This window comes from Schistocerca americana, chromosome 4 (assembly GCF_021461395.2).
Source record: "Schistocerca americana isolate TAMUIC-IGC-003095 chromosome 4, iqSchAmer2.1, whole genome shotgun sequence".
Lineage (NCBI taxonomy): Eukaryota > Metazoa > Arthropoda > Insecta > Orthoptera > Acrididae > Schistocerca > Schistocerca americana.
Window position 1 is genome coordinate 45650674 of NC_060122.1, and position 72089 is coordinate 45722762.

Consider the following 72089-nt stretch of genomic DNA (forward strand, 5'->3'; position numbering starts at 1 on the left):
GCCTACATTTCCCCAAAGATGTCCTCGATGTGCTGGACAAAGAACATGGGCTTGGAGGTGGCGAACGTCCGCCCATCGGTCCGAGAACAGACCGAAAAGCGAGGGAAGTACTTCGCCCCAAGCCGGCGGGCCTGTCCTTCCTCCCAAGGAGTGGCCAAGGGGGAAAGGGCAGGAGAACCAGAACCAGAGACAGTACCCTTCTTTTTAAAAGACTCGGCCGCAGAGCGACCTGATACATGTTGACGTTTCATCTGCGAAACGTCCGCCCCGATACCACCCACTCCGACCACGGGCTCTCCCCATGGGCGCCACCCAGCCTCAGCAAGGGCCACCTGGCAGGATGACCGTTGCTGGGAGTCCTGATGCCCCAAGGAGACGGGCATCTACTCCTTGGCCAACGTGGGCAGCTCAGGTATCGGCAGTACGATCCCTGTGTAGTCAGGGGGGCTACAACCTAGAGGGTACATGACGACCCCACCACAACGGGCTGGCTACTGTGCTGGATTTCGGGTGCCATGGAAAGTCCATCATGATCGTAGGTGCAGATGGGGACGCACTAGGGGCGTAACTTGTGCAACCCATCAGGCGTTTAGGCCCAATTTGTTGAATAGTGGGTGTGGATACAACGCTGTTACAATGCCGAGTGCCAAGGTCTTAGTGCACGGAGGACCAGTGATACACCACATAAGGCGTCCTTCCCCAAAAGGCTCGTACTTCGGTAGGATTTTGAAAAATGGAGGTCAAACCCCAAGGAGGACCATCACAAGGAAGGCCGAAACGGTTGAAACTCCTTTTAGTCACCTCTTACGACAGGCAGGAATACCTCAGGCCTATTCTTTCTCCAGACCCGCAGGGAGGGGGGGATAGATACCGCCTTGGCTGTCTTGTTTGCTCTCGATAAATTCAAATTTTGGCTCGAGCACAGGGAGGCTAAATTGGAAACCGACAAACAGGCACTGGACTGAGCCTTTGCGTGCCGCAGGAAAATGGGCAGGATAAGCAGGTTGGCTGTTCGCATATCCACGTTCCGGGTTAAAGTCATCAACAGAGGCACGGACAAATCAGTAGGCCAATGCGCTTAATCGCTCTTTTGATGAGGGAGATTGCAGGCAGGCAGACTATCCAACAAGTCATCAGCCGCCAAATCCTGTGTTGCGACTGAGGTACCTCAGCTCTTGACTGAGCTCTGGCTCGAGCAGGATCGAGATCACCATTTTGGCCCAATTAGGAAGTGATTGTTAGCTGTCTAACAGATTCCCAGTTATATCCTATGAAAGGGTATACTGCGTAATAAAGTCAGTAGGCCTGCTGAGCCTAAAATTTGTTTACCCATTGAACTCATTCCCATCGTCTTCCAACATTTTCAGAATTCCTTGGTAGGTTGGCACTCGGCATGTTCTCGAATTTTAGTCAAGGATTTTTACATCTCACCTGTTCAACATTGTACAAGGATGTTCGCCGTTTGGTTAATGTGTGTGGGCTTTGCAAGGTGGTTAACGACGCTCTTATTTGTGTAAGGGACTGCTGGAATCTTAAATTATCTATTAATTACGAGGGTACTCTTGCGCATACTAAGGCTGGGAACCATTGTGTTGTAGTTGCTGGCGATGTTTTCTCTCATTTTGTTGGGTAGATTCCTAGCACCAGAGTGACTGCCTGGCTTACTAAACGCCATTTATCTGTTATATTTTCTTCGTTTGGACCCCATATGGCCCTTGAGAATGATAATGCTTCAGCACTCCTTTCTAGGGATCTTAAACGTTTCTGTTTTAATAACGCCATCCAGCATATTATTACTACCCCGAATTATCCTCAGCCTTCATTTTCTCATCATGTCAGTAGTAACTTAGTAAATGACAAGAGCGACCTCTGTGCCCAACCTAAAACGAAATGGGCTAAATCCTCACAGTGAGTTAATTTTGCCTTTAACTCAGCCCATCATGGGGCCTCTAACGCAGTGCCAGCGGAATTGATGTTTGCTTACCCTTTTGATTCGCCGCTTGCAGAACTATGGAAAATATGTGATCTCCTGAGCATGCCACTCCCGTCATCAAACAGAATTGGCGTCAGGCCAGAAATAACATCACGTTATCTCTCAACGTCAGGAGGAATGATGCAATCACGGTAGGCTACCCTTCTGAGGTTCGGTAGGGCATAACGTTTTTGTCTGCAACTTGAATGTAGGTGGCGGTCAGCTCCAAAATGTGTTGGGCCTTGTTCAGTCGTTAGCTTTCTTAGTCTTGTCAACCTCCTTGTGTGTGATCTCGCCGCTAGGAAAACCTTTAAGGTCCATGTAAACCAAGTTCGACAGGCCAGCTAGTTCTTTATCCCCGTATTTCCACTCAGTGGAAGAGGAGAGTTGGTGCCCTCTGCGGTCCTTCGGTTTGAGTGGGGGAGGTTGAGCTGTGAGAGCGTTATGCTGTCTTTGGATCCTCCGACTGACTGACGCCCCCGTAGGATACGTGATTGCAGCCGCCGCATGGGTCCCACCTGTTCCAGCGAGAAACCGTGCCAATCTGTGCGGCAAAGTTGTTGTAGGTACAAGGCGGCAGCACGTATAGACTGAGGGGCCGGTCTGCTGACACGGTGGCCACTGCGCCCTCTTTGCGCACTCGCAGCCGTTTGCACAATAGCGTCCATTGTGTCTGATTTCTGGGTTTTGGAGGGAGAGCGCACCAAAATTTGCTTCCTGTCCTGTTCTCGCCGTGTGCAATTTGGGTGTTAGCTGCAGGTATAGTGCTTTCAATAATGGCATGTGACGTATTAAAGAAGTTACGATGCGTTTTGTGCTTATTCTCTCTGTGAACCTTGCCTGTGGAATTTGAAAGCCGATGTTTTTATTTGCAGTTATTGTAACTTATCTATTTGAAGCATCGAGTTTAACTTGCTGATATTTTTCAGTGATTTCTATTTATGTGTGTATAAGAGCTTGTGTGGGCAGCTGGTCTGTTCGAATCTCTTAGTTAGTCTCGGGTTACACGAATGTTTACTTGTTTTGCCTTTGAACTGTTCCGCTCCGATTCTGACGTTGGTACTTAAAGCTAAGGAACAATAAATGGAAACACCAGTGCACATTAACCCTTAACTGGTCCGGTGAAAAAAAATTGCATTAGAAGTCTAGTGGGGTCTGAGAAACCCTAATGATTTGCAATTATTTGTGAACTTATTTTCATTTACGTGTCAAGTAAGATAATATTATTAAATGTGAATGTGTAATACATGAACTATGCGTATATACATAAATTGTGTGTGATTACCCAATTAAATTGTGCATGTAAAATAAGCCATGCTATTTTGCTGGTCAAGGGTATCCGCCCCACCCTTGTAGTTGATTATCATTTCAGGTTTTCCAGAGTCTGTTATCTTCTGGTCGTGATGCATGCTGGACAATAAAATAACTGCTTTGTTCTTCCTCGGAACATGTGAACAAAGCGTGAGGTCTGCAGTATGTCCAAAGAGAGTAGATCCAATTTGTCTAGGCCGGTTAGTTTTGAATTCTTGTGGAATTTCACGTTTGTTGGCTGTCACTGTTGCCAGGATGGTGAGCTTCTGTGTTTACAATTTCTCAGCAAGTTCAATGGAGGTGAACCAATTGTCAACAGTCACATTAAGATTTGTTCCTTTGATGGGTTCACTTATTCGCAGCACTGTTTGCGTTGGCAGACATATTTATGCGAACTTCACTTTCTGACCTGTCCGCAGCTCGTGGTCGTGCGGTAGCGTTCTCGCTTCCCGCGCCCGGGTACCCGGGTTCGATTCCCGGCGGGGTCAGGGATCTTCTCTGCCTCGTGATGACTGGGTGTTGTGTCATGTCCTTAGGTTAGTTAGAACTACTTAGCATCTATGGTCATCAGTCCCCTAGAACTTTGGGTCAAATGGTTCAAATGGCTCTGAGCACTATGGGACTTAAACCTCTTTCTGACCCAATATAAATGAAAGCATTATTGATATAGAAGTCCCTGGAATCTGCAAGGCATAGAACTTTCATTTCGCATTTATTAGGTTTTTCAGGCATGTGCATTTTAAAAGGGCATCGTCCCTGAAATGTTACCAGCATTTCGTAAACAGTAACAAAGATTCCAACAACAAAATACTAAATACAATTATGGATGAATGCATCCCAAATTTCGCAAATAGGAGCAAGTTTATCTGTTTCCCTTCGCTCTGCTCGTGTCTGGGCACAGTCAAACCGCAAGGCTGCAAGAATGAGCAAGAATGAGCAAGAATCTCTTGACACTCATAGTGGCCCGGAAGATCTCTCTATCTGTACCATCTGAAGCAAAAACGCTAGAAACATCTTCCTTTCCTGATTTCAATACACCTGACAAGTATAACAGTCCTAAAACTGCTTTGATTTCTATCGTAGAGAATACCAAAACCGTCAGCGACGTCTGTTGCCTAGATATAGAGGTACACGTAGAAAAAAAAGAAGTCCTGGGGTCCGTCAGACCCCACTAGACCAGTTAAGGGTTAAGTAATCTTTATCTGTAGTAAGTTTTGAGCAGTGTTGGATTAAACATCAGAACGTCGAAACATCAAAAGCTAGATTTCAGGTGGGTTTCAATCTTATGGGTCAGCAACGTCAATCTTATGTATAACTGTTAAGCCTGAAGTCCGCGCGAGGCTTTTACCTGTTATTCTGCAGTATCAAAGTAGCATTCGTTGTCTGTTGGTAAATCTCCTACTATTTATAACAATTGTCTTATCCTTTTATATTAGCGGTTTTAGTACTGCAGTTAAAATTTCTCCATGTAATTAAAAGATTTAAGCCTTAAGTTAATAGTTAAGCAATTGCTTAGCAAACGTTACGTTACTTCGGACTTTAAAGTCAAGACCCCGGCAACAAGGTCTTCATGTCTTTTGTGTCTTAATGTGTATGGTGTATGTAGACAGCCTCGGCTTCTGTAATTCACGCGGCGCTTGCCTGCGTGCACGTACCCGTGTACTTGGGCCTGCGCTTGTACCCGGACGGCATCTCCGGTGACCGTTAGCTCTCACTGAAGTTTCGTTCCCAGCTGCTGATGCTAAACAAGTTAAGCTTTCCGGATATCCTGCCAGGTGGGAGATTTTACGTTTACCATACTTCAGTTTTCAACGTTTAAATTCTATCTGTAACTAACTGCTCTCGATCGTCAGCTTGGCGTAACTTGGTTGCATACTTCTTTAAACTCATTGGAAGATAACCAAAACATAAGGTTGTAAATTTTCTCTCTGCCTCGGAGGATTGATTCTTGTTCTTGGATGTTGTATAACTTAAATAAGACCCACACAGGTGTAACAGACGAATTAAGCAAAGGTTCGTAATTTAAGGGCCTTGTTGTCTACTGAGTTCTAAGTGCGGCCCCTGCAGGCGTAAGCGTGGCTTCGGCCTACTTATTGTGATAAACTGTAATCATTTCAATTATTATTGTTTCTTTTTTTTAACTTACTTGTGTAAGTGAAGGCTGTTGTTTAACTGAAATTTCTCTTGTCTTACGGATTGCTTACGTAGGAGAAAACTTGCTGTTCATTATTATGTATCACGTGCAATAGAAGATCGTGGTTTTAATTATTACTCTCACTGTTGGCATATTCTGAGATAAATTTGTTATTTCTTAAAGAAAAATGATGTGCTCAGCCTGGGTTCGCCGTTCCAAGTCTCCTATCCTTCGTCCATCCTATGTTTGGACATTTCATTACTCTTCAGGAAAAGCTGGTGAGTAATTGTCCATCGTTGTCCTGAGTGCTCATATTTTGGGTGAAATATTTGTGTGTGTTTGTGCTTTGGTATAGTTTTATTGTGCCTCCTGAAATGTAACTGAGGAAAATTTTGTCTTATTCGTGATCTGAAAATACAGTCAAAAATTTGGCCTCGCCGTAGTGAAGCGGTACTGATAGGAGCTTTGGAACTCTTATGGTTTGTGATGTGCTTAAGATCTGGGTGTGATTACGTTTTTGTGAAGATTTTCGGACACAGTAAGTTGTTTTATTACGTATGATTGTGATTTATGTTACCGGAAAGACAGAAGGATGTCAGTTATTGCACAATGTACACAACATCATTTACATTCAATTTCATTCAGAATTTGTGAGAAGAGTTTATTTTACTTTCTGAAGAGTGTGCTGGAGTTTGTTTCTGCGCTGAGTAAACAGATTAGAACGTTTCCGCTGCCTGCGACGACGTCACACATTCATCTTCACTGCTATTTATTAACATTCAGGCACTTCTCCTTGAGTTTCATTTGTCTTCCGGAGATAATCAAGAGGACAGCAGAAAAGGCAGATGAACATTGAGAAAGTTGGACGAATATTTAGAAAAGGCAGAGGACGGCTACGGTAAGATTCAAGAATACAGACGATAGTTTCGAAACGACAGACGAGGGTGTCACCGAACAAGACGAGAAAGAAACTAAAAAGTCGGAAGAGATAACGAAATTCATCATTGAAGATCAAATCAATAATTGCGAAAAGTAAGGTGCGACAGCAGAAGCAGTGAGAGAAATAGTTGTTGGATTAGAGCTGCTAGAAGTTTGACCTGTTTTAGTTAAAGACCAGGAAGCTGTTCTTGGGGAAAGTGAACAGTCCAGATTAGTCAAGGCTAACGCTCGGTAACTGGAATTACCGTAAAAGAGACCAGATGAAAGAACAGTAAGCTAATGTTAATAAAAGAGCAGAGAGTGAAGTAGAAGATAAGGCCACAGCTGCTCAAGAAGTCGCAATCCAGATTAAAGAGCATACTGAAATGCACAATGCTACATATGATAAAGATGAGGTGGTTTCTGTTCCTGGTGAGCCTAAGGTGCGGGTTAACCAGACGACAGAGGATACAGTTAACGAAGCAAATTACGGACCATATTTAACTGTAGGATGTTACTGACGATCTAGAGAAGACTGTACGTGCAGAAACAGACAGGTTAGCGAGTAATTAGAAGATGTAGGTCCCTTTGTGTTAATTAATAACGTATCAGAAGTAGGACAGCAATGCCAGTTCTAGCACATATAACACTCTCATCACATGTGGTGACGTGTTACACACCTGGCGTCAGTCAGTCACCTACCTGCCCTCCTTGGATCCCCCACTCCCTCTCCCACAGGAAACCACCGGGAATTGACCGAGGTCCCACAGGGGTATCACTCAGGCAATTGTGCTACTTATATTCTAGGATCAAGCTCCTTCTCCTGATCCCCTCCGTCGTCATCCCCCTCACCCCAAACCCCCTCCTGGACCGATGGGGATCATGCAGCTCTCTGTTACCCCTCCTTCTCCGCCTCCCCAGTCGTCTTTTATAACTGGAACACTTGGGGGAGGGGGTGTCAGTCTGGAGCTGGGCAGCATAGGGAGATAATGTGTATTTCTTAATACAAATATTATGCAACACCAGCAGACACCACTCATTTTGACATATTTTTCCGTATTCTCCTGAACTGTACACATATTTCACACACTTTTCCTCCAGTTATAAAAATGGGACTCTGAAGCATAGGGAGAGGTGGTAGGCTGTTTGACATGTGACATAATTTGTTATAAACAGAGTTTAATATTACGTGGCACCAGCGAAGACCACACCCAGGCTGAAACGTAGGCACTCATCCGTCACACATTTTACGTATTTTTACCGGATTTTTCACAATTTTACGTATTTCGTACAATTATGCAGCACTGTTCCCGACATCGCGTCGACGTCATGATCCTCGCATGCCATTACAATGCAATATGTGGCGGAATTAGATTTCACTGATACTGGAACACACCTCCCAACGCCATCTTTCGTAACTGGGCACCTAAATGGGCACAACAGGCATACACAGTCTGTTTGTTAATAACAAATTACGTCACATGAGGACTATTTGTTGATAAATTAATATTTCGAGGGACCAGCAGAAGCCACTACCGATTTTTAACCAAAGATGATGTGTAAGAAATACCACACTACGTTGCTATATTGCGTAACGTTATAATAAAATTCTGATCCCTCCAGCCGAAGACACTGTATTCGTAGCACAGCGCTACAAAAATACTTCTCTAGAGAGTCGTTCAGCATTCGCAACAACCGCATCGTAAATCATGTGGCCTGCAGGGTAGACCGCCCGCCTCAGACTCCGACGTAGGCGTGCGTGGGCGGGAACGCCGATGCTCGCGGACGCAGTGTCCAGGAGTGGTCGATGAAGCTTTGGTCTGGTGACCGACACTGCTGTTGTATCAGTTCGGAACGAGGGATCTCCCACCCGTGCTAATAACGGCCATCGGATCCTCAGAAGTAGGTGTAAATATCACAGCTTGGTGCAAATATCCAGCGAATACAGGGAGGTGGGTAAGCTGGTACGGAACGGAACTTTTCGTACGATTGTGGCCACCAGATCGCGAACGGGAGTGATCCACATTGCGGCAGATCATCTCCCAAATAGTGGCCGGCCGCTGTGGCCGAGCGGTTCTAGGTGCTTCAGTGGGGAAGCACGCGGCTGCTACGGTAGCAGGTTCGAATCCTGCCTCGGGCATGGATGTGTGTGCTGTCCTTAGGTTCACGTATTTTAAGTCTAGTCGACTGATCATCTCAGATGTTAAGTCCCATAGTGCTTAGTGCCATTTCAACCCATTAGTGGCAAAGATATTTGTCCAGTGTATGTGTAATCACCTCCAGTATGGTAGCTGGCACAAACGATGCTCAGTCGTTCAGCGGAGGTCATGGCGCTACAGAAGACCCTATCGCAACTCGCGGACGTCTTTGCAGAGAAACGTTGCTGACAGTGTGAGCGCTAAGCAGTCCCCTCCCCGCCATTCAGTCCTTTCTCTCTCTGGACATCCAAGGCAACTGTACTAACTCGCAGACACCTATATGCTCAGCAGGCGAAATCCGCGAACGGCTTTGCTAACAATTTAAGGGCAAAGCGCATCTCTAATCACCACACTTTCTTTCATCAGCAGGACTGGTGCAACAGACATGCCCCCCATCAGACGTGAACCATACCGGGTAAGTCGGGAAAAAGTTACCGACCAAACATAATCGTAAGACTAGATCTGCCAGGTGTAACTGTCGCAGTATTATAGTGCGGCATCACTGTAACTCTCGCAAATGGACGCGGAAGCAGTCAGGAGTATGTGCGACGCCGCCACATGGAAACGAGTCTGAGATGTGCTCAGTGTGAAGCGACCCACTTCGTTTAACAATGAACATCTAATTTTAGGATAAAAACTGTTTTTAATAATCCGCAATTTTTCCGTACCTTGCAATGTGAAAGCTATTAGTGACAGGAAAATGGATAGGACTATTTAGTGGGAAATTGTCCCGATGTAAAATTAAACTGCATTCACATTTTTCCTTGATGTTGCGGTGTCTGTGTTATTCGAGAAAAACGTAACAAAGTGACGTTCAACAGCCCGGCCCACCCCCACGCTCAAACCCCACCTGTCACTGCTTTCGGCGTGTTGTTCGTGACACACCCTGCTGCCAATACAGCAAATTTCGCGACTACAAGAATTTTGCCTGATCGACCTTACTCGGTCTTCCTCGACTGGGCTGTACCGTATATCGGTGTCACCTAGCTGCTCAAATCCCGGCTGGCAGAAAGCACTGTTTAAACTTGTAAATAAGTTATATACAACTGCAACCAGTCACTTTTTTTTAATAATAATGCCTTACTATATGAATCGGTTTTCGAACCTTTTCAGGTTCATCTTCAGATGGTTTCGGGAGGATCCGGGAAGTTACATCATTACTGGATGTAGCATAATGCTGGGTGCTGGTTCTATGGCAGAAATGACCCACTCCCTCCCTCTCCTTACATCATAAACACACTGGTGTCAATGTAATGTACTACCACAGAATATGACCTGTACCACATCTATAAATGTTAAAGCCCTCCATTGCTAACATAAATCAGTACTTTATACATATTGATTCTAGCTGGAACAAACAGAAGCTACCCTTACCAATATCCCACATCACTAATATTACAATAAGAATAAGTCAAGAGTTAAACAATTTTTGTTCACGATTTTTTAAATATTAAATGTACAGCCATACAAACAGCTTTAATCGATTACAATCACTATAACTCTTATACATATACCTTTAGCTAAAATAAACAGTATCTGCTCTTGATAATACCCCAGATCATGTTAAAGTAACAACAGAAATAAGCCAAAAGTTCATCTGAAGATTTGTTATTAATTTAAATATACAGGCCCTAGTCATACAGACAGCTGCACCTTACTGCAGATACAGACTTATTGTATTATTGAGTCCTTGGGATTCATGTTAATGCCAAACATGATAACTGCAAGTAGAAAGAAGATATCAAATCACCTGAAATTTGTTCTTGTAGCAATTTATTTATTTATTTATTTAATTTATTTATTTAATCTTGTGCTCTCATGTTATCGCCATTCTGATTAAAATACTTGCCCTTATATCGACTTTAAGAAATGTAAAGGACAACAGATTACATCTCTGTACAAAGTAGGCCTATGCCATATCTCTCTGTCAAGATCTTTGTTATAAGCAACAGTTGTAAAGCGCATGCTGGATGCTGGAAAAGTGTCACACGAACTATATTAATTTACACTTCGATAGTGAAAGTGTTCTGGACATCAAAATTGAGGTAGACAGATTGACACTAACCGAAAAAGCCGCCTATACTGTGGCAGTAAATGAAAACTATAAATTTACATCCATATCTACAGATAAGCTAGTCATGGCGATACATTAAAGTGTGACCCATCTTCATGCCATAGAACCAGCACCCAGCATTATGCTACTACCAGTAATGATGTAACTTCCCGGATCCTCCCGAAACCATCTAAGATGAACCTGAAAAGGTTCGAAAACCGGTTCATGTAATAAAGCATTATTATTATTAAAAAAAAGTGACTTGTTGCAGTTGTGTGTAACTTATTTACATTCAATATGCTGTCACGGTTCTAAAATATCCGTAATGGATAAGCATAAACTGTTTAAACTCTCGCGGATGTTTTAGTCATCTACAAATCTGGTATTCGTATTCTAAACGAAAGTATTCGTTGTAATTGCGAAAGAATATAGCAGGCTTCAGTTTCACAAAGCGCCGACGTCCACACAGATAATGCGATCCCATTAACAGGAATTTGGTGTACTTTTAATTGTAAGTAAACATGTGGAACGTAACTTACACTTCAGCTAGAATGATTTGCACTTTTTCTCTTGCGCGCCACGGGCTCCCCTCCTGTGCCGACCTCCGCCCCCAGAGCTGCTGCTGCTGCTGCTGCTGCTGCCACCGCCCCCCAGTGGCCTCCAGACTCTCCCTCTGCCTCTGCCTCTGTGCGCGGCTTTCAGCCTCTGCACCACTCGAGTCTCTCCTCGCTGTCTTACCCCTTCCCCGCCGTCCGGTCCCTACTCCTTGTCAGCATGTTCCACATGTTCCTCTCCACGAGAATTCTGAGGAGAACCTCGTCAGTCCTTATTTTATCACCTCCATCTAATTTTCAACATTTATGTGCACCAGCACATCAAAACTGCTTCGATTCTCCCTGTTCCGGTTTTCCCAGAGTCTGCGGTTAACTTCTCAAAAAATTCCCCTGCAAATTAAGCACAACATTGTAGAGGACGTATGAATGAAAGCCAGCGTTTGCTACTACCAGTCTTCTTTCGGCCAGGAATGGCACCTTTGCCACGAACGGCAGTAGGTTCAACGGCGTGCTAGTTTCTGCCGATTAAACATACTGGCCCCAGGACGAGGGCGTGGTGAAAAGTAATGCCTCCACATTTTTTGTGCGAAAACTGTTCAAGCTACTTAAATAAAACAAATTTTATTAACATTCTACATATTTGTTCTTCACGTCTACGTATTTGTTTCTCAACATGGTCATCCTGGCGACGCACATACTTCTCCCGACGTGGACCAATTTGTTGATACGGTTACTGTACAGTGGTTGACTTTGATAGTGGTGAAGCAGTACAGGCAGACTTGAGGTTGTCAACAAAGTCAAGTTCGCGAAGGTGTTCTCCAAGTTCTGGAAACATACAAAATCGTATGCGGCCAAGACGGGACTATATGGAGGATGGTCGATGACTGTGAGCACTAGACACCGCGCTGTTGCAGATGCAGCAGTGCTTGTGCGTCGTCTGGCATTGTCATGGTGAAGAAGGGGATTTATCACCGAGTGCAACGTTACTCAGATGAACGTAACTAAAAACTGATGCAGTTGTCGAATGGATGGCCGATAGCCTATGTTAGGTTGTGGGTATGAGAGAGCAGAGTAATGGACGTATTATGATTACTAGTATTTATTCGCCTATCAAATGTCAGGCAATCCACAATTAATGCAAATGAGCCTTTAAATACTTTTAATTAAATGTTTATTATGAGGCCCTGTGGCAACGCAAATCTGATAAATCTTACATGAGAGTCGGGAGGGGAGAAGAGGGAGGGGAAATTGAGTATAATCGTGTGAGTATGTAGTGACTGTCTTCTGCACAGACCACTTTTACGACAGTTTCTCAAGGTAATACATAGGACTACAGAAGGTAATACGTGAGAGTTTTTCTATATTTTGCAGGCAAATTGTTTGCGGTGTCACACGGCAGATGTTCAGAGTGAGGCTCTGACACCGTAATATTATAAATTACCTCAAAATTCCCTACGCCTCAGACGGCAGCAGCTGTCGGCGACGGAAGTGCTGCGACGTCAGTCGGTGGCGGCGTCAGCGGCCCTCGCCTGCGGCTGGCAAGGGGAAGGTCTCAGACACGGCCAACCGATTCGGCTCAGATTTGGCAGGTCGCTTGTGTACAACCTAAAACGAAAGACTAGGATATTTTGGGTCAACACCCCCGCGTTCCTGAGAAAATCACCTCTAAAGGCTATGACGAGCAGTCGACTCAAAACTGGAGGGATCGATAGATAATTGTAAGTAGAGCATTTTTCATCATCAGGTATGGGGTCCGAAAACGCATACATTTCCAGAAATCGAGGTAAGAAACATTTGCAACTGCCGCATCTGTACCCACATGGTAAACGATTTTCACCGACAGCACTGATAGCATAGCCAGCACGGTAGCTCAGCGTGTTCGGTCAGAGAGCCGTTTGGCCTCTGTAATAAAAAACTAAGTGGAAGGATCAACAAACGAACTCTAACGGGTGTCAAGTGACGTCCGCAACGACCAAAAACGATCATCAACGAACAAAAACGCAAAAAAAAATAAAGAAATAAAAGATGGCCGTTGCGCTAAGGTAACAGGCTGGGAATCGGAGAACACGGGTTCGAATCTTCATGAAACCTAGCGGATGTTTTTCTTTTCGTTTGTATTTCTCCTTATCTCAATTGATAGTGACTGGAGGGTTAATAAGGTAAGTAAATCAATAAGGAATGATGATAATAATAAGGTACGCAAATAAATTTCTCAAACCTCTTGGCATAGTAGACAACTAACATGTTACTCCTGGTTACTTTACAATGGCTCTTCCAGTCACTGTTACGTGTCCTCACTTTTCTTCTAACAACTAGATGGATGGCACTTGTCATATAAACATTCGAAACAAATATACTCACGGCACCAATAACATTTAATGAACGCCTGAAAAATCGGTGCTGAAATTTGGTTATGAATTATGCTGTGAATAGTTATTGCATCCGTGCGGTTGTGCAATTCCCGCTGGGTTTCCAGAAGCACACTGCAATTCTGAAGCCTGGAAATGTTTATTTGTATCCCCAGGTGAAAAACTATGACACGGTTGGCATACAGGTGTGCAGTTTGGCGGTATTACTTTTACTGTGCACGTCGGCTGACAATCGCTATCTATAAACATTATGTCATATTATAGTATTGCTTTGTCCACTGCAGGAATCCACTACAAGGCGAAACTTGGTTTAAAACCATACGTTTCTGACAACATTCTCAAGAAATGTTTTGTAAATCGCATTCGTCAATTTCCCGGATTTGGAGCAGGTAATGTAAACATTCAACGAGTCGGTTAAACGCTTGACCTCTTCTATAACCCGAGGACCGAATGTAAAATTCGTTTCTTGTAAACACAGGAAAACCTTAGGCAACACTTTTCCAGAGGCTCTGATGGCATATTGCGCCGTGTATGTAGGTGTTACTTTGTTTTTACTGCCAACTGCGACAAGGGTTCGTTTTTATCCCTTCTGCGATAACGTGCGTCGAATGTTCACTCGACACTCGCATCCTGTTTGATCGGTGTCGATCACGTATTCACGATTAAAACCGGTCATAAGTGACGCCGTTTGCGTGTTGAAAAGAGCTGCCACTTTCTGTATATCTTCTATATTTTGTACCTCCTTATGAGAGACGTGCCGTTGACGAATTTTATACTCCGATTTAAAATTTGTTGCCCAAGATAATAATTCAGCAAACGCAAAATCCTTGTTGGCCGTATATTGAAGCGCTGCACCTGCAGCCCACTCCTGAAGTATTCTCGTTGTTACATTCTCGTTGTTACATTGTCGTTACGACAAAGAAATTCGATAAATCGGTCGAATATCCACTTATTTATCGCCCGGTATTTGTATCTTGTCCCTCCTTTAACGATATCAGTTTCCCACAATTTCAAGTCCTTCCTTTTCAGGGCTGCTGTTGCTCCATTCTTTTGCAGTTTTTGTAAGTTCCAATTTGGATGATTCCTGGCTAGCGCTACCTCCTTTACTTTTACTTCAAGGGGTGTAGCGCCGTAGTTCAATCGTTTAATAACCGGTTCGTAATACTCATCGGGAACAAATGAAGCACATATTCCCAATGACGTGGAGATTTCCAAACAGTTATCCCGACTAGTGAGTCGCAAAATGGTCATATCTTCCACTGAATCACCTGCTGCTTCGTCTTCGTGGTATACTACTTCAGTATCAAGAAAAGTCATTCCTTCGTCAGCTCCAAAGATCGCTCGAAAATAGCCGCTCCTATCAATCTGGAACGCCGAGAAACAGAACTGCCTGCTTCCGGTAGTGCATTGGTTCAAATGGCTCTGAGCACTACGGGACTTAACTTCTGAGGTCATCAGTCGCCTAGAACGTAGAACTACTTAAACCTAAGTAACCTAACGACATCACACACGTACACGCCAGAGGAAGGATTCGAGCCTGCGACCATAGCGTTCGCGCGGTTCCAGACTGTAGCGCCTAGAACCGTTCGGCCACTCCGGCCGGCTACGAACCCGGGTTTTACGATTCCCAACCAGTTAGCTTGGCCGTTACGCTAAGCTTTTTTTATTTTATTTTTTTTATTTATTTTGTTCGATACTGTTCGTTCTGTTCGGTCTGGGTGGACGTCACAAGGCATCCCTTGAAATTGATCGTTGATTCTTTGACTCAGTTTTAGAGAGCACGCAGCCCTCTGACCGAAACGCTGAGCTACCGTGCCGGCAGCTATCGGCGCTGTCGGCGAAAAGCGTTTACCATGTGGGTACAGAAGCGGCAGTTTTAAGAGTTTCTCACCTCGATTTCTGGAAGAGTTTGCATTTGCGGACCCCATACCTGATGATGAAAAATGCCCTATTTACAATTATCTATCGATCCCTCCAATTTTGAGTCTATTGCTCGTCATAACCTTTAGGGGTGATTTTCTCAAAATTACGGGGGTGTTGACCCAGAATATCTTATAGTCTTTCGTTTTAGGTTGTACACAAGCGATCTGCCAAATTTGAGCAGAATCGGTTGCCCGTGTCTAAGGCCTTCCCCTTGTGAGTGTCGGACGGCCCTAACAGTTTCCAAGATCAGCTGCTGGCTGAAGCTCACCAATCTCGCGAGTCAGCAGTCGAAGCTATGAAGTAGAAGTTATAAGATGAAGTTACGAAATTTAGTTAAGAGATGTGATTTCTTTCCAACAAGGAAACTTGAATCTGATTGACTGGGCTCTGAAGGGTCTGAGCTCTGAATGATCACAAGCGGACGCGAGCTCTCCGACGAGAATTCTCTGGGCTACGTTTTGCTCGGTTAAGCTTACGAAGCTCGAGGTTCCGTTTCCACTTGCAAGATACGGATCTCCAGCGCCCGTCCCTACGTTTGGCGGACGATTGCGCCGCTCGCCAAAGCTTCTGCCTCACTGCAGCTCGTCAGACACTCCCCCCGCGCTAACCTCCCACCCTCTCGGAAGGACGCTGCAGGCTGGCCGCCTGTGTTGGCCACTGTGCCTCCAAAACGTTTCTCTTGTTCCCTGCTATCATGTGAATGTGCTATAGGATAATACGACAGCTGACAATCACTTGTAATCTACAGCTGCAATTTATTATTCAGTTCGGTTGTGGACTAATGTGAGGTTATGTGAATCTGCATATGTTGCAGGACTGTTTCTGAAAACCGTTCTGTAACACTGTACAACAAGCAAACACTGAACTGTGTTTTAAATCACAGGTATGAAAGAGCTTCGAATTAAAGAGTACTCTCCATGTAAAGTGTAGTAGTTGCCTAACGATAATGACAAACCCAATAACTCTTTATTCCAAGCAGTGAGTGGAGGCAGTCAAGTTGTTGTAGCAGGAAATTCACATGAAATTAGTCTCCTCATTCTGCTTCTGCACAGAGACAAGTAACAAGTAGGAAAGTTACTAAACCTTTTGGATAATTGCACGACCGTCAGCCGAATACACTGACACCGTACTACCGTAAAGTTCGGGTGACTTCTTGAGTCAATCACCTACACACTGACTAAAGAAAGCTCTGCAGGTGAATGGGACCCCATGCTCTTCAAGATATTCTGGTCGTGCGAATTAATTTCAAATACAGGGTGTTTCAGAAGTGATGGTCAATAATTCACACATTGAAAGCACAGGCAAAAACTATTCAAACGTCCCAATACACATGGGTACATGAATCAACCGTTTTGGACATATAGCACATTGACTGTTCCAGTTCATCAGTGTCAAGGAACATATGGCATCTCTAAGCGTTGAAGTAGGTGTTCAAAATGTGGTCCATGCGTCTGAATGCAACAATGAACTCGTCTCTAAAATGAGTTACGAATCCTCTCAGGCAGTTCTACGAAATCCTCTACATGCTGGAGCGCTGCTTCAATCCGCAAGTCTAGTTCCTCAAGAGAGCTGACCTCAGCGTAGACCTGGCTTTTGACATGACCCCACCACAGCAATCCGCGAGATTTAAATCCGGAGACTTTGGTTAGGAAGAGTAATGCCTATGCTGTGGCCTTCAATGTTGACCGTACTTCCAAATTAGAAGCCGGCGCACTCTTAGATGAAAATGTGGCTGATGCATGACGGCGCCACAGCACATGTTCAGGCGTTGGTTCAGTGGGACATCATCGTGTAAATCTGGAAGTATAGTCCGCAGAAACCGCATGCACTGCTGTCCGGTTAGTCTTTGTGGTATGAAGAGTGGTCCAGTTACATGGTGTCCGAGCAGTCCTGCCTTGACCTTCAACGAATAATGCTGCTGATTATGTGATATATGGGTTCCGTTAGGACTAAAATCCGGCCCAAATGTGACACTTATCGTAGTTAAAAATACCCTCACGGGTAAATGCAGCCTCATCTTTGAACAAAATACTACTTGCAGGCAGGGGATTCAGGATACAATATTGTTTCACCCATTAGCAGAAATTCTCTGTAACAGGGAAGTCTGCACTGTTGAGGGCTTGCACTCGCTGGAGATGATATGGATAGATGTAAAATCCGCCACACACTGCTACGGCTCACGACACACTCTTGGCTAGCAATCCTCCTCGTTGAAGTACGCATTGTACACGTACATCAGAGTAACACCCTTTCCTCAGCATCGGGTGTTATGGATGTGGATCGACCTTCTCGTACATGTGCAAAACTCCGGGTTTCTCCAAGGCGTTGATATAGCCAGCTTAATGTACGCCTGTTGGGCTGCCTGCAGAAAGAGAAAGATGCTTCATAGTATACCGTCGCGTCCGCTGTGTTGTGAGGTGCCTCGTATACCTTTTGTATATGTATACGTGTATGATATCGAAGAGGGAAAGAAGAGACGACAACGACGACAGAGCATGAGAAGAAATGTTTTTGTTTGAGTTTACCTATTTGTTGTGCACAACACAGAACTACACAGCCACGGTATCACCTGATTCCGGAATAGCTAGCTTAATATATTAAGGTAGTGGGTTTCTATGCAGCGTTATTTAAGTGTGATATTATTCCTCACTTAACCTTTGAGACTTTAAGAACCAGCTACTCTTAATCAGGCCCAATACTTGACTTGTAACGAGAGCACGTACGATCAGTCTGTCACAATATTAAAAATACGTAAGATTCTACACCATTATACGAATAAACTTCTTTATATTTTGTTATTTCATGAACAGTGATATTTTCTTATATTTTTCCACAAAAGAAAAACATTTGAAAGCATTTGATAAAAAAATTCCCATTTTGCGCTCACAAATCATCCACACCTCTATATAGTTTGTAAACGTGTGCATGAAAAATAGTACACTGTTTCTGCTGATCACCACGTATGAGCGTTTGGGTTGCTAGGCTACTTCGATCAACAGCATTTATATTGGATTTTGGAAATGATCTTTGGATACAAACTTACGTCCTCCACAATGGCTCATCAAATATTCCACACTTTAGCGATAATTAAGAATTCGCGTAAATTTGCTTTCGCGCCGCCGTTGGTTTGCTTTAAACTCGCAAAAATACGTCTTGATACCGCGGCACACTTGCGACGCTTACTAGCCTGTCACTAAATTGACCTGCATACATCTACAACCAATTCCAAGGTCATAATTCGCCCTACAAGATTGTCTGCAATTTACGATTCCAGAAATGATTGGACGAAGTTAATCACTGATCCCGACTTTCTATGAGTAAACGAATGACGTCACGTCATCTACATAGTTATTAAACTATTATTCCAAATGATAAACATTTATCGTCATATTTTAACAGTAATCAGAAAAAAGATATTATCGTAAAATAACACAACAGATCGCAAATCGCACGTACCGAAATGACAGCTTTACATAGCGTCGGGACTCAACCACGCAAAACTATATAAAGGAATCCCCCAAATCTCAATTTCTCCATACCAACTGACCGATATAAATAAGGTATTCAACACCTCAACTCATAGATCAATCCCGACTTGTAATGTTATAATAGGATCGTGCTGCCTCAAGGACACTGCCATCCGCTTTGCACCACATGAAGGCCATTCCAGCGTATTCTTCATTGGTGTAACCTCTCTCTCCATGATGCCTTCATATTCGTAACTGATTGTGAGAGCCTGTACATCAGAGAGCACGGGGAGGAAGGGGGGGGGGGGGGGGGGGGGAAGCAGTTGGGTATGCGTAAACGGATAGTAGATTCCAAACCTTAGGATACCAATCTAAATATCGTGGCATCCATCGGCATTTAGAGTTTGTTGCCATATCTAATTAATATGATGCCTTGGCAAGGGATGATATGCGCACCAGTGTTCATTGTATGTCTTTAGCTACTTTTGGCCCGTAATTTCCATGTGCACTACTGAAACACCCTGTATATTGGTATGAGGTAATATCGCTGTTGTGCACAACAGTGATCCTTGCCGCTTGTTATTTGAGGATAGAAACGTAGGGTTCCCTGCACGTCCCAGTGCAAACACGCAAGCATGCATGCATGCCCTTACACTTTACTTCAGCTGGTGGTTTTGGGTACGATCCTCACGACTATCCCCTCAGGGGCTCGCCGCTCTTTGGCAGGTTGGTGCAAGGCTACCACGGGGACCCAGCCTTTCCAGCATCTCTTCCTTTCCCTGCTATGTGTCTATCCTCTTGCTTTTCTTTTTCCCGTCCCTTGGCGAATATGTTCTGCGTTTTCAGTAGCCTGACATCGTCACTTATTTTCGTTCCTTTCTTTGTTTATTCCCCTTCTCTCATCCGTCCTCTGCTTCGGCGTTTGAGGTTCCTCTTTTCGTTCTTCCACCCTCTCTGCTCCCAAAGGCCGGCCCACGCATCTGATGCATAACAGGTGATGTGTAACGCGTAATTCCCAGCCCCAGGTGGAAAGGTAGAGTTTGCACATACCCCTTTGTACAGGCCAGGCCCTGGGAGGGGTGATTGCCAATTGGTCCCTCTGAGATGTTACCTTCTCAATTTGCCTGTCAGGTGTTGGCGAGGTGTGAACAATCACCTAAGGCGGGTAAGCCCCCTACTGAGGGGTGGCCCCCCAGTTGGAAAGAGCGCACCGTCAGAGACACTGCCTCATTGTGAAGAAGATGATTGGCAATCATTGGCGATTTTCTCACAGACTACACCTACTACACACAAACGAAATGTGGCTAACGATTGAAAGACCCTACCAGCTGCACCACGGTTCATTGTGGTTTCCTGTACCGAGGATGGTCAGTCCTCCATTTATTATTCAGAGAGGTGCTGATGCAATTGCTGGCCCTGTGAAATCCTGCTTTAGTTTATGCATGGCACTTTGCTTTTGGAGACTACTTCTGATTCTCAAGCACAACAACTGCTTGCTGCTTTGCTCCTCCATTGCTATCATATTCGTGTCAAGGCCCATCCGATGCTCAATTCTTCACGTTGTGGTATTTACTATAGGCTGCTCGATGGTCTAACCGAGGCAGAAATCCAAAGATACCTCTCTGAGAAGGTCGTCATTGCAGTACATCGAATGATGGAAAAGGTAGTTGCCCATAGGCTCTCTTCTCACTTTTGATAGAGTACTGCTTCTAACAAAGACCAAAGCAGGCTATGAAGTTCTCAGTCTATCTGTACATTCTGAAACCGAGTTTTGTTGTAACAATGACATTGGTAGCAGTACCTCAAACATCCTGCCAACTCCTGGTCATATGTGTAACCTGTCGTAAACATGCTCATGAGAGCGATTGTCTACCTCCTCCTCTCCACTGTATCAATTGCTATGGCGACTTTGCAACCTCCTCCCGAAATTTTCCTTCACCTGGAACTCCTGGATGGCCTGCTCATTGACATACATGGGACAAAGTGCCTTACCCTGTCGCTCGCAAGTTGTTGACTAGTCAGTAACCCAGCGATTTACCATCTGGCACTTACAGTACTCTATGTGGCCATGTCCTTCATGGAGCAAGATGTAGCAGAAAGACATGCAACCTCAAATTCACCACCGTATTTGTAAATGACAGCATCCCAGTCTCCTCCTCCTCCTCCTCCTCCTCCAGCTGCGCGGCAAGCCACGAAACTTTCGCCTCATAGTGCGAAGTCACATGCTACACTACCAGCAGGCCGGAAAGGACAGAAGGAATACTCCTGAAAAACCTTTTTACGTCCAGCCAACAAACATCTGAATCATCTGCCACCCACAAAGGTTCCAAAAAGTCAAAGTCGCCTTCGCCGACTCAGGCTCTTTACCTGTGTCACCACTTGACACCCTCACCCCGCCGACCTCCTTGTCGCCGGTGCGCACTGCCAACAGATTTTCTTCCCTGGACTCTGCAGACCAATGGAGGGAGAATGCCGACGCCTCTGTACATCTAATGGAGCACGATCCTCGAGCCTCCTTGCTCCGTAGCAGTGAGTCTCTCAAGTTTGACTCTCGGCAAATGGTGGCTTTCTAATGCTGAGAGGAGACTTTACTCAGTGGCGCCTTTTGACGAACAGTATCTCCCCAAAACCAGGCAGAATACCTTACGAACGCTGTCATTACCACTACAGAATGTTCCATTCCTCGCACTTCATCTTTACCACGCTGTGTTCCGGTCCCTTAGTGGACTGAGGCATGCCCCGACGCAATTTGCGCATGACGACGTGCTCTCTGCGTTTTAACTGTCATCCTAAAATCGTGAACTGCACACACCACTGTTTACAACGAATACAGTGTCGTCGCGTTTCTGGGATAGCAAAAAAGCTAGCTGAATTACATTTACTAGTTCTTTCAACAGTTCCACTCCCTCTTCCGTCATGTGGGCCTACCTCCCACGGCTCTCCGTCACCAAGGTCCATTCCCCAATATCTATGCTGACAGCAGCAGATGATAACACTGCTATCACCAACACCTGCGATCGCTGTTTTAACCAATATTAAGAACGCTGCTAGCTTCATGCTTCCATCCACTATCACCAAGCCTTCCTCCATCGGAAACGAGTGGAGGAGGCTCAGATGATACCCATATTTTCTCTCAATCGTGAGTGCTAGGACGCCGCTTTCACCGTGACGGAGCTAGGTCATCCCAGTCCTCCACGCCAGGTCCAGAAGATGTTAACATTCAGGAGTTACAGCACCTTTCTATTGCTGGCAAGAACATTCACCGCCATACATACAATCGCATATGGGCAGAGGGCACATTTCGCAGATGTTGACATGAAGCCACTATCATCCCTGTACATAAGCCAGGTAAGGCTTATCCATTCTCTCTCACCAGCTGTGTTTGCAAGGTGCTGGAATGTATGATTCATGAGCGGCTGGTATGGTGGTTCAAGTCCCGCAATTTACTAACCACTGCGCTATGTGGATTTTGAGCATGCCGTTCTGCAGTTGACCATTTCGTCACTTTGTCAAACGCCCCCACTCTGAACGGTTTTCTACAGAGATACCAGACTGTCACCGTGTTTTTTTGATTTGGAGGAAGCCTGGAACACTTGGTAGAGAACTGGAATCCTCTGTACTACACGTGGAGCTTCCGACGTCGCCTGCCCAGTTTCTTTCTGGAATTTTTAAGGACAAAGTTTTCATCGTACGTGTGCGTTCTGCCTTGCCTGACACGTTACCCAGTGTCCAGTTCTGAGCGTCGTCCTCTTTGCTATCGCCATTAATCCTATAATGGTCTTGTCTCCATCCGGGAATCACCAGCTCCCTTTTCGTTTGAAGATTTTGCCTTCTATTGCTGTTCTCCACGGACCTGTCTCATTAAGCAGCGTGATTAGTGCTTTCTCGATCGTCTTTACACATGGAGCATCGACAAAGGCTTTCGTTTTTCCTCTGACAAAACCGTTTCTTCGAGTTTCTGGCGGCCCAGTTGGTTTCTTCCAATGACTTTACATCTTGAATATGTCGCTCTTCCGTTCGTTGAAACTATAAAATTCCTGGGGCTCTTGCTCGATAGGAAACGTTCTTGGTCCTCCCACGTGTCTTATCTGGCCGCCTACTGTACGCAGTCCCTGAACGTCCTCCGCGCTACATCCAGAGGAGCGGATCGGACCACCTTACTCCGTTTGTACCTGTCTCTTGTCCATTCGAAACTAGACTACAAGTGGATGTATGAACGTGCAGATGCATAAACCATCTTATGCTGCCTCAATACGGTCCGTCACCGAGGTATTTATTTGGCCACTGGTGCCTTATACACTAGCCCAGTTGAGTGTATGCAGAAGTTGTCCAACTGCTGAAGAGAAAAACAGTGGTGTGGCAGCAGTTGATATGCATACTGTTTGTCTGCCATTCCTAGCCACCCATCCTATGCCTCCTTCTTCGATGACTCCTTTGATTACAAGTACAGGATGCATCCCTCTTCTCTGTTACCTCCTGGTGTTTGCTTTTGGCTCTTGCTCCAGCGGCCTAACTCTACATTGCCTGCCACTTTTCCAGTTGGTGGGAGCCCTTCACCACCATGGCTTAGTGCAGTGACCCGTGTTCACCTTGGACTTCATTTGATTCCTAAGGACACTACCACAGATTCGCTTTACCGCCCTATGTTTATCGACCTTCGCACGGAACGTCGCAATATTGCCTTTGATTACATTGGAGGCTCTCGGACCTATCGTTTTGTTCGGTGTGCCTTCGTCATTGGCACTGACGATATGCGGTATCGGCTTTCGAAACACTGCTCAGTATTTACAGCGGAGCTCTTCGCCCCCAAATGGCTCTGAGCACTATGGGACTTAACATCTATGGTCATCAGTCCCCTAGAACTTAGAACTACTTAAACCTAACTAACCTAAAGACATCACACAACACCCAGTCATCACGAGGCACAGAAAATCCCCGACCCCGCCGGGAATCGAACCCGGGAACCGAACCCGGGAACCCGAGCGTGGGAAGCGAGAATGCTACCGCACGACCACGAGCTGGGGACTCTTCGCCCCGTGTTGCGGCTTTTCACGGATGATGCTGTAGTATACAGAGAAGGTGCAGCATTAGAAAATTGTAGCGAAATGCAGGAAGACCTGCAGCGTATGAGCACTTGATGTAGGGAGTGGAAACTGACCCTTAACATAGACAAATGTAATGTATTGCGAATACATAGAAAGAAGGATCCTTTATTGTATGATTATATGATAGCGGAACAAACACTGGTAGCAGTTACTTCTGTAAAATATCTGGGAGTATGCGTGCGGAACGATTTGAAGTGGAATCATCACATAAAATTAATTGTAGGTAAGGCGGGTACCAGGTTGAGATTCATTGGGAAAGTCCTTAGAAAATGTAGTCCATCAACAAAGGTGGTGGCTTACAAAACACTCGTTCGACTTATACTTGAGCATTGCTCGTCAGTGTGGGAACCGTACCAGATCGGGTTGACGGAGGAGATAGAGAAGATCCAAAGAAGAGCGGCGCGTTTCGTCACAGGGTTATTTGGTAACCGTGATAGCGTTACGGAGATGTTTAGCAAACTCAAGTGGCAGACTCTGCAAGAGAGGCGCTCTGCATCGCGGTATAGCTTGCTCCCCAGGTTTCGAGAGGGTGCGTTTCTGGATGAGGCATCGAATATATTGCTTCCCCCTACTTATACCTCCCGAGGAGATTACGAATGTAAAATTAGAGAGATTCGAGTGCGCACGGAGGCTTTCAGACAGTCGTTCTTCCCGCGAACCATACGGGAGTGGAACAGGAAAGGGAGGTAATGACAGTGGCACGTAAAGTGCCCTCCGCCACACACCGTTGGGTGGCTTGCGGAGTGTAAATGTAGATGTAGATGTAGGCCATGCAGTACATCTGGCAACACAGGCTTTTCGATTGTGTCATTTGCTCCAACTCTCTCAGGGGCCTTCAAAGCCTCTGTGTGCTGTACACCATCCATCCCTTAGAGCGAAAGGATCCCTGGACCCGTTGCACAGTCACTCTATATGGGGCCCCTGCGATGCTAGTGTGGGTTCCTGGGCACGTCGGTCTGACGGGAAACGAGGCCTCCGACACTGCTGTCCTCGTGTCTCAGCCCACTAGTTCTTCAGTTCCCTCCATTGACCGCTGGTGACGCCAACTTGACACCACCTGCTGACAGACGGCAACACACTTTGCCTCCCCTTCATGGGAACAAGCTCTTTGAAATAACTCCTCACCTGAAACCTGGGAGGGGTTTAATCACCGAGGGTAAATTTTTGAATGAAAAGACTTGACACGAAATGACTTATTACTACTTTATGCTTTACAGATCACTCACACCTCTAGCTCTTATGTAGCTCATCACATTAACCATCACTGTCAGAAATTCTTCAAAACGACCCTTGCAGGAGCTTGTGGGACATGTTTGTAACACATGAGCTACTATCTGCCATCACACACCACAGTCCCAAGATGGTAATGAAGATTTATCACTTGCAGAACGTGTTTACACATCTTCTGTGCACCATTCCAATCCACAAATTTCTCAAGGCTTGTCAAGTCCGTGGATTTTCTCGTGGGTGGAAGGCAGTTTCAGGCATGGCAGAGAACACTTTCGTTGCTGACTGCGTTTTTGTTTATTGGTGGCATTGAATTCATTTTCAGGAAGAAACCCGGCCATGATAGGAATTCTGATGTGCGTGTAGTAGAGCACATTTTCACCTGATGTAATGATGTGGAATGTGACGTGATATACATAACCAATGTGTAGAAATATATTGTACAGACCTACTGACAGTCGATGCAGATCAGTTAAGAAGTACATCTTATCTTTTTCACATATGTACTATTCCACTAAATGGGCACACAGTAGATGTACTGTGCTATTGACTGAAGAGTGTTTGCTGACACTGTCCGACTAGACCACAGAGCTTGTGCAGAATGTTGGATGTGCTTTTGAGCTTTCCAGGTGTTGGTGTTAAGTGCCACTTAAAAGGAAGTGTCTGTCCCAAGGTATTTTGGGTGCATGTTATGATACTCTGTCTCTCTCAAAATGGGCATGAAGGGCTCTGTGTGCCAGTCTGTTTGACAGATGAAAACGTGCAACTTAAGTTTTGCTTACAGTACGTTATAAACTTTTTTGGTAGTATTGGTTGAATATGGCTAGGTCAGAAGATGTTGACCAGTCATCTGCATAGCCAAAATATGTGGGCTGTATTGGAGAATATCACATTCATTTAAATTAAACAAGAGAGAAGCGAGGACTGTTCTGTGTGGTAAGCCATTATGCAAAACTTCTGTTCAGATGCTGTCATTCCTTGTAGTCATAGCAAATATCTTTCCAACTATTATGTTGTCAAATTGTTTCAATGTCTATTTTCATGCAATAATTTGTAATGATTCATGGCAGAAATCTAAAGCCAAGAAGCGGAGGCAGTCAGATAATCCCAAAGATTCCATGGCTAAAATGAAATGAGTCACTGTATATTCTAATCCCACAGGAGGTGGGACAGACACAATCAACTTTATTAAGCCTAGACACAGCTTGTTACAATAGATACACTAGCAATGGAGAGGTGCACAATAACAGTGAGGTAACACACACATCAAGGCAAATGTGACTGAGTTAGAGCTGGCCAGTCCTGTCTCCAAAAGCTGTCAGCCGACCAGTAGAGTGCACAGATGAGAGGCTCTGTGAGCATCCGTGAGTGTCAGCCTCTGGCTGTTGTTGAACTTCTAGCTGCATCTGCTGGCTTGGGTGATGCACATTACAACTGCTTACCCAGATTTTGGGTGTGGATCTGTGCGGGTAAATACAGTGGGCAGTTCAGTAATAAGATTATGCTCATCAGAATTGACAGGGGGAAAAACCACTAATGGTTCACGTATATCTGCCAATGTCTCACTCTCTCTTTATCAGATTGTAAGTATATGACAAAATGCTTATGAAAGGAGTATGGAAATCTAATAACCGTGAGTGATTGGAATGCTGTATTAGGCGATGTAATAGAAGACAAAATTATAGAACAGTATGAACTTGGCAGTGTGAGTGACAAAGTAAAAAACACAGATTTAATTGTTCTACAAGTTCATTATTAATTATGAATATACTATTCGAAAATTACAACTTTTCGAAATGTACCACCTCCTCTATTAGAGTCGTGAGAAGATTCTAGATGGATTACATCATTTTGAGACCTTTTTCAAAATCTGTTATTGGATTGCAAGGTGTACTCGGGAGCAGATATAGAGTCATATCACAATTTAGTAATGATGTTAGTAATGATGAAGAACAGACTGAAACTTATGAGATTTACCCAGAACTATTGGTGATGAAGGATGTGGGGTACTTGGAAGAATTGTGTGTGTGTTTGAAGTTCTCTGAAGCAGTAAATACTGTGGTAATGAATACTGCAATAGGCAAGTCAGTTGAAGAGGAAGGGATTTATCTGAAAAGGATAATCATGGAAGAAACATTGTGTTACAGAGGAAATACTGAAATTTATTTGTTAAGTAAGGAAAAACAAAAACGTGCAGTAAGAAATAGGAATACATCATTGTAAGTCATTTAAGTGTAAAATAAATAGGAATGCAGAGGAGCCAAAGTGAAATGACTGCAGCAAAAACGTGAAGGAATCAAAAGTGAAATAGTCGTTAGTAGGACTATTGAGCATATAAAAAAGTCAAGGCAATCTTTAGTGACAATAAAACCAAAAGGAACAAACACTAAGAGTGCAAAAGTAGTTCCACTGTTGAACACAGAGTATTGAGCTGATAGGTGGAAAGTGTACATTAAGGCATCTATGTGGGGTAAAATTTGCCTGATGATACGATAGAAGAGTAGTTAGAAGGCATTGGTTATCGAATGAAGATTAAGATTTAAACAAAGTATTGGGAGATAAACAAAGTATTGGGAGATAAACAAAGTATTGGGAGATAAACAAAGTATTGGGAGATAAACAAAGTATTGGGAGATAAACAAAGTATTGGGAGATAAACAAAGTATTGGGAGATAAACAAAGTATTGGGAGATGTGCAATCAAATAATGCTGGAGGCACAGTTAACATTCCTTCACATGTCCTAAAAGACTGGGGGGCGTAGGGGTCAGGGTGGTTGTGAGGGGGTGGGGGAGCATTGTGAATTTGAAAGGACCACAGAATTGTATAGAAGTCAATTACATACTGTGGGGAAAACCAGAAAAGGATAGAATAAAAGTGTTAGAGGTATGGTTCTACATAAGAATGTTGAAAATTCAGTGGCCCAAATTATTAGAAACAAAGAGTTTCACCACAGAAACAGTGACAAGAAGGGACAAAATGACAGGCCACATGTTAAGAGAGCAAAGAGTATCTTCCATCATACCTGGGGGAGCTACAGAGAAAACTACTTCAGGAGAAGGGAGAGATTAGAGTAGTCCCGAAAATAATTGAGTGTGTTACACTACGAGGTGAAGTAGTTGGGATAGGAGCGTAGTTCAGGATGGGCCACAACAAACCAGTCAGAAGACTGATGAACTCTTCTGGATCATGTACAACAAATTTGATAAGAGAAAACTTGTACTGTAAATCTTTAGATAAAATACCTAATCCCTTAGTCAGTTTAAACAAAGGGAGAATACCACATATTTTTATGGCATCCTGTTAGGCACATGAAGCAAGACATTATTGTATAATTCCATGATCTAATTCACTCAGAATCACTTGATTTAATTAGACTACTTTCCAATACATTTGTTTTGCTTTTGTTGTTCATCTTACAATCTCTTTAAAGTGATTTATTTAACTGCACTCCCAAGTGATTTTCCATCCGTCACGAAAGGAAAACATTGAGGTTTTTGAATGAATTTTAATTCCTCCTTTTTTAAACTTCTTGTTCAATGTACAGATTGAATAGCATTGTGGCTCTTTCTCTTCTCAAACACTGTTCCCCTTCTGGGCTTTTCAACACTTGTATCTGCGGTGTGGCATCTGTACAATTTTCAAATAACATTTTTCTCCAGGTACAGAGTGTCAAATTGAACAGTTGTTAGCCATCTAAATTTCCAAATTGTTATTTTACTGAGAATACTGTTTTGGTTATATATTGTGCCATCTTCAGCCCCTGTGCACAATCTGTTGGAAGATTCGCACGTCTGATCCAGTCAGAACGAATGCCAATATTCAATGACTGGCACCGGTAGATTTTTTGATACAGTGATCACTTGAAACATCACCTGCTGGCTGTTCAATTGTACAGATTGGAAAGTGTACTGAAAAGCCAAGGCCCACAACCATCTGTGAGAAGATGAATGTATAGAATCTTCCACTCCATGTGTTTTGTAGAGTTCAAATGCTCCATTTGTGAGTTTGTATGTGACATTCTGTATGTGGCTAATTTTTGTGCATTAAAACTAAAGGCCTACTCATTGTTCTTCACTACAGTATGTCCATTTGCCCTATTCTCTGAGTAGTGAGTCATGTTTCTTTGTTAGTAAATATATCCATTTAAAATTTGACCTCTCCCTCCCACCCACCTGTAGCCCTGTAAAATATTCTGCATGCCTCCATCATTGTGGTCAAGGCCTTAGAGATGAGCACCTTAAACTAGATTCACTCAAGTACTCCACACTTAGTACTTGTATCATATTCTGAAGCTGCTGTAAGTCTGGCCAACGTTTTGCAGTATATGCCTCTGTGAGTTAAAAGTATACACACCTTTTCCTCATTTCTGTATAATTAACCTAGTGTTTAATATAATAGAAGGAAACATTCCACGTGGGAAAAATTATATATACAAACAAAGATGGGGTGACTTACCGAACGAAAGCACTGGCAGGTCGATAGACACACAAACAAGCACAAACACACACACAAAATTCAAGCTTTCGCAACAAACTGTTGCCTCATCAGGAAAGAGGGAAGGAGAGGGGAAGACGAAAGGAAGTGGGTTTTAAGGGAGAGGGTAAGGAGTCATTCCAATCCCGGGAGCGGAAAGACTTACCTTAGGGGGAAAAAATGACAGGTATACACTCGCACACACGCACATATCCATCCACACATACACAGACACAAGCAGACATATTTCTTGTCTGCTTGTGTCTGTATGTGTGGATGGGTGTAGGTGTGTGTGTGTGTGTGTGTGTGTGTGTGTGTGTGTGTGTGTGTGTGTGTGTGTGTGTGTAATGACTCCTTACCCTCTCCCTTAAAACCCACTTCCTTTCGTCTTCCCCTCTCCTTCCCTCTTTCCTGATGAGGCAACAGTTTGTTGCGAAAGCTTGAATTTTGTGTGTATGTTTGTGTGTCTATCAACCTGCCAGCGCTTTCGTTCGTAAGTCACCTGATCTTTGTTTGTATATATAACCTAGTGTTTAATTAGTCTGATACAGAAAATGGAACATTCACATGAATGTCACCAATCCTTGATTTCTAAAGAGTTAATCTATCTTGTTACTTTCACCTACCTTCACTTTGCAAATGGAGCTGTTATTTTATTTTTTTGTTTCATGCAGTTTGTCTGATGTCCTGGACTTAACATTGACTTTTCTAAATTTTTAGAATCCATGATATTACTGGCCCGAGAGTTTGATTATAAGCTTACATGGATGTCATACTTATGACTTGAATCATGATTCCTTATGTAATACATATTTTAAAGTAGGTTTATTAATTTAGACTGTGGGGAACAGACCACGCTTTCTTGTCTGTTTCAATTCCACATAACTAGCTCTGCAGACCCAGCTTTGTTATGTATGCATACTTAATGTATCTGCTATACCCCTGAACCATAATTAATTTTATACTCTACACATGGAGAGAATCAAATGGACCATGAAATAAGGTCATTTTGTATGGAAGACACCTGAGGAATGAACTACTTGTCAAGGAAAATTATTCGGGATAGGAATTTCGCTGTTGAGTCTGATACTTTCTGAAGGTAGGCTCGTCCTGTCTATTAATGTCTGGACATGAGGAATAACTTTTTTTACTCAACTCTTCATTTCATCCCCCAGACACAATGTCAGTTTGAGTCCTTCAAATAGATCTGGTAGCCCGTATCTCACTCCAGCTGGCTTACAACCAATGTTTAGATTTCTGTGGGTGCATAATGACCACCAAACTTCACATTAGAATGAGTGTCTGGTGCATCTATCGTTTGATTTCAATGTGTACAACATCTAAGAACCACAACTGTAAAACAACTTTCTCTACAGCATGAGATTTGTCACCTAAATCTCTTCTTGGTTTCCTCCACTTCCATGAGATTCCCACTCCATGACATCCTTCAACCGCCCTGCATCCCCCCTGCCTCTTTATCCCATGTGTTTCATGTTGGGAAAAGTCTCTTCTAGTTCTATGTTATAATTATTTGTTCCCCATTTGGTATCTTGCTCTATCTTTTTTCTGATGACTCTCTGCACTTTTCTGTATATTGACAAGACACTCTACTGGGGTGGAATTCCTGCAGGGCACATTTTACATGGTTCATTCACTGATATGTTTATTAGTGAGGCATAGTGGACTACTCAGCATTTTTTTTTTCTCTCTCTTTAGTTTTGTTAGATTGTGGGCTGCTTAATCAGAAAATATTTGAAGCTGGTGCTTTTGGTCTCTTCTTGAGCAACTAAGGAGGGATGACAGTTTAAAGTTCAGTAGGCATGTCTGTTGTGACTGAAATCTGACAGTTGCCTTTCCAGCCCCCCACCTCCACACCATCCTCCTCCCCTTCACCACCCCATTACCAAACACAAGCACGCACTAGAATAGAAAGTCTTAGTAATTATTAATACAGGCAACTTTCTAAAATTAAAACAGTGAATACTAGCAAATAGTGTCACATAACATGTTCTTTATCTCAAGTGTACTTTTAAGGTTTTATTATTTAAAATGTAATTACATTTGAATCACATTTCAGTTACCTATTTGGTTTTTTTACACATCAGCTGTGTTACAGGTGCATTACTTTTATTTTTCAGAATTGTTTGTTATACATGTGAATTAATTTACATTTTTTATTTTTATCATAAATAAACTCATAACTAAGTAACAGTACACTACTAAAAAGAACATTTATGCAGAATGTGCCTTTGTCTTATAGCAAATGCCAACAGTGTTTTGGACGAGGCAACACTGCAAGCTGCTGGCATCAGAACAAGCAAACGTGGCCGTCCGCAGATCAGGTGCTTGAAACACTGGCTAGCTAGTAACATTATACTAATTTACATCTCTTTGTTAATTGTAAACAACTCTGACAGATATTCAGAGTTATGTCATAGGTTTTACAAAAATTACTCCTCAGATTCAAATTTTTGTTGACTTGTGGTAAGTGTTCAATACCTGTGGCTTAGGAAGCTATGATAAATGTCCCCATAGTGAATATTTCACTCTCCAGTAGTGTGTGCTGTGATATGAAAATTGCTGGCAGATTACAACTGTGTGGAGCTCTCCAACTTGCACTGTGAACCTTTGCCTTTAGCTTGCATATGCTCTGTTGACTGAGCTACCCAAGTAAAAGTCATTTCTCCCAATAAATTTCTTTCAGAAATGTTCTCATCTGTTTCTGTCCACATTTCAGCTATTCTACATACATCTGTTCTTATACATAATGTTCTTTGTGCAGGTGAGGATAGTGCGACATATATAGAGCAGAGGGTGAAGAGGTTGAGACAAACAGAGGAGCAGAACATACTATAGAGGTATGAAGTAGATTATTAAAATATCCTTAAAATAATGCAAAGTAATTTGGCCAAAATTTGTTGTTTAAAGCAGAAGTTCTCATTAATCTGTCCAACTCTCAAAGCTCTCTTTCTCCTGGCTTACTTTCAGGACGGTAACTTGATTTTAGGATCTGTTCAATATCATAAACATGCAGGAACTTTTTACATTTTACACTAGTAAAGTTTTGTCCATTATCAGAAATGATTACTTCTTGATTCCCAACATGTGGAGTGTAATTTTTAATCGCCTGTCATATTGTCACTGCACTAGTGGCACTTTTCAAGATATGTAAGTTCACATATTTGGAAGATAGCTCTCATATTCCAACAATGTGTAACACGTGCACAGCACCAGGAAAGGGGACCACCTTAAGTGAATGGCAACTATTTGTGGGGATTTCTTGGTAATGATTAGGTGTAGCTCACCTTTGGAACCATGGTTCAAAGATTCAACATTGTGACAGACTAATCATTTCTGGATAATCCATTACATGCTGCTTTGGAGGAAAGGAAAATAGCAATAGTCATTGATTTTCTCAGCACATTTAGCCACTCCAGGATCCCCAGTGCTCTATGGGTGCACAAGCTTAGCTTTTATCAGTTATCATACCTCATGTGACAGCAATAATGTAATACACTATTGTGAAGCACACAGTATGTAACTAGTACCTCAGGTGGGTTTAGGGTAAATTGTATTCAGATCTCTCTCTCCACCTGGGATCTCCGTCACGGAGATGAGACACGTAACTAAAGATATTTAATGCAGATGAGAAATGTTATCTGGCATCAATAAGACTTTATATTTAGTACTTTATCCCTCGGATCCCAAGTTACTACATCATTCTCTCCTTTTACGTAAACTATTTCAAAACCGTATTGTAGAACTGAACCAGTGTTCCATGCAGTAATTTTCAATTGAGAAGGAAGCTTAAAGGCTGGTTATCACAGTATACTTTGGTGTGATTACCAACAAAACAGTGATGGAATTTCCCAAAAGTGCATATAATTGTGAGAACTTCTAACCCAGTGGCCGTGTAGGCTCACTAGCAAAGAGTATGGCACAGACAGTTCATGTACTGTAAATGCCTCTGATTTGGAAGAGACAAGCTCCCAACCTGGTACTTATCCAGATGGTACAATTATTGTGAATTAGCTAGTGCATTTTTTATTTTACTGAAAGCAGATTGGCATACTTCTGACCAAATCTATGATATCTGTTTGTGTAGAAAGTTCAGTAATAGGTCTGCATTTAATAATTGCTCTGGAATGAAGTTACACTAGAAGTAGGATAAATCTAACGGTATTTTTAATTGCCTCTTTGTCTGGGATACTGGAGAGTAATGAAATGGTTGTATTTTTGTTGTCAGTTAGGACACTAAGGCACAATAATGTGCTCCAAGAAATTCATTTTTCTCACCACCAAATTTCATTTTTTGAAATTGCCTGTAACATCATGTTGCTGAAATTGATATAAAACTTTCTCTACCATTTCCTCATGCTCTTCCAAAGGTAGTGTGGCAGTCAACAAATCATCCACAAATAAAGTAATTCTTTTTAGTAATTCCAGGCCTAATAAATAATCCATTGGTGCTATAATCAAACCACCACTCACATTGAGAGAAAATGAAATCATTCTAAACTGCTAGGTATGACCTGTAAAGATAAAAGCATGGTCTTTCTAGAAGTATCTGCGAGTATGACAAACTCAAATTAATGGAAATGAAGTACTTGATCCCTTGGATCCACTGGATTTGTTCATTTAAAATTTTCTGGTCAGATTCACACAGGATTACCATTTTATTAATTTCCCTCAGGGGCAATACCAGCCTAATACTTTTCACAGCCTTAGCTGCAGCTAACAAGAGGTTACAGATTGGGCTGTTTTATGGCCCAATTTCTTCCCAATATACCATCATGTGTACCTCTTTCACTACAGCTGTCCATTTCAAACAAGGAATGGGCAGAAAGGTAGACAGAATGGTTCATGTGCTAGAATATTCAGATAAAACTAGATTTTTCTCCAAATATCTCAGCTCATTTCCCTGAAATATTAACTAAACCTTTTCTCTGAATTTATTTAGACACTGAGATTCTCATAACTTCAATTTAATTTTCTGTTCAGTATTCAGTCGAGTGAGTATTTCGGTATGCTGGTGTCAAAATCACAGTTTGTCGACAGATAAAAAAACAAATCTTATCACCTGGCAATTTTCATCCCAATGAGATGAAACTGTGCTTCACATTTGTGAAACTAATATAGAATTTCCTCCATGTAGGCATCTACTATAGCCTCCTTCTCACAAGACAAATGAACATCTATTAGGCAGTCCATGATTAACGCCTTTATTACGAGCAACATGCCTATCATTGCTACATTCCCTATCACCAGCAGAACACAGGTCTGCCATTTAATTATCTGAGATTGTGTTTTTTTTTTTTTTTTTTTTGTGGTTTTCGGGCGCACAACTTCAGTGGTCATTAGCGCCCTGACTACTCTAAGAATGCACCGCGAGGCACAAGTTGACAACAACAACTAAAAGGGAAAACACAATAAAAGACAGACTGACAGGCATAGGATTAAAAAACATCATCAAATGTCCTTAGCGAGGTGTGTCAAATTGATAAAACAAAGAACACGAGCAGCTGCTCGTGGGTCATCCGCTAAAATGGCATCGAAAGTATTAGGCAGGTTAAGATCGAGGCGCAGTGTGTTAAGATCAGGACAGGACATTAAAATGTGTCTAACCGTCAGCAAGTGCCCACATGGGCAGAACGGCGCCGGCGCAGCCGTCAGCAGATGGCGATGGCTGAACCGGCAGTGTCCAATTCTTAACCTTGCTAAAACGACCTCCTCCCGCCGAGAAGGGCGTGAGGAGGACGTCCAAGCCACGGGAAGAGGTTTTAAGGCCCGAAGCTTGTTGTCGGTAAGTGCAGCCCAATCGGCATGCCACAGCGACACAACGCGCCGACAAATGACCCTGCTAAAATCGGACGAAGGGACACAACAAGAAGCTGTCCGAGGCTGGAGGACCGCAGCCTTGGCCGCGGCATCTGCAGCTTCGTTCCCAGGGATACCGACATGGCCAGGAACCCACATAAAGCTAACCGGCGTACCGACGTCCACCAGCTGCTGAAGAGAGCGTTGGATCCGGTGTACGAAAGGGTGAACCGGGTACGGATCACTGAGGCTCTGGATGGCGCTCAGGGAATCTGAGCAGATGACATAAGCAGAATGTCGGTTGCGGCAGATGTAAAGAACAGCCTGGTAGAGGGCAAAGAGCTCAGCTGTGAAGACCGAACAATGGCCATGGAGCCGGTATTGGAAACTTTGTGCCCCGACAATAAAGGAACACCCGACCCCGTCATTGGTCTTAGAGCCATCTGTATAAATGAAAGTCATGTTGTTGAACTTCGAACGAAGTTCCAAAAAACGGGAGTGGTAGACCAAACCGGGGGTGACCTCTTTTGGGAGCGAGCTGAGGTCGAGGTGAACGCGGACCTGAGCCTGGAGCCAAGGTGGCGTGCGGCTCTCGCCCACTCGAAAGGTTGCAGGGAGTGAAAAATGAAGGTGTTGAAGGAGGCGACGAAAGCGAACTCCAGGGGGTAGCAAGGCAGAGACATACAACCCGTATTGAAGGTCAAGAGAGTCGTCAAAAAAGGAACGATAAGACGGATGGTCGGGCATTGACAGTAGCCGACAGGCATACCGACAAAGCAGTATATCGCGGCGGTAGGTGAGTGGCAATTCGCCAGCGTCAGCATGAAGACTCTCTACGGGACTGGTATAAAATGCTCCGATCGCAAGTCGTAAACCCCGATGTTGTATGGAGTTGAGGCGGCGTAAGATGGATGGCCGTGCAGAGGAGTATACGAAGCTCCCATAATCCAGCTTGGAGCGGACGATCGACCGATATAGACGAAGTAGGACGGTTCGATCCGCTCCCCACGACATACCACTGAGAACACGGAGGACATTTAAAGAACGGGTACAACGGGCGGCCAAATATGACACATGTGGAGACCAGCTAAGTTTCCTGTCAAAGGTAAGGCCTAAAAATTTGATTGTCTCCACGAGTGGGAGAGCAACGGGACCGAGTCGTAAGGACGGTGGGAGAAACTCTTTGTAGCGCCAGAAGTTAATACAGACCGTCTTCTCGGCAGAAAAACGGAAGCCATTGGCGACACTCCAGGAGTAAAGACGGTCAAGAGAACGCTGAAGACAGCGCTCCAGGACACGTGCACACTGCGCGCTGCAATAGATGGTAAAATCGTCCACGAAAAGGGAGCCTGATACATCAGCTGGAAGGCAATCCATTATTGGATTGATCGCGATGGCGAAGAGAGCGACGCTCAAAACTGAGCCCTGTGGCACCCCATTCTCCTGGCGAAAGGTGTCGGACAGGACAGAACCCACACGTACCCGAAACTGTCGATCCATTAAAAAGGAATGAATAAAAAGAGGGAGGCGACCGCGAAAGCCCCATGTATGCATGGTGCGGAGAATGCCCGCCCTCCAACAGGTGTCGTAAGCCTTCTCCAAATCAAAGAACACAGCCGCGGTCGGGCGCTTCCGCAAGAAGTTATTCATAATGAAGGTCGACAAGGTAACCAGATGGTCAACAGCAGAGCGGCGCCTTCGAAATCCACATTGTACATTGGTAAGTAGGCGTCGAGACTCGAGCAGCCAAACCAATCGAGAGTTAACCATTCGCTCCATCACTTTACAGACACAGCTGGTAAGCGAGATAGGTCGATAACTGGAAGGCAAGTGCTTGTCCTTCCCTGGCTTAGGAATCGGGACAACAATAGACTCGCGCCAGCATGCGGGAACATGTCCCTCAATCCAGATGCGATTGTATGTACGAAGAAGAAAACCTTTACCCGCAGGAGAAAGGTTCTTCAGCATCTGAATATGAATAGAATCAGGCCCTGGAGCGGAGGACCGTGATCGGCCAAGTGCGGTTTCGAGTTCCCGCATGGTGAATGGGGCATTATAACTTTCACAATTCGAGGAGCGGAAGTCAGGTGGCCTAGCCTCCTCTGCCTGTTTGCGGGGGAGGAAGGCAGGGTGGTAATGAGCGGAGCTCGAAACCTCGGCGAAAAAGCGGCCGAAGGCATTGGAGACAGCCCCAGGGGCCACAAGGACTTCAGTCGCGACCTTCAAGCCAGAAACTGGGGAGTGGACCTTAGTGCCAGATAGCCGGCGCAGGCTACCCCAGACAACAGAAGAAGGGGTAGAACTGTTGAAGGTGCTTGTGAAAGCAGCCCAGCTGGCTTTCTTGCTTTCTTTAATAATACGACGACACTGAGCACGTAATCGTTTATAATTAATACAATTCGCCAGTGTAGGGTGGCGCTTAAAGGTGCGTAAAGCACGTCGACGAGCACGTAAAGCATCTCTACATGCTGCGGTCCACCAGGGGACCGGTACGCGACGTGGAGAAGAAGTAGGGTGAGGGATGGAATATTCAGCAGCAGCGAGAATGACTTCCGTGAGGTGTGCGACCTGACGATCGCAGCTTGTGAAGGTTTGATCCTGAAAGGTAGCCCTGGAAGAGAAGAGCTCCCAGTCTGCCTTGGAGATGGTCCAACGAGAGGAGCACGGAGAGGGAGTATGCTGCAGGAGATGGATAACACACGGGAAATGGTCGCTCGAATATGTATCAGAAAGTGCATACCACTCAAACCGGCGTGCAAGTTGGGGAGTACATATAGAGAGGTCTACATGGGAATAGGTGTGAGATGTGTCCGAAAGAAAAGTAGGGGCGCCAGTATTGAGGCAGACAAGATCGAGCTGGTTGAAAAGGTCTGCTAACAAGGAGCCCCTCGGGCAGGATGCTGGAGAGCCCCAAAGGGGATGGTGGGCATTGAAGTCTCCAGTTAACAAAAATGGTGCAGGTAGCTGAGCAATAAGTTGCATCACGTCTGCCCTGGTAACGGCAGATGACGATGGAGTGTAAACGGTACAAAAGGAAAACGTAAAAGTGGGGAGAGTAATGCGGATGGCAACTGCCTGCAGGCCGGTGTGCAACGTGATGGGATCGTAGTAAATATCATCCCGGACCAGCAACATAACCCCTCCATGAGCTGGGATACCTACCACAGGGGGTAGGTCAAAACGCACAGAGGTGTAGTGTGCCAAGGCAATTTGATCGCATGGGCGTAGCTTCGTTTCCTGGAGGGCTACGACAAGCGGACGGTGCAAGCGGAGCAGCAACTTCAAGTCCTCTCGGTTGGAGCGAATGCTGCGAATATTCCAGTGAATAAGTGCCATCGTAAGAAAAGAAAGATGAGAGAAGTGGTCACCTCGAAGGCCGCTTAGGGCCTGGCTTCGAGCGAGCACTGCCGCCGCTATCAGTAGGCGGACAGTCATCGTCCATTGGGTCTATAGGGTCAGCGGCCATCTCGGGAGGATGGCCGGGAGGGGGAGCTTCCTCCGCCAGTGAACGGCCAGATGTACGGCGACCAGCGGTGCGGCCAGGCGAAACGGATGACGGCCTGGGGCGGCAGCCGCTGGGTGGCGCAAGAGAAGAAATGCGCCGTGGCGGGGAAGGAGAACCGTGCTTCCTATGCGCCTTTTTGGAAGGACGTGTAGTGGAAGTACCGGTCGAAGGCTGTGAGGTCGAGGTACGGAGGAAGTCTGCACGGGATGGTTCCTTCTTGAAGGCCCGTGCATCTGACTTCGGTGTCTTCGTTTTAGCAGAAGCTGAAGAAGGTGCTCGTGTCTGTGGGGTGATGGGAGGAAGAGGAGACGTCGACCGCGCGATCTTAGCACTGGCCGAACGGACGACCGTGGTGCTGAAGGTCAGATCGCATGTCTGGGTTGCTACCTCCCGGGTAGTCCGAGGAGAGGCGAGGACAGTACTGTATTTCCCCGCTGGGAGCAGCGTGGGCTTCCTACTAGCCAATAGCTTGCGAGCAGCCGAGGTGGACACTTTCTCTTTGACCCGAATTTCCTGGATACAGCGTTCTTCCTTATAGACAGGACAGTCGCGGGAGGATGCTGCATGGTCACCCTGACAGTTCACACAACGAGGAGACGGAGGTGGACAGTCACCCTCATGGGCATCCCTGCCACAGGTGACACATTTAGCCGCATTGGAACAAGACTGTCGAGTGTGATTGAAACGCTGACACTGGTAGCAGCGCGTAGGTGTCGGGATATAGGGGCGAACAGAAATAACCTCGTAGCCCGCCTTGATGCGCGATGGCAGCTTAACACTATCGAAGGTCAAGAAAATTGTCCGGGTCGGTACAAGGTCATTGTTGACCTTTTTCATGACCCTATGGACAGCCGTCACGCCCTGCTCAGCGAGGAATGATTGAAGCTCCTCGTCAGTCAATCCGTCGAGGGAGTCAGTATAGACCACACCACGAGACGAATTCAAAGTTCGGTGGGCCTCCACCCGGACAGGGAACGTGTACAGGAGGGTGGCCCGAAGCAGTTTTTGTGCCTGAAAGGCATTCTCAGTTTCTAGTAATAAGGTGCCGTTACGCAACCTGGTACAAAATTTGACAGATCCGGCTATGGCATCTATGCCCTTCTGAATGACGAAAGGGTTGACAGAGGAAAAATCCTTTCCGTCCTCAGATCGAGAAACTACGAGGAACTGTGGGGCAGGCGGTAGTACTTTTGTCACTGTTGGCTGGTCACGTTTCCGTTTTTGGGTCGAAGTCGAAAGCGATGGAGTAGAATCCATTGCGGAGGAATCCCCCATGATTGCCAGCGTCTCCGATGGCGCGCTCCTTCCTTGTGGGAACCCTCTCAGAGGGCACTCCCGCCTTAGGTGAATGTTTACACCTCAGGTCACACCTCCCGAGAAACAGACGGAGGGACCAATCGGCATGGTCAGAAGGTATCAGCTCAGGCAATCACCCCTCCCCGGGCCTGGCCTTTACCAGGGGGTACGCGCGTGCCTTACATGTCTACCCAGGGCGGGGACTTACGCGTTACCCCGTCACCGGCTACGCGTGCGAACGCGTGGGTCGGCCTTCAGACACGCACAGGGAGGAAGGAAGAAGAGGAAAAAGAAGAGAGAGAGGGAGGGAGAAAGAGGACAGACTGTCTCAAACGCCGAGGCGGAGACCAGAGAAGGCAAGGAGAAGAAGGCAATGAGAAGGCAAGGAGAAGAAGGCAATGAGAAGGCAAGGAGAAAAAGGCAATGAGAAGGCAAGGAGAAAAAGGCAATGAGAAGGCAAGGAGAAGTCAAGGGAAAGAGTAAGGAAGACAGTGAAGTGGAGAAGAGCAAGGAAAGGAACCAACAAAAGGAAGGAAGAAACGAGAAGTAAAAAACCAAAGAGACCACGATTATAGGTCGTGAAACCGTCCGTCTCCGGACGCAGGCGCTAACTACCCCCGTGAGGGGGATGGACTCCTTTTAGTCGCCTCTTACGACAGGCAGGAATACCTCGGGCCTATTCTAATCCCCGGACCCGCAGGGGGTCTGAGATTGTGTGCTATGCTATAGCTACTAAAATCCTGCCATAAATTAGGCAGGTTAATCAGATGACACTATTTTTCAAACAGGCCTTGGGAAATAACACTTGCTGCATCACTCGTGTCAATTGTCGCTATCTTAAGTATGCCTCCCACCACAGCATGTATGGCAGCCTGCAACAGAGTTTGTGATAGTGTGGCACTTTATGTTTCCATTAGATAGATAAAAAATCTCCTCAGCAGGGCAGGAGGGGTCACACTTTTGGAGCCACTGTTTCCGTCCTCAGAAGGGTTGAAAGAGAAGGAAGAGGGATGAAGGGAAAGGAACTGGAGAAGTTTAGGAAAAGGGATAGAGTTTGGTAAGTCTTCCCTAACCCAAGGCTCTAGGTGACTTTTCCAGACAGGATGAGAAGGGAAGACTGACTGACTGGGGCTGTACTGGACGAGATTCAAAAACCTGAGAACTTTGAGGTGGAACACAGAGTAATCGGCAAGAAAGAGGTTAGCGCTAAAACATTGCACATGAGTTAATAAGAGCAAAAAATTGAGTGCATTGTATATAACAACAACACATGGGACAAGGACGGGGACAGTGGAAAATAGACAGCTCAGAAAATGAAAAATGTAGAAAACTAAAACGCAGTGAAGGAAGTAGTAATTAGTGTGAAGAAATGCTGAGATGCAAGACACTGATGTGTACTCACGAACTGTGTTTAACTTTCCTGGCTGTGGCCTGTTCAGTAGCATACACTCATCGTATAGTTGGAGTTGCCTGCTAAGCAGCAGCAGTTATGACAACTTGCCTTTGTCTCACCTAAATGTTAGTCAGCCAATTTTACCCTTATTCACCTTTTGCCATCTACACTTCTAGTATTTTAATTTATCTATTTGTCTTGGTTGATACAATTTCATTGGTAGCATCAAGACATGAGGCAGCCATAGACATCTTCTGTTGTTGTGGTCTAGTCCTGAGACTAGTTTGATGCAGCTCTCCATGCTACTCTATCCTGTGCAAGCTGAATCATCTCCCAGTATGTACTGCAGCCTACATCCTTCTGAATCTGCTTAGGGTATTCACCTCTTGGTCTCCATCTATAATTTTTACCCTCCACGCTGCCCTCCAATACTAAATTGGTGATCCCTTCATGCCTCAAAACTTGTCCTACCAACTGATCCCTTCTTCTAGTCAAGTTGTGCCACAAACTTCTCTTCTCCCCAGTTCTATTCAATTCCACCTCATTAGTTACGTGATCTACCCATCTAATCTTCAGCATTCTTCTGTAGCACCACATTTCAAAAGCTTCTATTCTCTTCTTGTCCAAACTATTAATTGTCCTGGTTTCACTTACATACATGGCTACAATGGATACAATACTTTCAGATACGACTTCCTGACAAATTTATACTTAATGTTAACAAATTTCTCTTCTTCAGAAACGCTTTCCTTGCCATTACCAGTGTACATTTTATATCCTCTCTACTTCGACCATCATCAGTTACTTTGCTCCCCAAATAGCAAAACTCTTACTGCTACTAAGTGGCTCATTTCCTAATGTAATTCCCTCAGCATCACCCGATTTAATTCAACTACATTCCATTACCCTCGTTTTGCTTTTGTTGATGTTCACCTTATACCCTCCTTTCAAGACACTGTCCATTCCATTCAACTGCTCTTCCAAGTCCTTTGCTGTCTCTGACAGAATTACAATGTCATTGGCGAACCTCAAAGTTTTTATTTCTTCTCCCTAGAATTTCATACTACTCCGAATTTTTCTTTTGTTTCCTTTACTGCTTGCGCAATATACAGATTGAAAAACATCAGGGAGAGGCTACAACCCTGTCTCACTCCCTTCCCAAACACTGGTTCCCTTTCGTGCCCCTCAACTCTTATAATTGCCATCTGGTTTCTGTACAAATTGTAAATAGCCTTTCGCTCCCATTTGCCACCTTTATAATCATATTGAGAAGTAAACACAGAATCCAAAAAAGCTGTCTAATCCAATAGATCATGTAATTTAGGAAAATGTCTACTGGTTTGTTCTTTTGTTGGTAAGGGATTTATTAGTAACCCGAGTGCAGAATTTTGAGTTGTGCTGAGGTTCTGCCGAAAGTCTGCCGAGTTTCTAGGATTGACACTGATTCCATTGCTTTTTCAAAGACCAAGCAGCAGGACCCAAAGCAACAAAATCCAGAGTCTGATTGAGAGTTGTTTTGTACAGTGTATCGATATGTGTTTTTTGTTTAATGATTGCCAAAACGTTTCTAGGGATTAGAGCTTCACCATTTCTTACTTCTTTAATGTAAGCACTTAAGATCATTGTGGTACTTATTGTGTTTGTAATTTAGGTACTTTGTTTCTCTAGAACATTTACGTTACGTGCTTTTTCAGTTACAGGCTGTATCGTATGTAACGGATGAAGTTTTTTTGCAAAGTTTTTTGTGGCGTCTTAATTTTTCCTTAAACGTATGATAAGTGGTGATGTTAGGAAGATTGGGAGATGATGTCCGACAGTGCTCATTGAACTCGTGGAAGGTAATGGGCTCATAAAATTCTTAAAGTAATTTCATCAGTTTAACTACTAGCTGCTTAATATGTATTTTTATTTATACCAATCCGTGTTTGACTTTTGACCATTTTAATTTGATGGAACACACATTAGTCTTCAGTTAGCACAGTGTTAAAAAACAACAACTATTCTGTATGTTATACATCACTTATAATCATGGAAAATGGGAGTAACAACACATTTTCTTCACTCTGTTGCCAACTGATATGTTTGTTAACATTGGAAAATTATGTCCACAGTCAGTTACATATTGTGTACAGGTCCTGAAGATATTGCTGACGTCAGTTCTGTGTATGCATTAAATTTTTTTATTTTAATATTAAATGTATGAATCATGGCGAAAAAGTACTTAAAAGACATTTTCCTGGAGAGCTACTACGAGCTGACAGTCCAAGCATTGGATCGAATGTCACGAAAATTCCAATGAAGAAGTGCCATTGTGAGAAAAAGAAAAAAGGAGAAGCAAGAAGGGGTCCCCTCTGAGGCCGCCAAGGGCCTGGCTTCGATCGAGCACTGCTGCCGCTATCAATAGGCAGAGCGTCGTCATCAATTTTTTCAATAGGTTCGTCAACTACCATGTTAAGTTGGTCGGGAGTGGGAGCTTCCTCCGCTGGTGAACCACTTGTCCGGCTACCCGCGGTGTGGCCAGGCAAAATGGATGACTGCCTGGGGCGGCAACTGCTGTGTGGCACAGGAGAAGAAACGTACAGGGGCAGAGAAGGAGAACTTTGCTTCCTATGAGCCCTCTTGTAAGGTCGTTTGGTCAAAGTACTGGTCGATGGCTGGGTGTATGTAAGGAGTCTTCACGGGACGGTTCCTTCTTGAAGGCCCGTGAATCTGACTTCTGGGTCTTAGTCTTGGCAGAAGCTGATGAAGGTGTTTGTGGGCTAGGGGTGACAGGATGAAGAGGAGACGTTGACCAGGCGATCTTAGCACTGGCCAAACGGACGACCATACCGCTAAAGGCCAGATTGCATGTCTGCATCGACACCTCCTTGGTCGTCCGAGGAGAGGCGAGGACAGTACTGTATTTCCCCACTGGGAGCAGCGTGGGCTTCCTACTAGCAAACAGCTTGCGAGCAGCCGAGGTGGACACTCTCTCTTTGACCCGAATTTCCTGTATACAGCGTTCATCCTTTTACATGGGGGCAGTTGCAACAAGGAGACTGAGGCGGACAGTCGCCTTCATGGGCGTCCCTGCCACAAGTGATGCATTTAGCCGCATTAGAACAAGACTGGCGGGTGTGCTTAAAATGCTGATACTGGTAGCAGCGTGTAGGTGTCGGGACTTAGGGGCGAACACAAATAACCTCACAGCCCGCTTTGATGCGCAAAAGCAGCTGAACACTATCAAAGGTCCAAAACCATGTCCGGGTCGGTACAAGGTCATTGTTGACCTTTTTCATGACCCTGTGGACAGCCGTCACGCCCTGCTCAGCAAGGAGAGACTGAATCTTCTCGTCAATCCACTGAGTGATCTATTAGATACCACACCACGCGACCAATTCAAAGTGCGGTGAGCCTCCACCTGGACAGGGAACGTGTACAGGAGTGTGGCCCGAAGGAGTCCAACAACAAGGTACCGTTACGCATCATGGTACAAGACTTGACAGATGCATCTATGCCCTTCTGAACAACCGAAGGGTTGACAGATGAAAAATCCTTTCCATCCTCAGATGTAGAAACTACGAGGAACTTTGGGGCAGGCTGTAGTACATTTATCACTGGTGGCTGGTAAAGTTTGTTTTTTGGGCAGAAGTCGAGAGAGGAGGAGGAGGAGGAGGAGGAGGAGGAGGAGGAGGAAAATCCATTGTGGATGTATCGCCATGATTGCCAGCATCTCCGATGGCGCGCTCCTTCCTTGTGGGGACTCTCCCAGAGGGCACTCCCACCTCAGGTGAATGTTTACACCTCAGGTCACACCTCCCGAGAAACGGACGGAGGGACCAATCGGCATGGTCTGAAAGTGTCAGCTCGGGCAATCACCCCTCCCCAGGCCTGGCCTCTACCATAGGGTATGCACTGGCCCTACTTGTCTACCCAGGGTGGGGAATTACGCTTTACCCCGTCACCAGCAACGCATGCAAATGCATGGGTCGGCCTTCAGGCATGCACAGGGAGGAAAGAAGAGGAAAAAAGAAGGGAGAGAGGGAGACCAGGGAGAGGGTGGACAAGCAGGCAAGGAGGACAGGAGGACAAGGCAAGGTAAAAAGTAGGGAAGACAGCGAGAGAGGGAGAAGGACAAAGAAAGGAAACAGGAAGGAAGAAACCAGAATAGTGAAAAACCAAGATGACCACAAATGTAAGTCATTGAACCGTCTGTCTCTGGACGCAGGAGCGAACTACCCCCTTTGAGGGGGAGGGACTCCTTTCAGCCGCCTCTTACGACAGGCAGGAATACCTCAGGCTTATTCTTACACCGGACCCGCAGGGGGCGTCTCTCATTCATTGTGTATTCTACTACATGCTACTGTGTTTTAATTATATTGTGGAAAGGAAAGTTGCAACTCACCATATAGCGGAGATGCTGAGTGGCAGATAGGCACAACAAAAACACTGTCTCAAATATAGCTAATAATAGTACACTACTGGCCATTAAAATGGCTATACGAAGAAGAAATTCAGATAAACAGGTATTCATTGGACAAATATATTATACTAGAACTGACATGATTACATCTTCATGCAATTTGGGTGCATAGACCCTGAGAAATGAGTACCCAGAACAACCACCTCTGGCCATAATAACGGCCTTGATATGCCTGGGCGTTGAGTCAAACGGAGCTTGGATGGCGTGTACAGGTACAGCTGCCCATGCAAATTCAACACGATACCACAGTTCGAGAGTAGTGACTGGCGTATTGTGACGAGCCAGTTGCTCGGCCACCATTGACCAGACATTTTCAATTGGTGAGAGATCTGGAGAATTTCCTGGCCATGGCAGCAGTCTAGCATTTTCTGTATCCAGAAAGCCTCGTACAGGACCTGCAACATGCGGTCGTGCATTATCCTGCTGAAATATAGGGTTTTGCAGGGATCGAATGAAGGGTAGAACCACGGGTGGTAAGACATCTGAAATGTAATGTCAATGCGAACAAGAGGTGACCGAGACGTGACCAATGGCACTGCATACCATCACGCCGGGTGATACGCCAGTATGGCGATGACGAATACACATTTCCAATGTGCGCTCACAGTGATGATGTGAAACAGATGCAACCATCATGATGCTATAAACAGAACCTGGATTCATCCGAAAAAAATGACGTTTTGCCATTCGTGCACCCAGGTTCGTTGTTGAGTATACCATCGCAGGCGCTCCTGTCTGTGATGCAGCGTCAAGGGTAACTGCAGCCATAGTCTCCGAGCTGATAGTCGATGCTGCTGCAAACGTTGTCAAACTGTTCGTGCAGATGGTTGTTGTCTTGCAAACATCCCCATCTGTTGGCTCAGGGATCGAGATGTGGCTGCATGATCTGCTACAGCCATGCGAGTAAGATGCCTGTCATCTCGACTGCTAGTGATACGAGTCCGTTGGGATCCACTATGACGTTCCTTATTACCCTCCTGAACCCAGCAATTCCATGTTCTGCGAACAGTAATTGGATCTCTACCAACACAAGCAGCAATGTCACAATACGATAAACTGCAATCGCGATAGGCTTGGTATGGTTTTCTCCTCGCCACACAAGGCATCACAAAAAAGTTTCACCAGGCAACATCGGTCAACCGCTGTTTGCGTATGAGAAATAGGTTGGAAATGTTCCTGATGTCAGCACATTGTAGGTGTCGCCACCAGCTCCTACCTTGTGTGAATGCCGTGACAAGCTAATCATTTGCGTATCACAGCATCATCTTTCTGCCTGTAATTTCATGTCTGTAGCACATCATCTTCATGGTGCAGAGATTTTAACAGCCAGTAGTGTAGTTCCCGGTACTCCTTTTAGGGTATACAGTATTTTAGTGCAGTGTAACATAAATGTATACTGACAGATAGTTACCACAGATTTGTGTTTGCTTGTACTTCCAGTTCCAAGAACATCCGCCAGCCAGGGCAAGTAGTTGTTTTTATGCTGCAAAGTGGTGGGAACGACAGGGGCACCCATGACTGTCCTCACCAGCACCAACAGAATCAGCCTCAGCCAGAGGCTGGCCGAAATTATATACATGTGGAATGTGGAAATTGACAGGAAAGGAATGCTCTGTTAAGTGTGCTGTTCACAAAGTAATGAGGTAGACAAAAAGGAAATGTGGGTAAAGCAGCTGAAGAAATTAATTATACTCTGTGTGCTCCCCAGCGACCCTGATTTCGGTAAGCATAGCAGACACTCCACAAATGAGTCACATTACCTGATTTTTAGTATTTATGACAAATTTGTCTTTAAACAAATTGTGATTTCAGCACAACATGGGAAAAAGGGAGGGGAATGGTGTGATCATTCTAGTTGAGAGTAGTTTATGGCTGTTATGGAACACAGAGATCCCTGCTATTTCAGTGGACCACCTTGCTTATTTTGAATGTTACTAAATGTAAAAGACTGAGGATCCTGTTTTATTCAGGGAGTGGAACGTTTGGCAACGCTGCTCTACGAGTATAATCTAAGCTTTCATTGTTGTATAAAAACTCAATGCATTGTTGAAGCTGTTGTAAGGTTGTGACAGTCAGTCGACAAGTTACTATGGAAGTGTGATGTGATTATGTAGTGTACTATGTGCAGTCTTCATCAGTTTATAACATAAAAAGAAGTGTTAGTGCCAAAACACAATGTCGAAACAACAAACCTTAATTTCTTTCTTTTCTAATAAAGACAGTGTATTGCAAAAGACAGATGAGTGTGACTACTGAAAAGTGCTAGTGATTGTGATGAACTGCATAGGTCTACCAAGTCATCAGTTTCCCTTCCACAGTTTTCAAACAATACATGTGCTATTTCTGGCACATCCATGAACTGCAATTCTAAACGAAGTATTGAATGCGAAATTAAGTATCAGCAAAAATGGGAGTGTAAGTACAATTGGTTGTACTTTGATCATGAGCGGGGTGGGGCTTTCTGCAAATTGTGTGAAATGCATTTAAAAAACTATACTGAAGCTCTACAGAATACAGAAGGAGTGTTCATTTCTGTAGCTTTCACTAAATTTAGAAAAGCTACTGGAAGCACAGGAAAACTAGAAAATCATACCGACTCAGAAAAACATACAATTTTCAAGTGCAATGGCTCTTGCATATTACAGGGATTAAATGCTCCAATTCAATTCATACACATATTTAAACAAAATGGAACTTTAAAGATTTAAATTGCAAAGCATTGTAATCATTAACTCGAAGTCTGTATTTCCTTAGTAAGGAAGAAATACCCCACACAACAAAATATGAATCTCTAATTAGTAAGGTAGTACTCAAAAACGACATTAACCGTGAAAAGTGGTTAAAATTTCAGAGCAAAAGCTCCACATATTTTAGTAAGTATACTGCATCAGAATTTTTGACTTGTTTGGGAGAGTCTTTACACTTTGAAGATGAGATACTGCTCCACGACAAATTTTTCATTAATGGCAGACAAATCAACAAATGTATCCAACCAAAGTCCATTGTCTTTAGTAGTTTGATATGTTGCACCGTCTCCATCGTTTGAAGTGAAGAAAACATTTTTATGTATCGTTGAGTTGGAAAGCACATCAGCCGAATCCAATCATACAGCAATTGATACTGAAATAAAGTAAAGAAAACTTTCTTATGACAGATTATTTTCTTGTTATTTCGACAGTGCTATTAATTTTAGTGGTTCTATCTCAGGAGTCCACGCTCAATTGTCAGAGAGGAAGGGCCATAAGCTGCAATACATTCACTTTAGAGCACATGTTTTGTCAATTGCTGCCACCAACTCTAGGAATAAACACCATTATAAAACACACATTACATGTTATTCAAGACAAATTTTTTCATGGTTCTTCCAAATGAGAAGATGTTTTGCATGAAATTCAGTATGCATTAGAGCAACCTCTTAAAAATACCCAAAGCTGTTGACATCTGATGTTTTAGTACCTATCCCATAGTTCACATGCAATTATAATGGACTTGTAGGTTAGGAAAATAGCGTGAACATATACAGAAGGATGGCACGGATTTACCAAGTATAGCTGGAGGAATCTTGTTAGAAATGATGAATTCCAATTTCATTGTAGGTGTAGTGATATTAGACGATAAGTTAAATGCAGTCTCAAACTCCCGTAAAGATTTGTAGAGACAGTCACTTAAAATTTAGCGAATCCCTCTACTTGTTTTTTTAACTCTCGAACATTTAAGACACATTGACTGTCTTTGTGACTGCAATGGACACAGTGCAGAAAATGAAACTCTTAATGAAATTAAGAAACTGCAGGAGGATGCAACAGAAGTTAAGGGTGTGCTATTCATGAATGTAGAGGAGCAGATTCAAGCTATGAAAAGTGCAAGGAAATTTGTTGAAAGTATGATTGATGAAATTGAGCAACAGTTTGATGAGAAGGCAAAACTGATATAACTAAGAGCATATTTTGAAAGTTTTAAAGAATTTCTGGATTTTAGTGATAATAATTGTAAATAACTGTGCTTGATTTTGGGGCTTACAAACATCAACACTGTTACTAGACGATACGACTTCTCATGTCGCTTCATTCATTCTGAGAGCCGAAATCAGCTACAAAGCACTACGGACACTCACTGAATGTGTACTGTGCATTCCAGTTTCAACTTGCCATGTGGAAAGGTCATTTAGTACTATGAATAGGGTAATGACAAAATTAAGGAATAGGATGGGTCGGGAAACTCTCCAAGCTTGTGTGGAGATTTCAACTTCAGGGGACAACGAGCCAACAGGAAGTTTTATTGATGACATCATCTAGAGAGATGTTGTAAAAAAGCCTCTACATATTAGTTTGATGTAAATGTGAGTTTTTGCATGCAATAAAATTATTCTATCATTTAATACAATTAACTTAGGCTTAGCCCAACAGCTTAGTATGTAACCTACATATTCTTTAATTGTATATTAGCTACTCATGAAAAATTGAAACTATTAATAGTGCTGCTGTGTCTTTAGAACGCCATCACTTAAATTTTAAGCCTATAATTTTGTCCTGTTTTTATTAACTTAATTCTGTCTCAAGAATGGAGGAAAATACGACAACTCAGAAATATTTGTTTCAGGAAATAACATTAACAAATTATATACAAAGTCCACGCACTTCTGCGTGGTCCAATTAACTGATATTAAAAATGGAAGTTATAAAACATAACTTGATGAAATAGAAACTGAAGAAAATCTATGTGTAGTTCGGCATGCTAAAGTTTGTTAGAGATTCAGGAGCTTGAGTGTGTCACAAGTAATGATTGTCAATCACAAATTGTGCAGGGTAGGTCATTGTATCATATTTTGTACTGCTTCAAACTGCTGGTAATAGTAGTTACAGGTACTCCTTTTAGGGTATGCAGTATTATAGTTCACTGTAACAAATGCATATTGAGAAATACTTAACACAACCATGTATTTGCTTTTACTTCCAGTTACAAGGATGTCTGCCAAACAAGTGTCTGGTGTGCGGTGGAGCAGTTGGTGCAACAGGCTCACCCCTGATGGCCCGTACTGGAACCACAAAAATGCAGCTGTATCAGAGGCTGGCAAAAATAAGACATTCTGGACATCGCCATAGAGCAAGCCAGAATGCTGTGTCAAGTGTGCTGTGCCAGAATTAATAAAATAGATGAGCAGGAAACCCGGCTGAAGCGAAAAAAAAAAAAATTATAATCCTCCTCACGTTTCCCCGGGACCGTGGTTATTGTAATCACAGCAAACACTCCAAAAATTAGTCACATTATCTGATTTTTAGTCTTTGGCACTCACTGCAACACACATGTTATACTGTTGTTTATTACTTCCAGTATCCCTGAAGGAGCTGTGTCAGTGTGGTTTTCTTACAAATGTGGTGCTTTAAATGAGTGATTCCTGACTGGAAACAATAATAAAAAGTAGCTTATGTGCAGTATGTACCAAGTAGACCTGATGTTTCCATCCACAACCATTCAAAATTTGTTCGACACTTCAGTGATTAAACTTGCCACAGCGAATTAAGCATGTGACCAAAGGTAAGTCTACTTCAAACAGCAGCTGTCCAACATGGACATTAATGTAATGAAGTGGCTGTGACTGCTTACATGAACACAATGGAAAATGTGTGTGGAAGTAGCACGAACACTGTCAGAGAACTGGCTGTGAAACAAACCATTTATAGCTCATGTTCTTTGGGATTGATTTTTTGACACCTCTGAGGAAGTTGCCTCTTCTGACAGACGCGTCCAATGCCTGACAGACGCGTCCAATGCCTCACAGATTCGGCACCAGGGTGCACGACTGAAGTTGGAAATAATGGAGCATTCTGGATAAAAATTAAGGCACTGAAAACGTTTTACTTTTTCTTTCTTCCTTTCTTTGGCCTGCTGCACAGTTTTCTGTCAGTGACAGCAAGCATATAATATCGAAGATGAGAAGAAAATTTGAGATAGTTGTAATTGACATTACCCTTGTAACTGAAATTTATTTCAATTTAATATTTTGAGTATTACAATCTCTTACTTGCTTTATGTCTATACACACAATACACTGAATGAATCAAGAGTGCCCCTTTTTAACACTATTTCTTTTTACTTAAAATTTATCTCTGTTACCATCTGTTGCCACCCATCGGGCTGCCAAAAAATGTGCAAAACATATCTTCTGATTATATATATAATATCAGTAGGACGACTTGTTTATATATTGAAATTGGTCTGTGCTGCATTTATTTGCTAGAGTGCACGTGTTTTCTCATGGTGGAAATAGAATAAGAAACAATGACATTTCATTTGTGTTGGACAGAATGTGTGTTTGTCTGAAGCACTTTTTCCAGTGATCATTCTTCCTATAATGGAGGAAAAATGCAACTGCGGACACTGCATCATGTAATTTCCCATTGCATCCTCCACAGTTACACAAATAACAGCTTTGATAGAGACCATCTGATCAACAATTGGTCATTTGGCCCAATCAGTGCTACCTAATAATAGCAGCAAGACCATGCACTCAAATTACTTACGAAGTCACAATCTGCCTTACATCACTGCACACTTCAGAAATAGCTATGGACTCCAGTTATCGTTATCTTCAGTCTGAAGGTGGGTTTGGTGCAGTTCTCCATTCCAGTCTACCTTGTGCAAGCATGCTCATCTCTCAATAACTGTTATTAAATCCATTATCATCTGTTTAAAGCTGGTAGGAGGCACCCAGTAATGATCATAACCACACACACACACACACACACACACACACACACACACACACACACACACACACACACAGAATGACTTCAGTGCCGTCACCTGCGCCAACTTCTGTCCAAATGACTGGCCAGAGGATTCCAGCACTGCAATACCTCATGAGGAACAAGTACTTCTATTTAGTGTGTGAAGGCAGTACAGAAGTCAAGCTCTCAGTACACCCCATGGTCACTGCCTTACCACATTCGTAACATTGCGCGTGCGCGTGCGCTAGTATGTGGCATTGCTGCTTTGTTTGGACTACAACATTCCTTTCTATTATTTCCCTTACATTAGCATGAAGACAAATTTTCTAGTCATCAGTAATGATATAAGACAGAAATGATACAGGATAGAAATGCTCAGTAGCGTTCACATACTAATTGGTGCAAGTGAGTGGGTACTGATTTTTATGGTTTGGCATGTGGTACCCAAATGTTTTATTGTTGAACTTTCTCCGTTGTATTCAAATGCTGCACAATGATGATATGATCATACTTCATCACATTGTCAGGTCCCTGAGTGCAGTGATTTGGATCATCATGAATTAATGCATTTAGATGATCATCAAATGCTGAAGGTCTTTCCGAAAACGGAAGGTCATTAATGTCAAAACAATCATGCTTTAAATGAGAAAAACATTTTCTTGTCATGCTCTGTCCCATTGCATTATCCCCATTCATGGTGAGAATGTTACCATTGAAAACACTTATTCATATACACCACTATTCTCATTTTGTCCATTTAGCAATTTTAAATTTAAATTTACCAGTGCTTCGTGTCAACCTAATATTCATGGATTGACTCTTTACCTAAAGAGGTCTGTCCATATTAAGTGGGAACAAGGTAATGTACTTTATAAAAATGTTGAAAAAGCACACTGTATCCTTTGGGCCCTAGGCATAAGAAGATAAGACAGTTCACAGCATTTGCCATGAAAATGGGAATGAATTAATATTGAAATACATGGCCTGGTTCATTTTGATTGTAACTGGAATGAGTATGCCCACATTATGATATGAAAGTCAACTCCAGCTTGAACTACACTCTGCAGGTTGAACACTCCATTTGGCCACTGTTGCAATGTATGACTCAGTACTTTGAAAAAGAGGCTGAATTGTGTCTCATGTTGTGCTACATGCCTCCAATGAGCTAAGTTTCCGTTTCATTGTTTGGCCTACTGATAATGTGCAGCCATATGTGCCACTGTGACCAATAGCCCTTTGCAAGGTACAAGACTGATCTTACATTTTATGCAGTTCACAAGGGAACAGGTTAAGACAGATTAGCATTCACTGACAGCACTAGTATTTGTGGAGTATGGAACACATTGTCATAAGAAAAGTGAGACACCCATGTCTGGTACCTTTCAGGTAGAACATTTTTTCGATACCTCTTCCTATATTGTCTGAAATGGCTGCGAGTTGAATGTTTTAGTCATGTTACGTAGCCCATGTCGACACAAATTGGGGAATTTCTTCATGGTGTAGTCACGTTCATCTCCAAACATGATACCTCCTTTATGCCATTCTCTTGCACCTCCCATGAACTGTTTCCTCTGTGGTGATTCCATATGTACCACAAGACTCACCAGCTCTGGGGATAAGAGCAGAACTGGTAACAGTTCTAAATTATGTCAAACATGTTATTTTAAGAGTGTGACATTTTCCTTGTACGAGCTTAGCTGGAAGTAAGCATCTATTTCTAATGGCAAATCTTATTTGTAGAGCATTGGAGCACCAAGTGATTCCAGGTGACGAAAGCTGCACATGATCTATCCTTTCAAGAACATTTGCTGCGAAGACTAATCTGACATCAGTACGTTTTAGAATTGTGGAATATTTTTTTGCACATGTGTTATGACCTCCTTGGGGACATGTGACCTCAGTAGGTATCAACACAGTGAAAAATGTAAATGAGCAAATACCAAAGAAATTGTAAATTTCAACTCATTCTGTTCATGAGATATCCAGATGGTACAAGACACTGGCATCCAGATTGATGGTATGTCCCTTGCCTTCAAGAAGGCTTTTGGTACACACAATGACAAACTGAACAAAATACAAGCTTACAAGATTATTAGATAAGCTTTGTTGTCGTTTGATACTTCTTAGCATGTACGAGTCAACAAAATGTTCTTGGTAAGTAGTACTTGTGATTTGTATGAAATTAAATTTCGTTGCATCCCAAGAAGGTATGACAGCCATTGTTCACAATACAGAAATTTCTGTACCCATTCTGGAAATATGTACTATTGTTGCTCAGCCAGCTGAACAGCCTCCAGTTTGAATCAGTCCTGAAAGAGCACTAACTGTAGGAACCACAGACATTCTGCATGGCCTCATGCAAGTATCTGAAACTTATCTTTTTATGGTATAAACTGCCAAATTAAGTAATGAAGGATCTATGTTGGCTGTTTCTGAGCTTTGTATACATATTTTGATATTCGCCCTAATGCATATGACATACGAAAGACAGTATCATGCTTTTACTACTTTGAAAAAACACGGACGGCAGCACTTGTTCGTCTTGACAAGAAAGGCATACAGACAATGTTTGCTACTTGCTTCACAATGTTCACATTCCCATTGTTGCCATGAACTATACTATGCAACGCCATGTGCAGTCTGAAGACCATTATTTTCTGCATTATGTCACATGTTTATTTTCTAGCTGGCCTTACAGCATAGAACTGAATAATAGGACTAGCTAAAGCTCTAATTGCCCAAAAGGTGAAAAGTGAACTTTCATTTCACAGAAAAAGAACCTTTGCAGGTTGTGAACTGGAAAGAGACTAAGAATTACTGCATCCAGGAACAAGGTTAGGTAAATGATAGAGGAGATGAAATCTGTAATTTGCATTATTATAAGAACAAGAATGGGTGGCTCACCGTGACCACCAGCTAACCCCTTTCAGAGGAAGTAACTGATGGGGAAAAAATATTGTGGGTTCCCATGTTTTCTGTAAAAATCTGAGCTGTACTAGCAAACAACTAGCTTAATTCATTACTGATGTAGCACAGAGACTGTATTCAGTCAGAAATGCACAAAGTAGGATGTACTTTGCAGCTGAACCACCAGCAGGTGGGCACTTATTATGCCTTACAGAAACACTACAGACATTGTGCGCCAAGCTAGCCAGGCAACCTGTGGAAATAGTTGCCACAGCTGCACCTAAGCAGAAGGAATCCCTTCCACACCAGCAACTGCAAAAGCATTTAGCAGATGTGCCACAAAAAAGTGCAACCTGTGAGCATATACATTGATCAGCCAGAACATTTACCATCATGCATCCAGGTGATAGCAACACCACCTGGTGAGGAATGACCGTCACATAGATGCACAGCGCATGTAGAATCAGTGACCGTGCTGTCCAAATGTAGAATGGGAAGGTGCGTGAACTGATAATGTGAAATCCCAAATAGTGTCTCCTGACAGTAGTGTGAAAAAGGGCAATGATTCAATATTAGAGATCCCTGTAGTAAAGCAAAAATCAGAAAGTGTTAAGTTATTGGATGATAGTTTCCCTGATGAATTAAAAATGAAACAGTCATCTGAGATGGTAGAGTTTAAAAAGGGGAAGTTAGATATGACTGAGCAATCAGAAGTTTCATTTAATTTTGATGATTCTGGTGTTCGAGCTAGTTTTTCATCACCTGAGTGTGATAAAAAGCCAGCTAGTGAGCAACCCAAAAGATACTGGGGCTATTGATTTAAATGTAATGTTGCAAGCAATAGCTGCCAGTAATGCAAAAATGTCAGCCAGTAATGTTAGAATGACAGCTGAGTTAAAATCTGATACGATTGAGGTAAACAACAGGATTGTGGCCAGCCAAACCAATTTTAATAAACAGTTTGAGGCAATGAACAATAAATTAGCATCCAATAAAGCTGAATTAGAAACTTCCTTCAAGACTGGCTGCAATAAGTTGAAAGAGGATCTGAACAGTTTAAATTATAAAATTGATTACAACCATGAGGATATTAAGAAAAAGGTTGCTCAACAGTTATCCGAGATGTATGAAACAATAAAATCCGAAGTTGCTGAGGTTCGCAAAGACTTCCAAATGGAAGATGCGAAGCTGGAGCACAAGTTAACAGGAAAGATTGAGGCGGAATCTGAACTGTGCTCAGATAGGTTTGAAGACGTTAATATAAAAGTAAACATATGTCAAGCAGAAGTAGACGCAATCAAAACTATCTACTCTTTGCACAATATGAGTAGTATCAATGTTGAAATGAGAGTAGAAAATATTAGTACTAACATTGCTAACCTTGAGAGTAAAGTAGCTACAGTAACTTCTGGTAATGGTAGTATACAACAAGTTGTAGCTGCAAATGCCGCATTTATCGAATGTCAGCAGTTCTTGCGGTTCGATCCAGATAAAAATATCTACCCGCTACATTTCTGGAACAATTTTGAAGATGTGATTCCACCAACTTGGCCTGAACAAGAGAAAATCTCATTTATTAGAAGCCATTTAGCAGGTGACTCCATGCGTTGGTCAGCTGATGTTATGTTTAAGTGTAAAACATTAGCGGAATTTAAAACAGCTTTCATTATTTAGTATTGGTCTAGCAATAAGCAAAATGAAGTGTTGAGAGAATTTTGGAGTGGAAAACGATTCAATGCAGGCAAGGAATCTATTAAAGAGTTTGCCAGGTCATGGATCTCACGTTTGTCACATATGGCTGAAAAGCTAAAACCTGGAATGATAATACTAGGTCTTGAATCCAAACTGCCATGGTATTGGCACACTAGAATTATATCTGCCCCTAGAGACAATCTGGATCATTTCATTGAATATTTTGAACGTGTAGAGCGTGTGGCTGCCAATGAGGAGCAAGCACGTAATAACAGAAATGGTAATAACACTAGTAGTAATTTTAAGAACGAGCAGAATGGCAATGTAAACATCAGAACAGTAGGTGTTCGCCATCTTAAGAGAGGTAGGAATTGGAGAAATAATTATCAGAACCAACAATGGCATCCAAATGATAGTAATTTTGTTCCGAACAAAATTATGCAGGTAACCGGAAGTGCGGAAAGCAATGCTGTGCCAGTTAACTGTAATGGAAATAAAGGAAACATTAGTAGGTCGAGGCAGGAAAACTAGTACCTGTCTATGAGGACACTGGCACTCACCAGGTGGTTACTTTTCCTAAGCCAGTAATTACAGTAATTGGTAAGACACATCACAATACTCAGACTGAACATGTGGATGAGGGGTCGGTAGCATCTAAGGATACAGCAGAAATATTAAACCACTCACAGTATTTGATAGATACCATGTTAGAGACGCTTTCTAAGTGGGAAGAGAAAGAGAAGGCGCAGCAGTGTAACAGTAGGGAACAGTTACAAAATACTGAATTGTCGGGTGAAGAAGCAGAAGAAGCAGAAGAAATTCACGCTTATATTTACGATGAGGATGATGTGCTCTTATCTAAAGTGCCTGTGTAGGATGTTGATACTGTACTAATAGATTTAGGACAGGAGGTAAGTGAGGAAGTAGAGGGTAGCCTGTTGGGGGTTTATGAACCCAGTAGCTGTGACCAGTTGTCACTTGAGAAGGAACCCGATGGTAATAGTGGAAGTGGTTTAGCTGTAACTCATGTTATGCCCAGTTTGGAGGCGCAGTATCTCTCAGACTAAATTAATTTGGGTCACGTTCGGCAAACTAAATGTAATGAAGTCGTGCGGTGCTTCGATTTGGAATTAATAGACCGACTGGAAAAGGCAGCTGAAAATGTAATTCAGGAAACCCCTACACACTTTGACCTAAATGTAATGAATACAGATGTTTATCACTTTAGTTGGAGACAAATACAAAAGGAACTATTGGACGAGTTTGAGGAACCACCTGTACAAACAAGAATAAGCCACCCTATAATAATAGTGAATATGTTGGGTATGAATGTACATTGTCTCAGACAGTGGAAGTGAGGTGAGTGCGATATCTCAGTCCTCCTTTGATGCAGTGCCTAGTAAAGACAAGCTTACCGTAATGATGGTATCAGGACTAGGAATAATTGGTGCTACTGGCAAGGTGTCACAAACAGTAAAGCAAGAGGCTTTACTGCCCTTTGTTTACAATTTAGCATGGATGATCAATTAAATTACCATTAATATCAATCTCGGTATTTAGGTTTTAATTGGTATAGATTTCTTGTCGAAATATGAGTGTTGTTGACTTGGAAAGAAGCCAGTTAAAATTGGTCTTGCCAACAACCAGAGTAATTACGGTACCTTTTATAGATAAACATGTAACTAATGATGAAACCTGGGAGCTGACTATATGAGTTCTGGAAAATAGGAGATATTGGGACAAAGGTGTTAATCTTAGTAAAAGTAAGCTAAATGCAGAAGAAGAAGCAGCAATTATTTTGGACAAAATACAAGCTAAATTGCAGAAAATCGATAAAATTTCAGCTAATCGGAAGGAAGAACTGAGACGGGTTTTAAAAAGGCATCATAAGGTATTTTCAAATCGACCTAGCGTGGTCAAAGGTTATGAATGTCAATTAAAGGGGAAATCTGGCGAAGTGTTTTCCAGGAAGCCATACCAAATACATGTAGCTAGGAAGGAGGCGGTTCGAAAGGAGATACAGAGAATGCTAGAGTGGAGTGTGATTGAAAAAGCGGTCAGTGAGTACAATAACCCTCTTGTTGTACCAAAAGGAGACGGGAATATCAGATTGGTTTTGGATGGTCGTTGGTTGAATGAAATAGTGGTTAGGGAAAGTGATAGACTGCAGAACATGGATGAATTATTGCAAAAATTCCGGGGAGTAAAATTCTTAACCTCTATGGACATCACGTGTGGATATTGGAATTTGCCACTGGCAGAAAGTTCAAGGAAGTACACAGCTTTCTTGTACGAAGGAGTTTGTTACCAATACCATGTGGTACCTTTTGGACTTTATATCTTTGTTTGTGCCTTCGTACGTGTGATGTGCCATATTTTAGGACCAGCCTTAAGTAATAAAATAACAGTGTATGTAGATGATGTGTTAATAGCAACTCTTACCTGGGAAGAACACAGTTTTATTAGAGGAAGTTTTAGAGGCTATTGAGAGAGGTGGCGTGAAACTAAAGATTGAAAAGAGAGTGTGTCAAAGAGGAAATACGTTTCTTGGGATATATGACACGTGGAAAAGGTATTCTGCCTGACCCAGGCAAACTAGCAGTCATTGAAAAATTTGAGGCTCCCAGAAACAAGAAGTAGTTGAGATCGATGTTCGGTCTTTTCGGTTTCTATAGGTGTTTTGTTGGTGATCAGGCTTTTAATGCACCCTGTCTTCAACTCCTGCTGAAAAAGAATACCCCTTGGGTTTGGACAGCAGAATGCCAACAGGCGTTCAAGGTGCTTAAAGAATCTGTAATTAATAGTCCTATTTTACATCATCCTGATTTTGAAAAACCATTCTGTATGTCTGTTGATGCTAGTGGCTATGGTATAGCTGTGGAGATATTCCTGGTAGAAATAGAGAATGAACAAGAAGTGCACAGGACTATAGCTTTCGCAAGTCGATCTTTACAGGCAGCAGAGAGAAATTATGGCCTCTCAGAACTGGAAGCTTTGGCAATTGTATTTGGGGTGCAGCAATTTGAGCAGTATCTATTAGATCACAAGATAATTGTTCACAGCGACCATAAGGCGTTGACCTTTTTAAAGACCTGTAAGTTGAGGAATGCTCGTTTGGTAAGATGGTCATTGTATCTCCAGCAGTTTGACCTTGAGGTTAGATATATTCAAGGGAAAGACAATCTGGTAGCTGATGGGTTATCTAGAAGTGTGGAGCTTGTGATGACACGGGAATTATAGCAACTGATCTAAGTGAAGTACGAATGTTTGCGTTGCACAAAGTAAAGAAAGAAAGTGGATTAAAGAGGATGGTTAAGAACTTGAGACATGAGCAGAATGCAGATGACCAGCTGAAATCAGTGAAAAGCTATTTAGGAAATATGAACTATCCTTAGGTTTTGCAATACTATTGTCTGCATAAAGGCATTCTATTTAGAAGGAAAAATGTAGGAGTTTCAGAGTGGAAGCTGTGCTTTCCCTCACAACGTGTAGACTTACTAATCGACTATGTACACCTGAGGTATGGGCACTATGGTGCAAAGAAGTGCATTGCCAAATTAAAAGAGAAGGTCGTGTCTGACAACATGTACTGCCGTGTTGCAAAGCGTCTAGCATCTTGTGTAGTGTGCCAGAAAGTCCGTGCTGCCAACACCAGAATACAAGGGGATATGCATTCAGTAGAGCCAACTGAAACCCCACAATTACTGGCTTGTGATTTGTTTGGCCCTCTTCCTGCTTCAAGAGGTGGGTGTACCCATGTTTTTGTTGTGGATGGATTTAGTAAATATGTTAAGCTATATCCAATTGAACGAGCAAATGCAACAACGTTGATAGAAAAATTTCTTCGTGAACGTTGGCGTTCCGAAGAATTTGCTGTCAGCCTATGGGCCTCAATTTACTTCTGATAGATTTAAAGAATGTCTGTATAAGGCCGGAGTGAAACATCTGAAAACATCTGCGTGAACGTATTATGAGAGAATTGAATAGGCTTTGCAGGACTTATTGTGATCGGAAACACTCAAGTTGGGCAGAGCAAATTAAGTATTTTGAGAATGTAATTAACAACTTAAGGCATGATGCAACTTGTTTTGAGACTTGCAAATTTATGTTTGGCCAGGAACCACACAATGTGATTGCAGGTATAGTAGAATTCCCTAATCTAACGCAAATATCTACAGACAAAAAGACATGAAGGGCTAGGGCAAATATAAGGGAAAGAACATTAGATAGAAAGAAGCGTCATGACAGAAAAGCTGTACCCACCAGTTTTGAAATAGGGCAGTTAGTCCTTGTCAAAACCAAGGAAAAAATCAAAGAAAATAAATGCAGAAACAAAGAAATTCATGTTCGTGTACTAAGGACCTTTCAGGATCATAGGGTTCTCTGGCCTATATGCATTGGCATGTAGTTTTCGTAAGAGTAAAAAGCTATTCGGTCTCAGGAACATGATCGACCTAAAGAAGTTCGTAGGTAGTGAATGAATTCTGTAGGGAGGAGGTTGTTCTGTAACCTCTACACAGTGTGGCAGCTGTGCAGTCCCAGCTGTGTGAGATCTTATTTCCTTTTCAGGTCTCACTCATTCTTCATCTTTCCTGTCCACCAAAGTTTCGACTCCTCCTTTGCAATACCAAAATTTTCTGTCATGGCTATGAAGCCATGAGTTCTGTAACCATTCTATCCACCAATTAGCGAAGAAAATACCTAATGCGACAAACCTAACAGTGACATAAACAACAGAGAAGCATGATGTAATTAAGATACAAAGGTATTTGAGTAACAAGTATGTATAGAACGCTGGTAATATTATAAGTACAAAGTGTTTTATTGGAAAATGTCCCACAATAATATTTAAAAAAGATATACAAGTTCGTTTATAAGCAGGATCGTAAGTGGCAATGAAACCTATTGTATGCTGTAGAGCTAACTAATTAATAGTAAGAGAGATTGTTTAGTCTTATGAAAAATATGCAGATACGTTAAGAATGAACTCACCTTGTGTAGCAAGGAATGGCAGTGTAATAGAATTGAGCAGTGTGTGGTTGAGATATGAAGGACACGTCCTTGAAATATTTATAAGGTTGGAGCTGGCCGTTATTTGGTGTAGCGTATGACAGGACACACCTACACGTACTGAGGTTATGAGTTGGAGGCATGAATGCAACCATACGTACCCTTATGTTAAATGAGACAGAGCAGCTCGTGGTGTCCTATAGGTTTAAGGAATTTAGCATTATGCTTGTCCGTAATTACTTAATGCACTTTAGTGGTAGGTCGAGAGAGACAACCTGTGGTTTCAGCATCCAATCAAGTGAAAATGGATTGCAACATGAGCAAACTGATGAGCTGCAATACACTATAGATATGAAATAAATGTACTATCCTATGCGTTAAGTGTTAATATAGTGAGTGTTAAGTACATACACTAGCAACATAGTTGAGTAACATAATGGCAGACGTGAAACAACATTTATAGCTCAGCATAAACACACTTCGATGAAGTACATAATTGAAGATGTGGAACTGGCACAGCAGCAGAGGACCAATAAGTGGATTTAGTAGTCAACTAAACAGTGTGTTTTGAACACTCAGAACTGTACTATTACCAAAAGTTACATGTACAAAGAGGCTGAGACGACAACTACTAATCAAATATACTCAAACTATCTCTAAGAATAAGGTAACCGAAGGTGAGTCAGCTAAGTAAACAAAAAACAAATATATCAAGAACGTATCAAGCATTGGTTCAGTGTTCTGGCCCACAAATAAGAAATTGAGATTAAATAGGATTCATGATTGTATGCCTTGAGCATAAATTTTCTCTAGTACATGAATAACGGCGTTTTGAGCCATTTGTTTACCGATTTTATGACAGTTAAGTAACCAGAAGAGTAAAATTGATAAAATTTGTTAACTTTGTTCCAGTGACATATTGAAAGAAAATGTATATCCCCATTTTATTGTGACCCACCCTTAGATATTAAGTGAACAGAGTCTGAGGCACTCTTTTTGTTTGTTCTACAGGACAAATCAGATAGTGGCAGCCTGGTAGCTACATGAAAGCGTGGAGTGACTGACAACTCGCAGTGACCCCTCCCGTTTCCCCACGTAATTTAGAGTGAACATGAAGGACGTACACCACAGCAACTTCCCCTCCTCTACCCTTGTGAATGGAAGTGAAGAACACCAGCCAAAGCGGCTACAACCACATGTGTAAAAATGAAATCGTCATGATTTGTCAAATTTTCTTTCAGGTTTAGAGAATACTGCTAAGATATAATTATCTGTTTGTGTATCATGAATAACTGTGTTATTTTCTTTGAATTTGTGTAAGTAAGAATATTTACAGACAATTTAATGGATTTAAGATTTTCATAATTTTACATATTTTTGTGTGTTTGGCGTACATATTGCCTTAGACAGACAAAGTGTCATTGATTTTGCTTACATTTTGTGTGATAATGTTGCTTAAGAGACAGTGAACATGCCAGCAATTTAAATAATTGAAGTACGTAATAAGTTCTCTTTTAATATTTCTATATGTTTACATTTCAATTTTAATTTTCATAGGGAGTTAAGCTGTACTCTCACTTGCCTTTTTGTAATTAATTTTTTCATTTACAGTCAACAAAATTAAGTAGAGGGTGTTTTAGGGAAGCAGCATACTCACGCCTTATAAAATTCACATCAGTCTTTCCATTGTGTGCCAGCCTAGTCTGCTGTAACTAGCTCTGACGTCATAAATATTGCGCAATACTTTAAAATGAAGTAAATAACCCAAAACGTTTCTAGAATGTCAGGAGTAATACAAAATCAATGTGTGTTGAATAACCATTTTCGAAATTTGGATGTTTTGCTGTCGAAATCATTGGCGCAGCAGAAAAGAGCTAGAAACTTAAAAATTTGTATTTAGATACCTTTTGCATAATAATTTAGTAGAAACAATATTCGGGATCTCACAAATTAAAATTTTAGTTAAGATTCATGATTTTCTGGTTTTTGTCTTAGAAATTAAGGAAGTAAGATAGATTAAGTAGGCGAATAAATAAAGCTAGGATGTTTGAATTTAAGTAGAAGGGAGATCCACTATAATGATAATGATGTGAGAAGTTTTAATTGAATAACTATGAAACTATAGCGATAGCGTATCTCCAAAGGGCAAGTTCAGAGCTCGTCTACTGCATGTAGTGTAATTAAATTAATTCGCTCGCCCAAAATATTTGACTTAGCCACGTCAGACTTTTATTATGATTACTTACCTGTGTGCTCAATGCACATTTAAATTGAGAGCTTCATCGGCCATCAGCAAAGGAAGCAATGATTTGATAAGGTGGTGCATTACTAGCCCAGCAGCTAGTCGGGAGAGCAGATTTGATCAGGTGTTCCCTTAGCCATCCGCACCGCGGCTTTATATGTAAGAACACTGCACGAGAAAAAGAAGGCCCCAGTTCTCTCCAGATGCTGATTAGCGCACCACCTGTGCCGGGAGTGTAGTCACATTGCGTCGGTATCGTTGATATAAACAGCCTCGGATGCAGTAATAAGTTACTCAGGATACGCGCAACCATGAGATCTTTTTAGAGTGAAGTGTTAATTCTGGGATGACTTTAATGATCTATCTTTAGTTTGCATATGTCGTATTTTCATGTGCCGCCGCAGGACAGACATTCTACCATTATTAGCGCGGCGTTTGATGAACAGCATCAAATTATGGCGAGCATTCAATTAAACATATAATTTCAACAGTTACAGTTGCATTTGTGCATTAGACTCTAAACTGCTCTGGTAGATGGATTGTGTGGATTCTTTTTGATCTGTGACTTTCAGAATATAGTGAACATTTTAGAGAGAATGTTTTTGATTATGAATCCCAGACAATCTCTGAATTCCTCAGAGCTATAAGCTGTAGCTATAAATGTATTTCTCAGATGAAGTGGGCACTAGGAATTCTAATTACAGGCTTCACATTTTGATAATCACCTTCTGGTTGCCAATATTGTAGTTAGAGAGCCAGTGTTTAGAACGGCCAACAACAGCATTAAATAAATAATAGGAACATTAACAATTATTCCACCCGCTGCCCCACACACACACAAACTGGTGATCAGACAGCAGGGTGTGGGTATGGCGAATGCCCGGTGAATGTCACATGACCACGTGAGCAGTACTAACAGTAAATTTGGAGGCGGCACGGAGGTGATGTGTTTCTCATGTAGGGGCCTCTCACCCCTTGTTGTGTGTGGCACTATCACAGTAGAAGCCTATACTTATGTTCTAAGCACCTTCTTGCTTCCCACTGTTTAAGAGCAATTTGGGGATGGCGACTACATCTTTCAACACGATTGAGCACCTGTTCATAATCCACTGCCTGTGGTGAAGTGATTGCATGACATGAACATCCCTGTAATGGATGGGCCTGTAGAGAGTACTGACCTGAATCCTACAGGACACGTTTGGGATGTTTCGGAACGCTGACTTCATGCCATGCCTCACTGATACTTTTCCTCACTGCAGCACTGAGTGAAGAATGGGCTGCTATTCCACAAAAATCCTTCCAGCACCTGATTGGATGTATGCTTGCAAGAGTGGAAGCTGTCATCAAGGCTAAGGGTGGGCCAACACCATAATGAATTCCAGCATTGCCGATGGAAGGCACCACAAACTTTTAAGTCATTTTCAGTCAGATGTCCAGATACTTTTGATCACACAGAGAGAGAGCGCGCGTGCCCGCGCGTGTGTGCGCACGTGCGCGCCATAGGCTGGGGAGACTGGTAAAACAGGACAGGTGGCAAACTGTGACAAAACTACAATCGTTCTGTAGTGCTGGGAAGAGTACAAGTTTGAGAGACCACAGTGCACTGAGCACTCCAGCAATGGGCCTCCACAACCAACGAACCATGCATTTGCTAATGTTACCACAGCATCGGCAACTACAACAAATGGGCATGTGACCCTTGGTACTGGAGATTGGTGCATTAGCGGAGCATTGGTTGGTCTGACGAATCCTGACACCACCTCTACCATGCCGATGGAAGCACTGCAGGACAGAGACAAGCCCTGGGACACAGTGCACCTGATTCAGTACTACTGCTTTGGGTTACTGCTGCCAAAGCACCGGAGGCATCGGCAAAGTCTCAGCCACCAAGCAAGGAGAATATCGCAAACAGAAGTACTAGTGTTACAGTATCCCAGTGGAGAGCCATAATAATAGAATTTGAAAGCAGAACACAAATCTTCCAACTAGTCCTTTTTAAATGTGGTGGCAATGTCTAAGAAGCAAAGGAGGCATTACTGAAGTAAATTTCAGTTGAAATAGTGCTTCAATCAGCAGAGTCAGTGGAACAGATGTTCCTTAATTTATTTCACCTACAGTGATGTCAAAATGGTAAAGTAGTAATTGTGTGTAAAGCAGAGCAAATCTGATTTTAAATGTAATGAAATCTTTCAAGGGAATTCAACATCACAAGTGTGACAGATGGTGTTATTTCATAGTTTTGTCACAGAGGAAGTCATTTAAGAAATCAAAGGGTGGAAAGGTTGAGTTAAATGGGAGAACACAGTTATTGGGATATGCAGCCATCACTGCAGATCTAGTAGAGAGAGAAAGCAATTGTCGGAACAGTAAGATATTTAGCTAAGAAACCATTATATTAGGCTGTGGGTTAATGTGGAGAATGCTGTTATGGAAGTAGAAACATATGTGAAACTTTTCAACAAGCTTAATCAGAAATTAACATATTTCAAGACGTCAAATTTATTTCACCCACTAACTTATCAGAAAGTCTGCCAAGTAAGATCAAACTTTTATCCTATAATCCAGTGATCTGTTTAATATGGGACAGGAATCTGAAGCATTGCAAGATATAGATGAAGAGAACTTTTAGATGTTTGAACAGAAAAATACAATGAACAGCTTTGGGTGCAATCCCTGAATAAAACACCTGAACATATAGAAAAAAAAATAGTACAACCTGGTTGTACACTGAATGTCATGCTGAAAATGACAATACAGAGGTTAAGGCTGGCAGTGCACATTGTGAGGAGGAAAGACACTTGCCCGGCCAAAGCTGTGCTTGTGGAAAATCTTGGTGGATGTGTCCGATTACAAGACCAAGCAGGCAGTGCAGACATGAGCTGCAGAATGATTTTCAGCAATTGATGGGTCTATGAGAACTGGATCCAAAATGCTGAGTTGCGTATTGTAAACCCTGTGCACCATCTTAAGGGTCGACAACCACCCAAATCTGCATGCATGTCCATGTACCTGCCTGTACAGGGTGTTCCAAAATTACACTAACCTAGAGGGGATTTGGAGAGTGCCTTAAGGAATAAAATGAAAATATGAATCCATTTCCAGAAATATCATCCAATGCCATAAGCGAAGCCAGGCTGGATTATCTTGTCAACATGTGGGTGAAGCAGTCATTAAAGGTGTAAGACCGATCCTGCACATGTGTTTTCAAATCTAAAGATCTGGGAGTTTTTTCATGGAGAACTTATCATATTAAGTAGAGTGACTCCACATTCCATCCAGGAAACCAATGCTCCAACGGTCTAACTTAACTGCTTTGATCCAGGTGTCTTAATATCATTGAAGATCATGCTATACAAAACATTGATCCTACCTATGGTACTGTATTGCTGAGACATCTAGTATTGATTGGAGACAATGGACAAGGGAACTTTTAGCTGCATAGAGTCCATTGGGTTTGACTGCATGGAAGCAAATTAAGGAAAAACTTATTCACTTGTTTTTGCTGAAAGAGTGTTGTGTGCATGTGTGTGGGGGTGGGGGATATTGTCAGTTTCCCTAAATCTGCTATAGCCAGATTCATTTTTGTTCACATAATAGGGGCATATGAATACTTAACTGTAGAGAGGTGGGGGTGAAAGACTGTATAATGTTCAATACCTGAACAGCGTAAGTTCACATACCAAAATTTTTGTGAAGAAAGGGGAATGAGGATTGAGCAGTTGGTTCCTCACTTTTCTCGTATTGTTTTACAGCGGAACATATTCACCTTTTTTCACTCTGACAGGAGAATTCTTACAGTGCTTGTGTAGTACTTTAACATGAATACAGACATCTGAAGGGAAATCTGTAGCCAATAATTGGTGTACTAAAAACATAGAAGAAAAAATGAAAATGCATGGACATTAATAACTCAACATTTATTATGTTTATGTCACTATGCAGCCAGAATACTGTAATTCTAACTTTGCATTCTTATGTCATCAAGTATTTGGCAACCACTGTTCCACTAACTGGTATTCAGTTCTATCTTCCATGTCCCTGTATGTGACTGTGTAAGATTTGGTCAGTAAGTAACTAGCCCAGAGCCACTACCAGCCGCAGATTACTTATGTCACAACTTTTAAGGACAATGAAAAATTCATAATGATTATTTCCCCTAATTGACAAAATTCTGAAATTTAGAATGCCCTAATTTACTCTTTAAGATGTGTAACATAGTAGAAGTTCGAGTGAATAAGTCAAATAGTACTGTTAGGATCTGGAGAAAGTGAGTGCTTGCCTTAGCATGGATTGCAAGCATCTACCTTGACTTTATCCAGCCAGTGTTGTTGAGAGAGCAATTACCAACTTCCAACAAACTTTATGCTTAACATCAAACCTTTCCTAAATTACTAACATATGAACTAATATACAGAGCAATTAGTCTGCAGCTCTTAAACATGGGTGATCAATTCTTTAGACAATATGGATTTACCAGTACATTTGTAAACTTGTATAAGGCACAGAATTTTCAGATACAGTACAGAAACATGGTAATATCATTGCAGTAATATGTCTGCATTCAAAATAACAATGCAAGCACACTTCGTAGTAACTTCCAACAAACTTTGTTCCTCATGAGTGTCACTTGCAAACCAATATGTACATAATACTTTACTTCATTCATAAACATTATCTGACTGCTAATACTAATATGAAAAATGGGAAATGTTTTGTTCACATTCATAAGCAATGAAGTCATCAGTTTAATTCATATGGGGAACTATGTTATACATTTCACAGACTTGGGGTATCATTGTAGAAATGTTATCAACAGACTGTTCTATGAGCATTACAGATTAACAACATATTTATATTACTGCATAGTAATATTCATTAAGGAAGGCTGAATGAAAGCTGGTGACATGCAAGCACATTTTTACACTGACAAATAATTTGCTCCCAAGCTTGGTTAATTAGATCAGCATCTATGTCAGCTTTTCAATAAACAACATACTTGCATTGAACCCAATTGACAACATAGGAAGAAATAAGGAAATTAGATGTTAACATTATGCATAAATTTATGTGTAGTAATTGCACACGATTCCACTATCTGTATAGTAGCAGATGTTTGAAAACTAGATATGCAAGATGCTGTATTACTGAGGCACAATAATGTATGCGAACCATTTTCTCTTAATCTGGTAACTAACAAAAACAGGGTATTTCACAATTCCTATCACACGTTTGTAGAACAAGTTTAGTAGATGAGGTTTTGGTAAGGAGGCAATGTCGACAAATATACAAAGTCTCCTGTACAATCTGTGGAAGCCTGGAATAGGAATTGTGCAACACCCTGCACACTGAGGAGAACAGTGAGAGCGAACAACAGATTATGTCTTTTGGTTGCGGTGGTGAGGTGAGGATTCCTTCACATTACCTTCACTGCATCCCAACAGTGAACAGTAAGACATCCTTGATGAACAGGTGCAACTGCCTAACTGTCTTTCTCAACTTTTTCAGGAGAGTTCACAGTATACTTCAATTTAACTTTTGTATTAACACAAAATTACAACTGCTCTTCAGTTCTTGTACAACTAGGCAGTCTTTTAGCTTTAACTGCAGTGCCACAACCAACAAGTGCATTACAGCAGGTATGGTTCAAATTCTGGGACATAATTTTAATAATTAAAAACCGAGTGGTAAACTTGACTTTACAATGTTTATACAAGTGTCTGAATTTTCATGATGTAAAGAGGTATTACATAACTTTAATAATAATTTGTGAAACATAATATGAATGTAAAGAAACTTATTCCACTATCATCTGTTGAGCCAATCACTTAATTCACAAATATGACAGTGGAAAACATAGCATCCTATATAAAAATTGTGCAGCACAGCTTGCATGGAACTCATTTTGGTGTGAAATATCCATACAAAGCTAGCTGCAGAGTAATAAAACATTTAACAGCTTGGTGTGGTTTTTTAACTGCAAAATACACCTCTCTTTCACATATCTATCAGCACTGAACATAAGCTAAGCATCAAACTGGTACAGCATTTTTTACTATATAATAAATGGCAAATATAGTGACATTGTGATTTCTTTCAGTACATTTAATTTTAATGATCAAAATAATTTGTCATATCTGTAAAATATTTGTAGGTTTCTGTTACTGTATATTATAGATGCCAATTAACTTCATTTACCTGGTACATTCATTTAAATCTGCTTATTACATACAACATAAGTTATGTTACTTGATACATTGCAGGCAGTAGTGTTAACATTTCATCACCTGTGTCAGTTGGGGCTTCCACAGCTTCTGTCCTGCACTATTGGTGCAGAACAGAGGCAGGTAATTCTCAAGTAACAAATATTTATGTACACAATATTTATCGTTAAATATAATTGACGAGAAAAACAGCAAAGCTTCAGGAAATGTACATACATAAATATGTTAGGAATATCTCAAGCGAAACTAAACCCAGGTTTATTTTTTCCCAGTGACACTGCCTGTGCTAGTAAGTTGTTTTTGTCCTGCTCCTGGTCACAACTGATTTCATGGCACATATGTCACACCAGTGGTAACTGTGGCTGATATTACACTGAAGACAGGTTAACAGCAGTGACTAGGATGCAATTTACTCCTCATATCAGGTTACTTTGTACCCTTTTACCTCATATCACAAATTCTGGATAGTATTTTTGTGAATGTAGTTCACTGCAAAGTCTACACAGATCTTGGAAGACAGGTGGTAGTTTCTTGTGCCACACAACATGCTGCATTCTTCTGGTTATCCTGTCTATCTCAAGAAATATCGTGATATAAATCCTCAGCCGGGCCAACTTAGAAACAGCCACTCATAGAGGTACCACTATTCTTTGAACTTTTTCAAGAACACTCACTCACAGTTCCACCACATCTCACTGATTGGTCCATGAAACATCAGGATGGGACTTCCACTAAGACTGGCATCTCTCACTGTATTTATTATAAGCTGTCCATTTTCTCACCAGACGAAATTAGCCGTCCACTGGTATGTAAGACTGCATTCAGCTGAATATTCTTTGAGATATGACGATGTGTTAAAAGTGACTGATACACTTCTACATCAGAAAATCCACAGCATGCAGACACAGCAGTCATTGTTTACTGTTCGTTCCTTGGTTTCTTGGCTCTAATGGTAAACATGTCAGCAAAGGTGAAGGAAATTCACGACAGGAGGAAACGTGCTGGCTGGTTAGCAGGTAGAGCTACTTTGTCACAATTTTAACATTTTTGTGAAACTGTGTTGGCATACAGGTAGTTTATGTCCCTCTCCCAAATGGAAGATTGCAGGTGA